Source organism: Lepisma saccharinum, chromosome 6 (assembly GCF_977018435.1).
Source record: "Lepisma saccharinum chromosome 6, izLepSacc3.1, whole genome shotgun sequence".
NCBI lineage: Eukaryota > Metazoa > Arthropoda > Insecta > Zygentoma > Lepismatidae > Lepisma > Lepisma saccharinum.
Window position 1 is genome coordinate 49808873 of NC_139234.1, and position 72089 is coordinate 49880961.

General features: G+C 39.9%; 1 protein-coding gene across 2 annotated transcripts; it reads left to right on the forward strand.

Annotated features, from left to right (window-relative positions):
* The first annotated feature begins 21357 nt into the window (after positions 1 to 21357).
* LOC145988735 (cathepsin L-like peptidase) lies at positions 21358 to 43157 on the forward strand. 2 transcript variants are annotated; one of them, XM_083123855.1, is made up of 7 exons: positions 21358 to 21527; positions 26133 to 26248; positions 26685 to 26837; positions 27866 to 28063; positions 30167 to 30358; positions 31870 to 32035; positions 42165 to 43157. In XM_083123855.1, the coding sequence occupies exons 2-7, from the start codon at positions 26150 to 26152 to the stop codon at positions 42371 to 42373; spliced, it is 1017 nt and encodes a 338-aa protein (XP_082979981.1). In that variant the 5' UTR covers positions 21358 to 21527; positions 26133 to 26149; the 3' UTR covers positions 42374 to 43157. The 2 variants fall into 2 exon arrangements, with proteins under 2 accessions (XP_082979981.1, XP_082979980.1); XM_083123854.1 differs by lacking the exon at positions 21358 to 21527 and having other exon boundaries at positions 26124 to 26248.
* The last annotated feature ends 28932 nt before the right edge of the window (positions 43158 to 72089 follow it).

The window sequence follows — 72089 nt, forward strand, 5'->3', positions numbered from 1 at the left end:
CGTACAGCAAACGAGCCTCTCCTTTTGCTGCTTGGTCAAAGGTCTCTGGGAACCTATCATCTTTGCTTCTTCTGTTTCTGGAATAGGCTTCTTCTTCCGTTTCTGGAACAGGCTTCTGCAGTTTAAAGTGGGATCCGTACCACTATGTGCCTCCACCGGGAATCGAACCCGAGACCCCTTGATTACAAGGCGATGGCTTGTGTTCTCTTAAAACCGAGACGACTAAGAACATGGGGTGTAGGCAGCAGAAGCAAATGATCTTCATAGTCTCTTTGCCATAGCCCACTCTGTTAAACGCAGGATGGAACCATGTGGTTATAGGAATCGAGACACTGATCGTGTATTATGACGGATTCCTTCCGAAAAAAATGAAGTGAAACAGTCTTTTGGGGGGAGAAAATTAAATGAAAAGTTTCATGTGCCTAGATATGGGCTTTTCTTACACATACATTTCCACACATTAGAAAAATTATAACCAACAACTTGCTGGCCAATGACGTATATGTACCTGTGCTGCTCGCTTTCTACCTCCGTGATTTTAAACAAATGAACAACGAGTGTGGAAACCACGTGACCTAGTCACCAACCATCTGTACTGCACGCTGTATACTTGCGTCCTTCTGTTCTTGGCGCTTTCTAACTGAACTAGGTGACGTCACTTCTGCCAATACCATACTTCAAGTCTGCACTTTGTACTTTTCGGACAGAGCCTTAGGCTAATTGCGAAGATGGGGATGAGTGATGATATGATGAAATTAATAAATGGTTACTCACAAACACCCATGCCCAAGCCGGGAATCGAACCCGGGACTCCTTGCGTCGTAGCACGATGTGCTAACCCCTCCGCAACGGGGACGGTTCAAAATACCAAAAAGAAGCAACGTACATTGCCCATCAACAAGGAAGTAATATTTTATATTCGTTATCAAGAGGTATAGTTCGTTAGACGTAAACTTTATGCTCAGATAAACTACTAATATCTACTGGACCTACAATTACAATGGCAGAAGTACTAAATTGTACCCCAGCTAGAAGTGGAATCCTTGGATTTCAAACGACAGCGTGACACGATACAATCAACGATTCATGAATCAATGGAAAATAATTTTAGAAATTGACTGACCTATTCAAAATTGTAGCACAGTACTATTGTACTTTGTTGTTCTGTCTTCATAACCACGGAATTTATGGCTCCTCAATTTATTTTCTCCTTTTAAAAGCTTCTACAACAGATAAGGATATACCCTTATCTGCAGGGTATTTTGGAGTGGGGGAGGCAGATTTCAAATCCGCCAACCAGATTTTACAATCTCTTCCCCCATATATATCCACAGTGACTTACTTCTAAGAGATAAAAGGAGGTAGAGAGGCCTCTATTACGGATTATTTTATTACTTATAATTCCATTAAACGGTGCTTAATGCAAGAAAACTTAAATATTATGTCTTACAATAATTACCGCAAATTTCCTGTAGTGTTGCCCACGGAACGAGACGGGACAGGCTTTTAAAAATTCGAGACGAGACGACATTGACCATGTGTCCCGAAGCAAACGAATATTTTCGAGACGAGACAGCATTTCCACGAGACGAGACAGGCCAAAGTCTCGTCTCGTGGGCAACCCTACCTGCCTGGTACTCCATCTTCGCATGCAGTTAGGCATGATGGTATTGATTTGTTGTTTTAAGTCCACTTTATGCATAGGAAGGCTAATCGGGACTAGACCTACAGTTTAAAGTGGGATCCGAACCACTGTGCCATGGTCCTCCACCGGGTATCGAACCCAGGACCCCTTGATTACAAGGCAACGACGTTACCACTACGCCATCGGGGAGGCCCTTACATTATGGTATTGAGGCATTACTTTCATGATTACTAACATAACTGAAAACGCGCTACTTTTAAAAGGAGATGAAATACACCTGCAAACGTATTGAGAAAATCCATGATTCTGAAACTTTCTGATCGATGTGTTGCCCGTGTTCTTATTTGCCATTTGATCATTTCATAAATCGTAGAATAATTTTAACAAAAACGTCGCATACTAAAGAAGAATTACAGGAAATTAAAAAGTTAGAAGGAAATAATAGATTTAGTTTATTTTACTTCACTTTTCTGCCATTTTTGGCTAATCGCAAAGGCAGTTGATGAGATTGAGGCAATATGGTATATTTTATTTTGTAGGCGCTATATTTTTAAAATTTTTAAATATAAAACATTTCTGCTTCTAAAAAGGCGTACAAAATGGCGCAAGATGGCGAAAAATAAACGATTCTTTCACCTTTTACTGATATTTGCAAATCTCAAACTGCTATTCAGAAATTGAGATTAAAAAATGAAACTCTCAGTAATTTTAGAGCATTTGCTAGGCTAAAGTGTTCCAACGAAGACTTTCAAATGTAGTGCATGGTTGGATAGGGCCGAGGTATCAAATATGGGTCTAAAATATCGATCATGGCTCGACCTTGCCACCTAAAACTAAAGAATTACTACTCCCTACGTAAAAATAAATCACCTGCTAACATAAGAATAAGTGGTGTTACCTCTCTCTCTGCTGATCACATCACCCCCAGCTCGGCCGAGATCAAGAGAGTGTGGGGCCCTAAACCCACACCCCCTATACGCCTTCATGGCGTGGTGCAACGCACAGGGGAGCACTTTCCCTTTTTTTTTTTACCTCTCTCTCAGGTCTAAAACTAAGTCATCAGTCCTGACGTTTAAAACAAACAGTAAACTTTTAATAAAAATGTCCAAGGAATAAATGATCATCCCTTCCCACGAGAGGAGGTGGATTATACGCTCCAAAATTTGCAGTATTAAGACCCGAAAGGGCAGATAGATGGTATATCGAGACGATACTTGTCTGTCTCTAGTGTCGTCTTTTTCTGCCCTTTCACACAGAAATTATAAATTAGTAAAAAAACGTAAGGGGAGAAGTAAAACTTACCTGTCATTTGATTCTATATCAGGCGACTAAGTGAAGTGCAGTGATCTTCCGACGCGACCTTGCAGTTGGTGTACTTTATGCAAATGATTTACACGTATATATACACACAGTTATAGTGCTTGGTACGAATGGAAATCCGTACTCAGAACTACAATTTACAGAGTAAATGACGAAACACACCTTCTGCAGTTATTTTACTCTGAACAATGATTGCGTTGTCTGACCAAGTCTAAATTTGGAAAGGAAAGGGGAGATTAGGCTAGACTTGAATTTCCAAGAACTTGCAAGGTGCACCTTTTCTATGGTCGATGTCCTTTTTGACAGCAAGGGGTACTTAAAGAAAGCTACTGTTTGGAAAGTGCAGCGGAAGATTTAAAGTTAAGCTGTCCTCTGTTCCTCTACCGCGATGCATTGTTATCTGCAAGCTTCAAAGCAAAACTGGAAACAGAAGTAGGGAATCCCTCAGGAAATACTTGATTTGCAGACTGCTATGTCACGTGCTTCTTGCTGGTGACGGAAACTTGAGTGCACGTTCACAAATCTCGTGCAAAAAAATTTTTGCAAATATTCTTGAAAACCAAGATAAGTTTAAATAGATGTAGTCTCGTTTTTAGGGAGTAACTTGGGGTGGGGGTGTGGTGGGAAGGGAAGCAAAAATACAATCTTGCCCCTCCTCTGTGGTTTCATCACATCAGGCAATAAGGAAAGCATTTGTGGGAGAGGCGGAACAACCAAGGAAGGAACGTTTGTTTCTTGGCCATTTAGATTTAATAAAAGTTTACTGTTTGTTTTAAACGTCATGTTCAGGGATGATGGCTTAGTTTTAGACCTCAGAGAGAGGTAACACCATTTATTCGTGTGTTCACGAGTGAGGTTTTTTACCCGTGCATATATGTAGCACCGTTCCATGAAGACACATTTACGAAATGTGGGGGTAAGGCCCACACATTCTCGATCTCGGACATTTTGAAGGTGATTTGATAAGCACTACGCTTCAGCCGCTTTTACCCCGCTTTTACCCCTGTAGGTACAAAACCTGGTAGATACAATGGAAAATTGGAAACCAAAGCTGCGAATTCCGCGGAGACGTGGCTATGATTCTTATCTGCACGTAGATTTTTCTGTCACATACTTCTTACTGGTAGCTAAAACTTGAGTCCGCGTTCATTTAACATACCCATTTTTTTTCATTTTTTTTTTCAAAACGAAACATAAGTTGGAAAATAATAGTGTCTCAATTTAGCACGCGACCGGGAGGGGGGCAAAAAGACTATCTTGTCCCCCTCGATCCCAATAAGTCAATTTGGGATACTTCGATAACAGTGTTTTTTTTTTCCTGGCAGTACACAAAGCCTACTACCGGTACATTTTATCATGGATCGAATAACAATTACCGGTAATAACAGTTTGCTTTAACGAACGAAATATAATAAATAACCAAGTAGAAACGTACAATTATCAAGATGAATTAAACTTTGAATATTATCATTTTTATCATCAAACTTATCGGAAGTACCAAAAAAACAAAAAAACACTATTGCAAGTATGATTAAACACACCATTTCGGTCCATTTGTACTAAAAGTCACAGAGAAAGGTGGCATATATAAACTTACCTGAGAGGAAATGTTCACTGCACTCTCTGTAATAGCCTATTTGCTTTGTTCATTAATGTTGGCACGATTTACGTTTGCCAACCAGACGACGCGGTATCTTCTGATCAACAATAATTATCGATTTCCGTGCCGTGAAGCACACCTTCTGTTCTTTCTCGGAAAATTCGAGGATGAACGTTGAGTTTCTGTTAAACAACTGAATACGGCACAGTACCATCGTAAACAAGGTTGAAATCTCCCGCCCACCCGCTTGAATTCCGTATGTTTACGAGAACTGGCCGCAATCATGGCTGATCGATCCCATAATGCAGCAGTTTGTGACGTAGGTGAAACACACCTATTTTCCGGCTTTATCCGCGCATAAAGCGGCTCTAGGGCCCACCCAGCCTCAAATGAAATGGTGCCCAGGATTGGGGTGGGGGGAGAGATAAAGGCGGCGGCAGCGTGGTGCTTGCTGATCACATCACCTCCAAAGTAGTGGGGTTTGTGGTATTATAAACTCAACTTATAAGTGTAGAAAAGGCGAGGCTATTTGATTGAACAATCCGATTTGCCCACACTTAAAACAATGCCAAGAGGGGCCTATACCCCAATTCTTCAGGTGTGATATGCTCTGATTTTTAAGAAATTCTGAATTCAAGTGTAGAAAAGGTGAAGGCTCAACAGATAGATTTGCCTATACTTAAGACAATGCCAAGAGGGGCCTATACCCCAATTCTTCAGGTGTGGAGGCTCGGGTTTAAGTCCTCATAAAATGTGAAGCCTCCCCTGATGGCAAAATGTTAATATTGTTGCCTTGTAAACAAGAGCCTCGGGTTTGAGTCCTCATAAAATATGTAAGATTGAAATACATGTGGCAAAATAATATTTCCATACGTGAGATTTTGAGAATAATTACTGCTAGTTGATATACAACTCCCAGATCTGAAACCTGGTAAAAAGTGTTATACAACAGCATAAAAAAATAAAATTATTTTATATTGGGGATCACCCGAGCCTAGTTATTGTTTCGGCATAGTTCTGTTTTTTTTTGGACCAAGAAATTTTATATAAATAAACAACAAAAATGCCAAAACAAAAATATTGCAATCAGTGTAATAAAAATATATCTAGTTCTCATTGGGCCAGGCACCGGCATATCTGTGACTCTAAGAAATGCAGAAAGGCCACAAAAATGTGTCCAAGATGCCGTAAAATATTAAGCAAGGCATATTACAAATGGCATAAGTGTAATTCTTATGTACAGTTATCAACATTGCCCTCACAACCATCTACATCTGGTCTGAAAAGAAAGCATGAAGCACCTGTTAATGCTGGACCTGCAAAGCAGCCACGCTATGCACCTATCCATAGCAGTTTTAATGCCCAACTTAGGGATTATCGGTTTGTATCAGAGCCAAGATGTGGCATTAAGAATTTTTTGAACAGTAAAAAACCTGATGTGCAGGCAATTCTAAATGCACAAAATGGCTCTTATAAGCTGTCCCTCAAATTGTTTACACAATATAAGAAACCAAACGGCACAAAATTTACACAGCCCCATATAACAGAAACTGTACCTGTATATTCAAATGCAAATTCAGACAAAATAATAAGCAGTTTGATAGATCAATTGAATATTAAACACTCTGAATTTGCAGCAAAAGAGTCTGGATGGAGCCTATGCGGCTCTCCACACAAGTTATATGTTAATATTTCTGAATTCACTCCATTACAAGGATCTACGAGGCGCATCCAGGAAGTAAGTTTCCCTATTTTTTCCCGTGAAAGTAAACATAATGAGACGTGTAAATTGCGCATGCGCAGCAGAGCTAAGACGTATCAATCATATGCGAGGCGGACAGATCCCTCCCGGCGCCAGTAGCGAGGCAGCAGTGGTCCGAAGTGGAAGCTCGTATTCCTTCTCCCGCCGCATGCCAGTAGCGAGGCAGCAGTGGTCCGAAATAGAAGCTCGTATTCCTTCTCCCGCCGCATGCGAGGTTCGGTCGGTGATAAAGTTCCTGAATGCACAAAGCATTACACCAATTGACATTCATCGTCAGCTCTGTGAGGTCTATGGGCCGAACATTATGAGTAAGCAGATGGTGCGTGGCTGGTGTCGGCACTTTTCGGAAGGTCGTCAAAGTGTCCATGATGAAGAGCGCAGTGGGCGTCCGTCCCTCATCACTGATGATCTTGTTGAGCTTGTGCGGCAGCGCATCGTAGAGAAACGTCGCTTCACGATTACGGAGTTGAGTAGCCTTTTTCCGGAGATATCGCGATCCGTGTTGCATGAGATTGTCACGCAGCGCCTGCTGTTCAAAAAATTGTGTGCCAGGTGGGTGCCGAAAAACTTGACACCCGAACACAAAATGAAACGTTCAGGAGCAGCACTGAAATTCCTGCAACGGTACCATGATGACGGCGATGATTTCCTCGACAGGATCGTCACGGGCGATGAGACGTGGATTTCGCACTTCACCCCGGAAACCAAGCAGCAGTCAATGCATTGGCGGCATAGTGGATCTCCGGTCAAGAAGAAATTCAAACAGACGCTGTCGGTACAGAAAGTGATGTGCACCGTGTTTTGGGACAGGAAGGGTATTTTGCTCATTGACTTCCTCCCCAGAGGTGAAACGGTGAACGCTGATCATTACTGTGAAATACTAAGGAAATTGCGACGTGCCATTCAAAGCAAGAGGCGTGGTATGCTTACTGCAGGTGTTGTGCTCCTCCATGACAAAGCTCGTCCACATACGGCTCGGCGCACAGCAGCTGTTTTGACGGAATTTGGCTGGGAGTTGTTTGATCATCCACCTTACAGTCCTGATCTGGCTCCCAGCGATTTTCACGCTTTCTTGCACTTCAAGAAATTCCTGTCCTCCGGTGAGCGTTTTGGCAACGACGAAGAGCTGAAGACGTCTGTCACACGCTGGTTCCATTCACAGGCGGCAGAGTTCTACGACAGTAGGATCCAAAAGTTGATACCACGATACGACAAGTGTCTCAGTTCTGGTGGTTGCAATGTTGAAAAATAGCTGAACCTTTGCTGTACCTGTTGCCAATAAATGGTTTCCTGAAACTGTGTGTTTTTTTTAAAAAAAAATAGGGAAACTTACTTTCTGGATGCGCCTCGTACATATCTGCCATTACCTGCTAATATTAAAAACAAAAGAGCCGTGGTTAATATTGAAAATAATGATGAGAAATGCTTTTTGTGGTGTATTTTAGCTGCTTTGTATCCAGTTTCAAGGAATCCTCAGAGAATAAGTTATTACAAACAACGTGAACACTTTTTTGACGATGCAATGAAGGGCTTAGAATATCCAATATCTGTTCAGAATATTGATAAATTTGAAAAAAGGGCCAGGCATATCAATGGCAAACAATTATCTATTAATGTATTTATTTGTTCCACTGGTCGTGATAATTGCTTGATAGAACCTCTCAGAATCAGTACAATTGATGATGATTCTGCTATTCCGATTGATTTGCTCTTAATTGAAGGGGATGGCACATATCATTACACTCTGATACATAATCTTGAAGCTTTAATAAGAAAGCAAATAGACAAATCCAATATAATATTCAAGTTGTGCAGAAGATGTTTAAGTGTATTTGATGGTGGAAAAATGGTGAATGGTGTTTGTGAAGAGAGTGCAAAAATTGCTAAAAACAAATTAATTGAGCATCTGAAATACTGTAAAAATCATAAACCTGTTCATATGGTGATGCCAATGCCAAGTGAAAATTGCAAATTCAAAAAGTTTGAAGCCTTGTTGGAACACCCAGCATATATTGTCTGTGATTTTGAATCAAACCTCAAACCCCTTGCATTCTGCAATCCAGATCCTGAAGAATCTTCAATTACACCATACCAGCTACATGAACCTTCCAGCTTTTATTATGTGGTTGTACAGGATGGTGTTGTTAGTAAAAAAGATTCATACATGGGGCCAGATGCCATCAAAAAATTTGCACATAGAATAGAAAATGAGTGCCGTGACATAGCATCTAATATTTTATTAAAATCAAAACCCATGTTGCCTTTAACAGAGAAACAGATTGAAGATTTCAACAAAGCAGAAAAATGCCCGGTATGTGATTCTGAATTTTCAGATACAAAAATCAAGGTGAAACACCATTCTCATACAGATGGTAAATTCAAAATGGCCCTGTGTAATAGCTGTAATATTAAGATCAAGAGACCAAAATTTATCCCCATATTTTGCCATGGAGCATCCAATTATGATTTCCATCATCTGATCAGATATGAGGGGTTTGACAAGCAGAATTTAAATATTTTAGCTGAAAATGATGAGAAATATATTGCCATTAGCAAAATAATTAAAGTTAATGGTGTTCCTATTCACTTAAGATTTCTTGATTCTTACAGAATTTTATCTGCTAGCCTGGCTACACTGGCCACTCAATTATCTGATGATCAATTCAAAATCACATGTGCATTGTTTCCAAATCAGGACCTGAAATTAATTAGGCGGAAGGGTGTATATCCATATGACTATGTTACAGATTTTTCTAAATTTGATGGGTGTTCTCTGCCACCACAAGAAGAGTTTTACAGCAAAATCAGAGGATCTGGAATCACTGATGAAGATTATCACCATGCCCAATTGATGTGGAACAATTTAAAATGCCAGACATTTGGTGATTATCACATGGCATATTTAAAACTTGATGTGACCCTCTTAGCTGATATATTGCAGGCATTCAGAAAATCTTCCATGAAAAATTATGAACTAGATCCAATATATTTTTACAGTGCCCCAGGCCTAGCATGGGCTGCAATGTTTTTAAACACTAAAAAGCATTTGGATCTGATCCAAGATCAAGACATGTATCTGTTTATGGAGCAATGTATAAGAGGGGGGATGGTGCAATGTTCTCAGAAATATGCCAGAGCAAATAACAAATATATTCCTGATTATAATCCAGAATTGCCATCAAATTATATATTGTATGTGGATGCAAACAGCCTGTATGGCTATGCTATGATGCAAAAACTGCCATATGCAGGGCTTGAATGGGTTGAAGATTTCAATATTGAAGATCTTAAGGATTTTGATTACAGTAATTATGGCCTCTTCTTAGAGGTTGATCTGACAATTCCTGATGATTTACATAACAAATTTTCTGATCTGCCCCCAATTCCTGAGGTTCAGTGCTCACCTGGCTCTAAACAGAAGAAATTGATGATGACTCTGGAGCCAAAACAGGGTTATGTCATATATTACAAAAACCTCCAGTTCCTGATGCATCATGGTGTCCAAGTCACCAAAATTGGAAAAGTTTTGAGGTTCAAGCACATAAAATGGTTGAAATCATATATTGATACAAACACCGAGCTTCGAACATCTGCAAAAAGCCAATTTGCTAAGGCCTTGTTTAAATTGATGGTCAATTCTGTGTATGGCAAAACTATTGAAAATGTCAGAAAACATACCGATGTTAAAATAATTACTGACCCCAGCCTGAGCAAAAAATTGGTTGCAAAGCCTAATTTCAATTATAGAAGAATTTATGATGAAAATATGGCACTTTTCAACATGAAAAAAACAAAAATTAAGTTTGATAAACCTATTTATGTAGGGGCTGTGATATTGGAATTGGCCAAATTACATATGTTAAAGCTCTATTATGATGTGTTGAAACCTTTTTATGGTGATAATATAAAATTGATGTACATGGACACTGATAGTTTTGTTCTTGATATTCAAACAGAAGATGTTTATAAAGATATGTCCCAGCCTGAATTGTTTAAATATTTTGATACCAGTGAACATACAAAAATTCAACCCCACAACAAAAAAGGGCCTGGCAAGTTAAAAGATGAGGCACTTGGTGATGTTATTGTGGCATTTGCTGGGTTAAGAGCCAAGATGTACAGTTTTGAGACATGTAGTGGTGCTGTTGCCAAAAAGGCCAAGGGCATTGGCAGAGTAACTGTTGAAAAAGAGCTTGAATTTGAGGATTATGAAAATTGCCTCAAATCCCAAAATTTAATCAGAACATCAGAAAATAGAATTCAGAGTGTGGATCACTTATTGACTAGCAATATTGTAAGAAAAGTGGCTCTGGACCCACATGATGATAAGAGATTTATTTTATCATGTGGCATACATACTCTACCATGGGGTCATTGTGATTTGAAAAATAGGGATCAATGCCCAAACACAGAGCATGATTTGAAATAAATAAACATGCCTATGAACTTATTTGGGTTCAAAAAACAAGGTATTATGGACCTGCCAACACCACAACCCTCTTCTGATATACAGTCTATGCTGTCTAAACTAAGTGCTTTGTTAATTATTCATCTGAACAGCATACTTACAGATGTTGATGATGAAACAGGCAAAATATTGTACATATTTAACAATAATTTAAATCATTACCAATTACCTGTAGGTGGGCAATTACAATTTATTACAACTCCTGAGGGTGATGTTAAAATTTCAGTAGGGAGAAATATTTACAGAATTAAGCACTCAAACATGGTTTCTGGCACTGTTTATACTGTTTCTGCTGGTGATTGCTTATATATTGAGGTCCCTGGATCCTATGATAAGCTTATACCTTTTTTTATAGAATTAAGAATCAGATACTCTATAATAAATAACTACTAAATCAAAAATGCCTAATGATATTTTTGGCCATACAAGACATGAAGATCACAGTGATGAGATTTTGATGCTTGATGTCAGAGTCAAGAAATTAAGAAGTGATTTACAAGCTTTACAAACTACACTCAATGCCAGTCTTCAATTAGAAATTACAAATTTGCAATCACAATGCATGGACCCTCTTCTTAAAATTGATTCTGAACTCAAATTGCTGCTTCAGAAATATACTGACCTGGCCACATTGGATAATTTTCAAAGTTTAGAAGAGGCTGTAGCAGCTCTTCAAGCCAAATTTAAAACCCAGGCCACCAATTCTGAGCAATTGAAACAGCAATTAGAAGAGCAGATAAATAATGTCCAGGTACAGCTCCAAACAATTGTCAAAAGCATAAAATCACAAGAAGATTTTGATCTAGTGATTTCCACTCTAAAGGAACAGATTCAGTCACTCCAAATACCTAATCTGGACCCTCTGAACAATGCCATAGCCGAGGTTAAAGAAAAAATTGAGACACTTGAAAATTTTATGAACAATTTGCCATCTTCTGATGCTTTGAATGCAATAACTCGGAGTGTTGCAAATATTAAGCTGCAACTTGAAACATATGAAGATTTTGGAAAAATTCAAAGTTCCATAACCCATCTTGAAGGTACAATAGCAGCAGTGCAAAGTGATTTGGCAAATGTACTAGAATCCCGATTGCCTGGGATTGTAGATACCCTTGTCAGTGTCCAGCAACAAATCACAAAGCTTGAAAACCTCAACACTGAATCTGAACTGTCTCATTTTCATCACTTGATAGATGATATCCAAACAAAACTTGAAATTTTACAACAATCAACACCCTCTCAGGCAGATATAGCCCTGCTCCAAAATGCTATGCAAAATGTGGCTGATGCTTCTGAATTAAACAATGTGAAATTGGCACTTGAATTTTTGCAAAATACAGTATCAAATCTGCCTACATCACAGGAACTTAAAAATATTAAGAGGGCAGTGAATCGCATATTGAAATCAGAAGATATCAAGAATATCCAGGCAGAGATCAAACATCTCACTCAGACAGTGGCCACTCTTCCAACCAATCAACATATTAATGAACTGCATGCCCTGTTTGAGGATATCAGAAGACAGGTCCATGATCTTACAGCTCAAAATTCAAAACTGGCAGTTGTTGAAAATTTACAGCAAATTGTTGCTAATATCAAGCAACAGCTTGATTATTGTTGATGAATTACACAGACAGGCCAGACATAATTTTAAGAGACTGCCAGTAGTCACAAAAAGCATAGATGATTTATGGCAGAGCGACTTGATTGAAATGTCAAGTGGGCAGTTGAAAAACTTAGACAAAATCAACAAGGGCTACAAGTATCTACTCACTGTAATAGATACATTTTCAAAATTTGCCTGGGCTGTCTGTGTAATTCATCAAAAATAATTTGTCTAGACATAATATGTAAACAAGAATATTGCAACTATAGGGTGTTCAGCAGCTGATACTGCAGGATTTTCTAAATATAATTTGTCCCCTATATGTATTTTAAATTCCAAAGAGCCATCATCTTCAACATAGGCTGTTTCTAATGTATTGGGGTCAGTAAAATCCTCTAATTCTACACGGGTGATTTTTACTTTGTTATCAGCATTTGTTATTGATAAGGTGGGGAAGTGGTGTGCCTGTGGCTGTAGCCAATATTTGATCTTGATTGGTCTCAATGTGCCCCCAACAAAAAATTGGTAATAAAATTGTGCAGGGGACAGCATATATATTTTGCCACCTGGTGTAAATGGTGAATTATATTCTTTGTTGGGGATGCTGTACAATTCAAGAATTATTGTATGTTTTGGATTCTCGATTATGCCTGTTATTTCTTTTTCTGCTGTGAGCAATCTGCTTGTTACAGATTCAAGGTGCTCATTGATGGTCCTAACAACATCATCATGGCCTGGCTTTATTTTTATGTCCACAACAAGTTTTTTGCATTGCTGCACAATTTCTTGTAGCTGGGTGGCAAAAACAGACAGAGCATTTGCTTGATTGGATTCCATGGTCCCTAGCTGTTGCTTGATATTAGCAACAATTTGCTGTAAATTTTCAACAACTGCCAGTTTTGAATTTTGAGCTGTAAGATCATGGACCTGTCTTCTGATATCCTCAAACAGGGCATGCAGTTCATTAATATGTTGATTGGTTGGAAGAGTGGCCACTGTCTGAGTGAGATGTTTGATCTCTGCCTGGATATTCTTGATATCTTCTGATTTCAATATGCGATTCACTGCCCTCTTAATATTTTTAAGTTCCTGTGATGTAGGCAGATTTGATACTGTATTTTGCAAAAATTCAAGTGCCAATTTCACATTGTTTAATTCAGAAGCATCAGCCACATTTTGCATAGCATTTTGGAGCAGGGCTATATCTGCCTGAGAGGGTGTTGATTGTTGTAAAATTTCAAGTTTTGTTTGGATATCATCTATCAAGTGATGAAAATGAGACAGTTCAGATTCAGTGTTGAGGTTTTCAAGCTTTGTGATTTGTTGCTGGACACTGACAAGGGTATCTACAATCCCAGGCAATCGGGATTCTAGTACATTTGCCAAATCACTTTGCACTGCTGCTATTGTACCTTCAAGATGGGTTATGGAACTTTGAATTTTTCCAAAATCTTCATATGTTTCAAGTTGCAGCTTAATATTTGCAACACTCCGAGTTATTGCATTCAAAGCATCAGAAGATGGCAAATTGTTCATAAAATTTTCAAGTGTCTCAATTTTTTCTTTAACCTCGGCTATGGCATTGTTCAGAGGGTCCAGATTAGGTATTTGGAGTGACTGAATCTGTTCCTTTAGAGTGGAAATCACTAGATCAAAATCTTCTTGTGATTTTATGCTTTTGACAATTGTTTGGAGCTGTACCTGGACATTATTTATCTGCTCTTCTAATTGCTGTTTCAATTGCTCAGAATTGGTGGCCTGGGTTTTAAATTTGGCTTGAAGAGCTGCTACAGCCTCTTCTAAACTTTGAAAATTATCCAATGTGGCCAGGTCAGTATATTTCTGAAGCAGCAATTTGAGTTCAGAATCAATTTTAAGAAGAGGGTCCATGCATTGTGATTGCAAATTTGTAATTTCTAATTGAAGACTGGCATTGAGTGTAGTTTGTAAAGCTTGTAAATCACTTCTTAATTTCTTGACTCTGACATCAAGCATCAAAATCTCATCACTGTGATCTTCATGTCTTGTATGGCCAAAAATATCATTAGGCATTTTTGATTTAGTAGTTATTTATTATAGAGTATCTGATTCTTAATTCTATAAAAAAAGGTATAAGCTTATCATAGGATCCAGGGACCTCAATATATAAGCAATCACCAGCAGAAACAGTATAAACAGTGCCAGAAACCATGTTTGAGTGCTTAATTCTGTAAATATTTCTCCCTACTGAAATTTTAACATCACCCTCAGGAGTTGTAATAAATTGTAATTGCCCACCTACAGGTAATTGGTAATGATTTAAATTATTGTTAAATATGTACAATATTTTGCCTGTTTCATCATCAACATCTGTAAGTATGCTGTTCAGATGAATAATTAACAAAGCACTTAGTTTAGACAGCATAGACTGTATATCAGAAGAGGGTTGTGGTGTTGGCAGGTCCATAATACCTTGTTTTTTGAACCCAAATAAGTTCATAGGCATGTTTATTTATTTCAAATCATGCTCTGTGTTTGGGCATTGATCCCTATTTTTCAAATCACAATGACCCCATGGTAGAGTATGTATGCCACATGATAAAATAAATCTCTTATCATCATGTGGGTCCAGAGCCACTTTTCTTACAATATTGCTAGTCAATAAGTGATCCACACTCTGAATTCTATTTTCTGATGTTCTGATTAAATTTTGGGATTTGAGGCAATTTTCATAATCCTCAAATTCAAGCTCTTTTTCAACAGTTACTCTGCCAATGCCCTTGGCCTTTTTGGCAACAGCACCACTACATGTCTCAAAACTGTACATCTTGGCTCTTAACCCAGCAAATGCCACAATAACATCACCAAGTGCCTCATCTTTTAACTTGCCAGGCCCTTTTTTGTTGTGGGGTTGAATTTTTGTATGTTCACTGGTATCAAAATATTTAAACAATTCAGGCTGGGACATATCTTTATAAACATCTTCTGTTTGAATATCAAGAACAAAACTATCAGTGTCCATGTACATCAATTTTATATTATCACCATAAAAAGGTTTCAACACATCATAATAGAGCTTTAACATATGTAATTTGGCCAATTCCAATATCACAGCCCCTACATAAATAGGTTTATCAAACTTAATTTTTGTTTTTTTCATGTTGAAAAGTGCCATATTTTCATCATAAATTCTTCTATAATTGAAATTAGGCTTTGCAACCAATTTTTTGCTCAGGCTGGGGTCAGTAATTATTTTAACATCGGTATGTTTTCTGACATTTTCAATAGTTTTGCCATACACAGAATTGACCATCAATTTAAACAAGGCCTTAGCAAATTGGCTTTTTGCAGATGTTCGAAGCTCGGTGTTTGTATCAATATATGATTTCAACCATTTTAAGTGCTTGAACCTCAAAACTTTTCCAATTTTGGTGACTTGGACACCATGATGCATCAGGAACTGGAGGTTTTTGTAATATATGACATAACCCTGTTTTGGCTCCAGAGTCATCATCAATTTCTTCTGTTTAGAGCCAGGTGAGCACTGAACCTCAGGAATTGGGGGCAGATCAGAAAATTTGTTATGTAAATCATCAGGAATTGTCAGATCAACCTCTAAGAAGAGGCCATAATTACTGTAATCAAAATCCTTAAGATCTTCAATATTGAAATCTTCAACCCATTCAAGCCCTGCATATGGCAGTTTTTGCATCATAGCATAGCCATACAGGCTGTTTGCATCCACATACAATATATAATTTGATGGCAATTCTGGATTATAATCAGGAATATATTTGTTATTTGCTCTGGCATATTTCTGAGAACATTGCACCATCCCCCCTCTTATACATTGCTCCATAAACAGATACATGTCTTGATCTTGGATCAGATCCAAATGCTTTTTAGTGTTTAAAAACATTGCAGCCCATGCTAGGCCTGGGGCACTGTAAAAATATATTGGATCTAGTTCATAATTTTTCATGGAAGATTTTCTGAATGCCTGCAATATATCAGCTAAGAGGGTCACATCAAGTTTTAAATATGCCATGTGATAATCACCAAATGTCTGGCATTTTAAATTGTTCCACATCAATTGGGCATGGTGATAATCTTCATCAGTGATTCCAGATCCTCTGATTTTGCTGTAAAACTCTTCTTGTGGTGGCAGAGAACACCCATCAAATTTAGAAAAATCTGTAACATAGTCATATGGATATACACCCTTCCGCCTAATTAATTTCAGGTCCTGATTTGGAAACAATGCACATGTGATTTTGAATTGATCATCAGATAATTGAGTGGCCAGTGTAGCCAGGCTAGCAGATAAAATTCTGTAAGAATCAAGAAATCTTAAGTGAATAGGAACACCATTAACTTTAATTATTTTGCTAATGGCAATATATTTCTCATCATTTTCAGCTAAAATATTTAAATTCTGCTTGTCAAACCCCTCATATCTGATCAGATGATGGAAATCATAATTGGATGCTCCATGGCAAAATATGGGGATAAATTTTGGTCTCTTGATCTTAATATTACAGCTATTACACAGGGCCATTTTGAATTTACCATCTGTATGAGAATGGTGTTTCACCTTGATTTTTGTATCTGAAAATTCAGAATCACATACCGGGCATTTTTCTGCTTTGTTGAAATCTTCAATCTGTTTCTCTGTTAAAGGCAACATGGGTTTTGATTTTAATAAAATATTAGATGCTATGTCACGGCACTCATTTTCTATTCTATGTGCAAATTTTTTGATGGCATCTGGCCCCATGTATGAATCTTTTTTACTAACAACACCATCCTGTACAACCACATAATAAAAGCTGGAAGGTTCATGTAGCTGGTATGGTGTAATTGAAGATTCTTCAGGATCTGGATTGCAGAATGCAAGGGGTTTGAGGTTTGATTCAAAATCACAGACAATATATGCTGGGTGTTCCAACAAGGCTTCAAACTTTTTGAATTTGCAATTTTCACTTGGCATTGGCATCACCATATGAACAGGTTTATGATTTTTACAGTATTTCAGATGCTCAATTAATTTGTTTTTAGCAATTTTTGCACTCTCTTCACAAACACCATTCACCATTTTTCCACCATCAAATACACTTAAACATCTTCTGCACAACTTGAATATTATATTGGATTTGTCTATTTGCTTTCTTATTAAAGCTTCAAGATTATGTATCAGAGTGTAATGATATGTGCCATCCCCTTCAATTAAGAGCAAATCAATCGGAATAGCAGAATCATCATCAATTGTACTGATTCTGAGAGGTTCTATCAAGCAATTATCACGACCAGTGGAACAAATAAATACATTAATAGATAATTGTTTGCCATTGATATGCCTGGCCCTTTTTTCAAATTTATCAATATTCTGAACAGATATTGGATATTCTAAGCCCTTCATTGCATCGTCAAAAAAGTGTTCACGTTGTTTGTAATAACTTATTCTCTGAGGATTCCTTGAAACTGGATACAAAGCAGCTAAAATACACCACAAAAAGCATTTCTCATCATTATTTTCAATATTAACCACGGCTCTTTTGTTTTTAATATTAGCAGGTAATGGCAGATATGTAGATCCTTGTAATGGAGTGAATTCAGAAATATTAACATATAACTTGTGTGGAGAGCCGCATAGGCTCCATCCAGACTCTTTTGCTGCAAATTCAGAGTGTTTAATATTCAATTGATCTATCAAACTGCTTATTATTTTGTCTGAATTTGCATTTGAATATACAGGTACAGTTTCTGTTATATGGGGCTGTGTAAATTTTGTGCCGTTTGGTTTCTTATATTGTGTAAACAATTTGAGGGACAGCTTATAAGAGCCATTTTGTGCATTTAGAATTGCCTGCACATCAGGTTTTTTACTGTTCAAAAAATTCTTAATGCCACATCTTGGCTCTGATACAAACCGATAATCCCTAAGTTGGGCATTAAAACTGCTATGGATAGGTGCATAGCGTGGCTGCTTTGCAGGTCCAGCATTAACAGGTGCTTCATGCTTTCTTTTCAGACCAGATGTAGATGGTTGTGAGGGCAATGTTGATAACTGTACATAAGAATTACACTTATGCCATTTGTAATATGCCTTGCTTAATATTTTACGGCATCTTGGACACATTTTTGTGGCCTTTCTGCATTTCTTAGAGTCACAGATATGCCGGTGCCTGGCCCAATGAGAACTAGATATATTTTTATTACACTGATTGCAATATTTTTGTTTTGGCATTTTTGTTGTTTATTTATATAAAATTTCTTGGTCCAAAAAAAAACAGAACTATGCCGAAACAATAACTAGGCTCGGGTGATCCCCAATATAAAATAATTTTATTTTTTTATGCTGTTGTATAACACTTTTTACCAGGTTTCAGATCTGGGAGTTGTATATCAACTAGCAGTAATTATTCTCAAAATCTCACGTATGGAAATATTATTTTGCCACATGTATTTCAATCTTACATATTTTATGAGGACTCAAACCCGAGGCTCTTGTTTACAAGGCAACAATATTAACATTTTGCCATCAGGGGAGGCTTTACATTTTATGAGGACTTAAACGCGAGCCTCCACACCTGAAGAATTGGGGTATAGGCCCCTCTTGGCATTGTCTTAAGTATAGGCAAATCTATCTGTTGAGCCTTCACCTTTTCTACACTTGAATTCAGAATTTCTTAAAAATCAGAGCATATCACACCTGAAGAATTGGGGTATAGGCCCCTCTTGGCATTGTTTTAAGTGTAAGCAAATCGGATTGTTCAATCAAATAGCCTCGCCTTTTCTACACTTATAAGTTGAGTTTATAATACCACAAACCCCACTACTCTCCAAGATGGCCGGCATCGAAAATATGTTGGCCCTACCATCAAATACCCTAAATGTGCCTTAATGGCACGGTGCTATATGCACAAGGAACTTTACCTGTATATATTTTATTAGTTTTTGTACCCCCAAGTAACTAAGCTTATTTTTTACATGCGTAAATACGAACCCTCTACTATGTCAATGGCTGAGGGCCCCTTAAAGGTTTAATTGTCTCCGCACTGCGGAGTTTTGCGGCTTGTAGATCCGGAACTGACTTTAACTGTATATATTGTATTCGTTTCTGTACCCCCCGAGACACTAACTTTATTTTATTACATACGCAAATACGAACCCTGTACTATGTCAATGGCTGATGGCCCCCTAAAGCACAGAGAAGATAATTGTCCCCGCCCTCCCCCCCCCCCCGCACTGCTGGGTTTTGCGGCTTGTAGACTTGTAGATCCGGCGCTGCTTCTTGAATATTTTTGGGTGGGCAATCGTTGGGGAGAGGACAGGGGAGCACTTTACTTTTTTTAAAAGATGAAATTTTCCCACGAAAATTATGTCAAGGTCACCTATATGACCAGTGTTTCTTTCAGACACCTTACCGGGGGTGCGGAGCACCCCCGGAGGGAATCTACCGCCCCCCGGACAAAATTGTACAACAAAACCAAAAAACCAAAGTATAAAACTTTTCTGCTACCGATGTTTCCCTCGCATCAGACTGCATTACTTTGTGTGGCAAATATTTTTGCCTTTATATTTCCCTCTGTAAATAACAACGCCCACATTTGTCCAATCTTACAGAAGAAGCAGAATAAAACTGGCAACCGCACTAGCCTTATCTCCTCTCTCCCATCTCTAATGAAAGTTTCATTATTACTTGCAATGTGATGAATGAAATCCTCAGTGCACTTTCTATCCTCAGCAACGCTTTGTAAAAGAAGCATTTGAGTCTGGCTAAAGTCATCCCTCTAATTACTTCAACCAAATTGCATTTGCAGGATATTGCAAATCAGTGTGAAAACTGATCTGCAAAAAATATTCGGACCGAACTGAAGAATATCGGATGTGCAGCGCATCTGGTTGCTGACGAAGATGCTAGGAAAATTTCCTGTGGGATGAAGTAATACGCGGAAAGTGTAATTGAAGAAATGGAAAACATGTTCAACGATCAATCTGTGCTAATTGTCCCATGTTTAAGGTGCAGGGCGTTTTTGCTGACCTCAAGTCCTACAAATTTTTTGTCAAGTCGATGCTTGATAATTGAATATATACAGAAGCTGACAATCCATTGTTGAAAATCTTAGATCCTGATATGGGATATTGCGAGTTGAAAAAGAACCCTGTGAAGTCCTTCAAACCATTCCCGTAACGACAGCCGGCGTAGAAAGGTCTTTCAGTGCTATGAATAGGATACTAACTAGGACAAGAAGTAGAATGCTACCAGGAACTTTAATGCATTGCATGATAATAAGCTTTGAGGGACCTAAGATTCCAACTGATGATTTTCTGGACAAAACAGTAGATTCGCAGGATAAGATTGATGTAAATTCTTCATGCCATCTTAAGCTTTGCATGATGTGTTCTATTGAGTTTAATAATTGTAATATTTTTCCTGGTTCACCATTGTGTGATTTGTTCTGGATAGGTGATAATTTACTATTTACTATTGTAATGCTAATTGACAATATAATATTTGTAAATGTTAGACAACAGACTAATAAAAAGAGACAGAGATAGAGACAAATAAAGAGAAAAATCTTTGTCTTTCCACATTGAATTACTAAGTATACTTAGGTCACCACATCCTACTTTACTTTACTTTGACGAACCACGAACGACCACTGGTAATTCTCAATGTTAAATGCACATACGTATGTTGTATTTCGCAGATGAGATTCACAACGACGTCCCGGTTCTCTGGGACGCCCCCCCCCCCCCCGGAACAAATTTTCTGAAAGGAACACTGGATATGACTGTTTTTACTTGTTGCATGAATAAAAAGAAAATCGTGCTTTCGTAGGGATTCGATACTCCCAAAGTCACAATTCCATATGTCCCTCGAATTTGCTTTTGTCACTGCACTATGTGGCAACTCTGTCTACCTCTGTCTGGTGCACAGATCTGGTGTCCCTGAGTCATCAGCTGATGCAAGCTGATGTATATGAACTACGCATTTCATTGTAAACGCTGACCACCGAGGTTGTCATTGTGTGTCTTTGTTGTGCTCATGCCATTTCTCTAAGGGAAGTAAATGTTTAGTTGACATTTTATAGAGTGCCTCGTAGTAGTCAGGAAGTAAAGTAACTATCAGCATCTTAGAAGGCAAGTTATATCTAAATATATACGTACAATTTGAAAGAAATGCAGTTCTGTTGTAGTAAGGTATAACGTCGATTTTTTTTTTGTTTGATAATTTCGCAAATATGTTTCATGCATGCGTAAGTGAAATTGAAAAAGGGTAAAATGTAATTCGTTTTTGGTAGATTAGTTGTAATTGCTAAACAAGCGAAGTCTGTTAATTTTATATATATATATATATATATATATATTGAAATTGTGTATGCGTTTCGTACCAGTTAGATATAGTGAAAACACATTTAACTCGTTTATTTCCGAATTATTTACATTTGTACTTACCTTATATGCATAGCGGAACATTTTTCAACTTGGGATTATGTTTTTTTCAGTGAAAAAAGCGTAATTTTTCACATTACAAGTATTTATTGGTCGTTGCTAATTCGCTTTCGTTACACAATATGGCGGGCAAATCTTGACTCACGTTGTCTATCGTCAGCTGATATGCAGTGTTTCCAAACTTATGAACCGAAAAATGCCGAACGAACTATTCACAAAAGGTTTTTAAGCGAAAATTGATCCACAAACCATTCACGTAAGGTTAGGTTAGGCAAACAGAAAAATTGGGGGAAAAAAAACCGCTCACACGTCATCTTGTAAAACTACCGCGTGGTTGATATACTAACACTTATTAACCGAAAAATAATGGTTTTTAGACTAACATTGATCCACAAACCATTCACGGAAGGTTAGGTTAGGTTCAGTTAGGTTAGGCAAACAGAAAATTAAATTGGAAAAAAAAAACACGTCATCTGGTAAAACTACCGCGTGGTTGCTACACTGACAGGGTGTTACATATTCGAACACACGGAACATTTGATTCACGTAGTTGACGATAATGGTGGCACGAGCGATCGTTCAACAGAGATATATTAATGTCGAAAATTACATCATTTACCGGCCAAATAATTTGCGCGAATGGAAAAAAACACTTCCCAGCTTCCAAAAGTCCACAGCAACTCTATTCCATAAGTACTTTCCCGTCATTTCTCCTGTTTTCACTATATCTGTTACCTTTAATTCTCATGTTGCTCAGGAGAAATTTGGCATGCATTATCGAATCATTGTATTTCACCCCAAGATTTATATCGCAGAAAAGGAAACCTGTTTTTCTGTCTGATAACACAAATAACGATAAATGCCAGGCTATATGCCTAATATCAATCAAAGTCGTGTGCAGGAAAGGAGCATGTATTGTTGAAATTTTAAGTTTTATTTTTAAAGATTTCTACTGACTGAAAGTGACAATTATTTTGGCTTTATTGAAGATGACGGGAGTGTTCCCCGATTTGTTTGAAATTTTGTATACTTTCTACATGAGGCCTCCTGAACACGAAATTTCACGTAAAGTTAGGTTAGGGTTAGCAAACCTGCTTCAAATAACCTTACACACGTAATGTCCAAATTTCGGTAACAGTTCGTGATGTTGGATATTTTGTGTTTCCCATGGTTCGTACTTACCAATTGTGTATTGCGGAACATAGTTCAAGGTGCCATTATGCTTTTTACACGAAAACAAACACAATTTTTCACATACAGAGTGATTTTTTTTATTCCTTTCTTCGCTTCCGGAACACACAATATGGCGAGCACATCTTGACTCACGTTGTGGGTATGCAATGTTTCAACCTTCTTCACCGAAAAATACCTACTATCATGTTCGTCACCGGTGGAAATTATACATCATGCATGGGTAGCTGACTGATAGCCCCACGAACCATTCACGGATAGCTCCACGAACCATTATGCACGGTAGCTGGTAGATAGCCCCACGAACCATTTCCATAAGGTTTGGTTGGGTTAGGCAAGCATAGTAAAAAAAAATAGAGGAGTTTGAAACACTGACAGTGGGTTACGTCATCGAACGTGTGGAGCATGCAGTTCAAGTACGGGAAGCATGGCAATTGTTGTCCGTCCGTGGGATATTTCTCTTGAAAAATATATGATTTGCCAGTCAAATAGATTCCACGATGAAAGAAAATACCTCCACCAACGTTGGAAAGCTTGCAGAAACTCATTTCCATAAATAGTTTCTTCTGTAAAAATGAAGAAATGTGTCTCCGATATACAAACTGTTACCCAAATATCAAATACTGACCAAGACATCAGAACCTCTGATACATCCGGAAAACTTATTTGGTTAGTATATTCTCTAGGAAATAAATCGGAGAACACTCCCGTCACCTTCAATTGCTCCATTATTTTAATGAGAGCACGAATGCACATGAATAGTTTATGCATTACACCTTGTTCTAGTTGAATGAATTGCTAATGCATCTATTACCCAGATATCTCATTCTGTCTTTGACTCCAATTTAGGTATTATCGTTAAGCAATTTTTAATAAGATTTTTTCTAACTTTCAACATTTATTTATTTCTGCTCATTAGATAATATATGTACAAGTTGTACAATGATATAACTCAGGTCAGTACAGTAGCATATTCTGAAAATTTGACTTGGTTTACCTCTACAATTCTTATTTATTGCATGTATTATATATAATAGAAGTAAAACAACAATGCAGGCATGCAAGTAAAACAAAAATATAAGTCCGACAACTTCAATTTTTTCTGCAATTTATACTGGTAAACCAGACCAGATAGCACACAGCTTGCTGCAAGCATGAAGCAAGCTTACCATGGCAAGCTATTAGCTGGATGTAAGCTTGCATTAAGCAATCTACAGAGCATTCCCTTGCATTCGCTACGAGACTCGGTGGAAAGCAGCCCGGCATCCGCGCTTGTCTTTCCCGGTGAACGGGGTCCGTGTCAGTCGCATGCTACAGTTTGTTTTTTTCGCTGTCCCTACCTTCGCTCTCTTTCCCTTTCTGTTGACGTTGCAGACTAACGCCAGTAGCTATAATCCTCCCTCGGAATTGGAAGTTGTGTTGTGTCCGTGTGTTGAAGATTTTGGCTTAATATGGCACCACAAAAGTTTACATTACAACAAAGGATTTATCTTGTCGAGTGTTACTTCAGAAAGAGGAATTGTGGAGAAGTGCGACAACATTTTGCAACGAAATTTCCTGGTGTTCCCGTTCCACATAAGACCACTATATTAAACCTCGTAAAAAAGTTTGTAGGGTAACAGGGTCAGTTCTGAATAAAAGTAGAAAGAAAAAATGGAGAAATCTAAAAAATAAAGTATACAAAGACAATCCGCACACCATCCATGAGTTAAAAGAGAGTATTGTACGAGAAATCGGGAGAATTACAGTAGACGAACTTGCACGTTTAAATGCCAATTTGCTTCGGAGATGCCAGGAATGTGTTGCAGCGGAGGGGCATCATTTTCAACATCTTCTGTAGTCAAGGTTAGTACACAATATGAAAACTGTAATTTTAATAGCAGACTCTAGTGACTGTCGTGGACCCCGTTCACCGGGAAAGACAAGCGCTGCAGCGGCGTATACTCTGGGTCATCTAGGTAATCACAGATGACCCAGCTATATATATATATTTAAATATACATTTCTTCGCAATATTCTTCCAAACCAATTTCCATGCATAAATGTATGTATTTGCTTCCAGCACGCAAATGCTTCCAACCATTTGCCGCTGACAATGTCCGGGAACCTTTCTCCAGCTGGTGCAATGACGTCAGGGTGAGATTCCACTATCTTCGTTTACAACCCTTGGCAAGGGGGGAAGGAAACACTGCTTCTCAGGTGCGGTGATTCTGTGGCCAGGGTAATCTCCATCTGTTGAGAGTCCACCCGTCGCACTTTCCACCCCCAGAGCCTCTTCAGTTCCCTACGCTGGCAACCCTGCAACCCTCCTCCACAATTCTCTCCTGAAGGCTTTTGTGTCGTCGCTAAACATAGAAGCTGTGTTTTTTATGGCAGGAAAATTTCTCAAAAACGGGAATTTTGGGTTCACAAATTGCCTTCTGTAAGGGAAAGCGGGAAGACATTCCCGGTATAGTGCGAAGAATAGGAAAATATGAATAAGGGCAAACCAATTCTACGGAAATTTTCACTTTTCATTTGAGTTGCACTGCCATCTAGTGTACGCTGTTTTATTCACATTGGAATTCATTCCACTGTATTTCAGTTTTATTTCATTATGTCACTATTGTTTTTGTATAATAAGTATCTCTATTGTTGTATTTCGGTTTTATTTCATTATGTCACTATTGTTTATGTTTAATAAGTATCTCTATTGTTATATCAACTGGGTGTGTGTTTTGTTTTATTTTTTAAAAAAGCATCCAATCACACTAGGTATTACATGCATGAAGCTTACATCCAGCTTGCTTTGACAAGCTATAAGGAAACTATCGTAAGCTTGCCACAAGCTTATGTGCTATATGGAATTTGGTAAATTTAGAATATACGTAACCTTATTGTTACAATGCATAGTTGAGACATTTTGCCTTACATCATAGGCATGTAGATTGATTGTAGTCAGTGCATATATATGACTTTTAATGGCAAAGTTTTTGTATTCCGTAATGTTTCAAAATGTATGGTAACTCTTGAGAATGCCTTCTGAAGTGTGTCAGAGCCCCTATAAAGTACAGTTAATGAATTTGTATGCATAAGAATGATGATTGTGTATTTTCTCAACAGGACATTGAAGAATTAAGATGAAGTTGTTCATTGCTGCTATTCTTGGCTGTCTTGTAGCCTTAAGTTGTGGAGTTAGCTTTTTCAATTTAGTAGTAGAAGAATGGGAGACATTCAAGGTTAGTTGCTGATCAAATATAAAAACGACTTGCTTTTGCGTTTTCTACCAAATAATTAAAGTTCTTGTTGGATGCATTCAAGACATTCTATTGTTTTTTCTTTCATCATTTTAATGGTAACTTTATTGGTTTACAAATGGAGTTAATAATTTTGCATGTGTGTCTGTGTTAATAACTTGATACCTGAATATTTGCCTACCCTTGTAAGATTGAACCATTTCCAAGTAATGTTGATTTTACAGGTTTTTCGGTGTTTTACACTTGATTAAAATATTTCACTGTATTGTTTTGTTTAAAATTGGTTCCTGACAGTCATTTTGTGCTTTAAATAGTGCATGCAGTTTTGTGAATTTAAAATGTTTAATCATTATTCAATGCAGTTGGAACATTTGAAACAAGCAACACATAGTGTATGATTTTGATTTCTGTTTTCTAGGTTGAACATGGGAAAAAATACGACACAGATGTGGAAGAAAAGTTCAGAATGAAAATTTTCATGGAGAACAGACATAAGATAGCTAAGCACAATGCAAGATACGAACAAGGACTTGAGAGTTTTAAATTAAAGCTCAATAATTTTGGTGATATGGTAAGTCCTTTAGTTATTTTTTCACTTACATCATAAGCCCCGTTGCTGCACTTTTTGAATCTCTTTGCACCGAAGCATCTAGTTGGTTGCATAGTGCAGCACCGAGTCGTCTAGTTAATTGATTTGGTATCTGCACTACCTTCCGGACCAGTGTATTTGTGGTGTATGGTCACGTGGTGCGTGCTAACTAATCAAATGACCGTTTATAGTAGCAGACAGACATTTGTTGAATCTTCTAAACTTGTACACCGCTCTCCGTCTAGTTGGTTGAACGTAATTTCCTTACACCACTCTGACACTGGATACACCTGCACTGCACAGTGTGTCAAAAAGTGCAGCCAACTAGATATGGCTATAGTTGTATACAGTGCTCAAAATGGGAATTTTCATGAGCGGACTGCTTACTTTTTTAATTTTTTTGTCTCCGATTACGACAAGACTGAATGGGAAGGTTCCAGATATTTATGAACCTGAATACTGCTCCAGTCCATTTGGACCCCTGGTTATATATATATTTAAAATAATATAATTTATTTATCTATCTTAACTTTTTAGTAGCTTTCTGGTACTACCTAAGAAAAGAATCAATATTTTACTTTATTCATTTAAATGTGCTATGCAGGCAGCTAGATCACATACTGACATTATGTGCTAAAATCCCATACACATTATGCTATATCAGTTGGCTTTTTAGGTCATCCCTGATGACATAAACATAGTGGTAACAATGTTGCCATACTATCAAGGGGTTCTGAGTTTGATTTAATCATTCAGTATTTAAATTGAATTCATTACAAATGATTGTGTTCCAAATAAATTCCAGCAGTTACTTTTCAAGTACCAGAGACTATAACTGAGTTACTCTTTAAAATGAGTAACTGTATCTGTTATTTTTAAAAAGCAATTTTCAGAACACTGGTAGTTATTGAATCAGACCATAGACTATATATATTTTTGCAGTCGTTTAACATTGTAGCTTTGCAATTTAGTAAAGTTTACATGATTTTATTTTGTTTCTCTAATTTCAGTTACTGCACGAATTTGCTAGCACAGTGAATGGGTTTAGGCAGACAAAGAATGAGAATATGGAACATGTGAAGGGAGCCACATTTATGAGCCCTGCCCATGTAGGTGATTTGCCTCCGTCCATAGACTGGAGACAGGAGGGAGCAGTGACACCTGTCAAAAACCAAGGTGCATGTGGATCATGCTGGTCCTTCAGTGCGGTGAGTGTTTTTTTTTACCACATTACTCTCTTGTTGTATTGAGATGGGCACCAACTACCAATACTTGCATCTCTGGTATGGGTCAAATTCTGATTACTGGATGTTGATCTTTCCTTTATATGTAAACTTGTACTATTTGGTACTGGACTGAGAATTCCTTGAATTACATGATTTATTCACACTACATGACTTCTACATGAATTTTGTTTCTACATTAAAAAAAAAAGCGTGAAATAGAATTTCATAAAGATTCTGGTTTGTGTATACAAGGGTTATTTAGCTTTTTTTTTCTTTCTTCAAATTTGACTGCTTGATGTCACACTCCCCTTAAATAGTTGTTCGTTATCCAGGACCCTGCCTAGTTTGGAGATTATTGAAGGTGTTTCTTTAACTATTATTTTGTACTACCTTATGGTTTGGTTCACACAGGAGATGTAATGCATAGAAATTTCAGAAAAAAATGCAGGCTCTGCCAGGACTTAAATTATTTTACATGCATTACTCACTCTCTGCTTCATTATTGTAATTTTCATATCTATATTAAGTGTAACATATTAATTTGAATTTTGTCTTGGTTGTATAGCAACCATTCTCATATGAATTTGCTGTTTGCCTAAATGCAGAATGATTATTCATTCTGATGTGTTACCATATATGTGCTTTACAGTAAGCAGCAATAGGTTGGTGCCTGCAGACTAGACTTGTGCTGCTACCTGCAAAACTTTTTGTGTTTGATACTGATATGAAATTTTGTAGAAGTTGTGTGCTTTGCATGTTTTGCCATCTTGTATTTTGATATGAAAAATAATTTGGTACCAATTGCATCTTGAGACAACACCTAACTCGTTCATTTCGTCATTTTTTTACATTCGTACTTACCTATTGTGCATTGCGAAACATTCTTTAGGTGTAATTTTGCTTTTTTCACGAAAATAATTTCGATTGTTTACATTAATAGCAATTATTGTTCTTGCTTTTTTCGCTTCTGTAACACACAATATGCCACACGCAGCTTGACTAGCGTCGTGGATCAGTGGGTTCAGTGTTTCCAGCCTCGTTAACCGAAAAATGCCCGCACACCCTCATGCATAGCCCCAAAAACCATTCACGGTAAGGTTAGGTTAGGCAAACATAGTTAAAATTTGGGGTTATAACTGATAAATGCCCCACAAACCATTCACGGTAAGGTTAGGTTAAGTTAGGTTAGGCAAACATAGTGAAAATTTCGGCTCGTAGTAATATCAGGAATGTATATTTTGTTTTACCATCTTCTGGCGAAACAACAGCATGGTAGGAAACACTGACAGGAGGTTATGTCACCCACGTAGAAGAAGCTAATAAAAGCAACGGCAATTCTGCGTCGGAGATATATTTCTCTTCAAAAATACATGAATTACCGTCGAACAGATACGATGAAAGAAAATACCTCCACGAACTTTTAGACTGCTACAGAAACTCATTTCCGTAAGTAGTTTCTCCTGTAAAAATGAAGAAATGCATTGTCTCGAGATTCAATTGTTACCAATATTTCACCTGTAAGTTCTTGAGAGTAGGTTAAGGTTGGTGCTCTAAGCATTTTGTGTGTGGGAATGAGTCCATGAATAATTTGAGCCAGTTGTGTTTTATGATGGTAATATTTATAAATTTTGAGCTTAGGCTAATGAACTTCAGCTACCATAGCACTTTATTATCCTGGAATAGAATTTTTAATAAAAAAATAGCAGTTACTATAAACTTCAGTTCCACATCATGGCCATGCGGTCTAAGGCTTTGTGCTCGGACTACAACTTTTCTCCTGAGATTTCAGTCTGTGTGTGGGACTTGTGGCCACCCACCATAGTGAGGAAATTGTGGAGCTACTAACTTCATTGTGATCTTGCTTTGAAATTAAGTGATGTAACTGTGAATGAGTTTTTCTACCAAGTTACTAAATCAGTCACACATTACACATCGTATAATTAGGCCATTTGAACACTGTAGCTACATACCTTGCATCAAGTCCAGTCTATTTGCTCAGTTTGCTAGTACTTTAAATTTATGTTTTTAGTCGAGGTCTGTTTGTTTGCATTTTTTTAATGCATGTGTTACCTTTTTTCATTACAGACTGGATCTCTAGAAGGTCAACACTTTAGGAAGACACAGAAGTTAGTGTCTCTTAGTGAGCAGAATTTAATTGACTGTTCTATGAGTTTTGGTAACAACGGCTGCAATGGGGGCATGATGGATTATGCTTTCCAATACGTGAAAGCCAACAATGGCATTGACACAGAAGACACATACCCGTATGAAGGAGAGGTGAGTTCTCTTGTTCATCTGTGTGTTTTTCAATCATTGTAAGCTGAAGATGTTGAAAAATTAGTTTGTATATGGTATTTTATAATGTATATCTGCATAAAAATGTAGATTATGCTTAAACAAACTAAATTTTGTTTTGGCAATGCTTCAACACTTTTTTCATTGGCCAAATATTGATTTCAATGATTCAGTTGGTTTCAGGGAATTCCTTGTTACAAAAATACATAACTAATGAAAATTAGTAGTTTGTATACATAAATTAGGGTGTCTTTGCTGCCATGGTAATGTCGTTGCCTTGCAATCAAGGGGTCCCAGGTTAGACACCCAGTGGAGGCATATGGTGGTACAGATCCCACCTTAGACTGTACATTGAGTCCCTATTAGCCTATCTGTGCATAACGTGGCCTTGAAACAAAAACTCAAATGTATAAGGTATGCCCAAATGAAAAGGAGACCTTTGCTGTAGCAGCGTTGTATTTAATCGAAGAAGGTAAATATGTTTGCCGATACATGGCACGGTGTTTGTCCCACTTTGCACGTGTACCGGCTTCACCTGCTGTTTCCTCAGTTGGCGAGAGTTGTTTTGTGCGGACGGGTGCATTATTAATTCCTCCAGATCAGCGAGAGAGCTGTAATCCAATTTCTTTGCGCAGAAGGCGAGCATGCTTCACAAATTTATCGCAGGATGAAGGATGTTTACGGAGAGCAGTGTCTCGCATGTTGCACCATATTCCGTTGATTTCAGCGTTATGAGGTGGGATGCGAAAGGACCAAGGCAAACGCACGTTGTCGTCAACCCTGCCACGATTGCTGCTGTGGATAATCTCATTCATCAGAATCGTCGGATCACCGCACGTGAAATTGCTGCTGAACTGTCAATAAGCAAGGGAACAATGCAACACATAATCCACAAGAAGCTGAGTTATGGCCAAGTTTGTGTAAAGTGACAAGGAAGTGCAGAACACCTTGGAAAGCTGGATCCGTAAGCACCCCAGGGGTTTCTACACTGAAGCCATCCACTCCCTTTCTACGCACTGGGATCAGTGTATCAATATCAATGGCAATTATGTGTGGGTATCATGTTACACATTAACTGTAATTCACATATTATGTAATGCAAATATTCAGTAATATAATATTCTTTAGATATAACGGCAGTCTCCTTTTCATTCGGGCATACCTTATATTTAAATTAAATGTCAATCAGAATTTCAATTGTTATCTTAAAAGAATTATTTTCACAATGTGCTTGATGATACTGTAAGGAAGTTTAAAAGTTTTTAGGATTATGATACATCAGTGAATATATGTTATTGTGTATTAATGTGCACTGTAATACTGTACTGTGTGCAATAAATGACATTTAAAAGAAGTGTAATCTTAGCACACAATAAAATTACTTTTTATTCTTTTATGTACTGTTTGTATATGTAAGTAAAGATCATATCACGTAACTTTGAAGAATATTGTTAGTTACGAAGTACATAAAGCTATTTTTCTTTGTATTTTAGGATGATAAGTGCAGATACAATCCTTCTGATAAGGGAGCATCTGATGTTGGCTATATGGACATTGAAAGTGGTGATGAGGAAAAGTTGAAAGCTGCAGTTGCTACCGTCGGACCAATTTCAGTAGCCATTGATGCTAGCCACGAATCTTTTCAATTTTATTCTCGGGGTAAGTTGGAATTGGAGTGTTTTGTTATGTGAGTTACAGGATATATACTGTAGTTTCTTTTGTCAGAACCAGTGATGTTACAACTAAGCAACAAGATTTTTCTCAGGTCAGGATGTTAACAGGTAGAACTTTTTAAACCTTCTAAGTATGTGTAAAAACCTGGATATATGACAAAGCAGGAAATTTTTCAAGTGTAATGTACTCCGTGATAAGTGAAACTAGTTACATTACAGTTCCAGTCGGTGTTCAAGATTAGCAGTTGCAAGTTGCAAATGGTATAATTTTTAGTTTTATACCTATGTAGAAATTTCAAGTTTGTTATGTTTGGCGAGTATACTTTGAACTTGTGCCAACTTGATGGTGGCTGTCTTCGACGAAAATAATTGTTCCTTTGTGGTCATAACTGTAAACCAGATTAAAGTGAAAAATATTCAAAGATTTGTTTTTAACTTTTATTAATGGAGCTATAGTTTGGCGACTATGTTTACAACTTTGGCATTTAGGTTTGATGGCCAGATTTGGAGCCAAGTAACATAATCATGAAGGTGTAGCTTCAAACAGCCATTCCAATATACATTATTTTTAAATATGAAAACATGGAAATTTCTAGCTTTTTGAATATAAATGTTCAGGTGTCCCTAATAGCATAGTGCTAGTTGGTGCCTTGTTATCAAGAGGTACTGTGTTTGATTCATAGTAGAGGCACATTGCTCAGTGCTTTGGATCCCACTTTAGACCATAGCTCCAGTCCAGATTATCCTATCTGAGCATGGAGTTGACTGAAAAGAAACTGTTGGATACAAAAGTTAAAATTTGTGTTTGTGTAATAGTATTTATAACTATCCTCAGATTTTACTCTGATATATGTATGTAAGACATTTGAAAGTATTACCACAATGCAATTTCTTAAGGTGCTTCCGTACTGCAGGACAATACAGTATACTGTATTGAATTAAATATGGGTAATATGCTGTCTTTTATTAAACTCAAACAGAAAAGTTTTGGAGCCGGACCCTGTGTCTGAGTGCTTAGCACATCGTGCTGCGACGCCAAGGGTCCCGGGTTCGAATCCCGCTCGAGAATGGATGTTTGTGAATGTCTGTTCATCAATTTCATCACTCATCCCCATCTTCGCAAATTAGCAAAGAGGCACTAAGCGTGAAGTAAAATAAAATAAATCAAATCAAAAGTTCTGGAATCCGTTTAAATATTGTAATTTTACAGAATTCAAAGTGCTAATTTTGTCATTTAACTGATATTCTACCGTTCCGATATAAAATTGCAAATGTTCTCTGAATGCTTACTCTGTAATGTTTTGTAACTAGTTGACTGCAATTGGTTTTACCATTGCAAATGAAACTTCATATTTAGACTTTATAACACCAGGATGTATGGGGTATATTTTCTTCATAGAAACAAAGTGGCAAACAAAATTACAAGTTGTCTATAGATAAATCATCAGATTTGTAATGTTATCAGTAGGGAGAAAAATTTATGGTAAATAAAAACTGAGGAGAAAGGTAAATAAAATGTTAATCAGCAGTATATACCAGCGGTGAAAAAAAATAATTGGCACACACTTTTTCATTATGAGAGGAAACAACATATAAAAGAGCTATAAATTGATAAACTACTTCATTTTTATATACTGTACACATGCACAAGTACTTTAGCTGTCCAACCAAAAAGATTCATCAACACAAAATCACTTCATTTCTAAATTGCATATCTCAAGTAATTTATTCATTGTATGTATTTAAAGGATATCCTTGCTGTCCAACAAATAAAATAATCAATACTGCACATGCACAAACACATGTTGAAAATCACATGAAAAATCTTTCATGACGGAACACAAATGACACCATTGTTTCCCTTGATGTGCGGGAACAGACTAATCTTATCGCTGCTACAGCTAGCAAGTTCAATGAAACTGGAAGTTGAGTAGACATTCGGGGAAAGAATGGAATGCAGCTTGACAGGGAGCGAAGTTTTCGAACTGAGATTATGTGCATGGGAAATCCCAATTTGCAGCATCTTCCTGATGTGATCGAAGATAAAACGTTCTTCAGCTGCAAGTGGTAGGAAACTTTAAGCAAACGTTTCGTTACAAATCGACAGTTTGCGCGCACAACCTTGATTGCCGGTTTTTGCGTGTTTTCTACTTAATTTGATGATATTTCACGGTTATTTCACAAAAAAGCGTTCATTTCATGGAAAAGCACACATTTCACATTGCTTCGCGAATTAAACTCATGCATATTTCATCATTGGGGGTGTAGTACGTACAGAATGTTCAAAATTGTATCTTTTTTTCACATTTCGCGATTTCGCGCATCACGAAAATTCAATATCCCTAGTTATCAGTAAACTAATGCACTGAGACTGTACTTACCTGCATGCAATCATGTCACGTCCAAGATTGCTCTCGAGTGTCCCGCCCGAAATCCTTGAAGCACTGATTGGAGTGTGTTATTGCAAGGGAAAGTCCAACCACAAAGAGAATAAGCTATTAAACCCAACTATATATATACACACACTAACGGCAGAAAGTTTACTCACCTATGAAATTTATTGTTTAAATGAAAATAAAATGCTATTAGTTGAAACCAACCATCATAGTGCATGTATGTGCATAGTGAACTTGTATGGGTATGTTACACACTAACCTACATATAACACTGTAGAGAAGACACCAATTTTTCACAAAAAGTTAGAAATGTTGAAAAAAAAGGCATCAAAATGAATTTTCATCACACTGCCTGTTCATCAATGTGTCCTCCCCTTGATTTCATGACAGCTTTACATATGTGTGGCATTCTTGCTGTGAGTTTTTCTAATGTGTCTGTTTTCATACCTTCCCAGGCTTCCAGTAGACACTGCCACAGCTCCTCCACAGAGCTTGGGGTCCTTGCTTTTGCCATCCTGTCAAGTTCCTCCCACAATAGTTCAATTGGTGAGAAATCAGGTGATTGGGAAGGCCAAATCATTGACTGCAATGCTCCTTCGTCTTCCTTTCCTGCGACGTATTGCTTACACAATTTTGATGTGTGTTTAGGATCATTATCCTGTTGTAGAACAAATCCTCGACCAATTAATATTGTCTCGGATGGTACAGCATTGCGTGAAAGAATACGATGATCCTGTTTCTGTTCCAGTGTTCCTTGCACTCTCACTAAATCACCAACCATATTGTTACCAAAACATCCCCATACTATGACACTTCCTCCTCCATGCTTCACTGTTGAAATAATACAAGCTTCCAAAACTCTTTCTCCAGGACGGCGACGAATGTATTGGCGGCGGTTAGAACCAATTTTTTTATATTTTGATTCATCCATTCAAAGTACTTGTTTCCGTTGTTCAGTGGTCCAGTTAGCATGATCTTTGGCCCACTCCGGCCTTTTACATTTGTGTACGGCTTTCAACAATGGTTTACGAATTGCTACTTGACCAAATAATCCAGCCGCAGTCAAACGACTTTTCACTGTTGTAACAGACACTGGTTTCTCTCTTGTTTTATTTATTTCTGCGCATATGCCCACTGCCGAATGCCTTCTGTCACGCTTACTGAGGATGACAATGTGGTTTTCCTCGATGATAGACGTCTTCCTTCGACGCCCACAGCGTGGCTGATCCTCATGACTGCCAGTTTCCTCTCTTCGTATAACTGCTCTACCGACACTGTATTTGGAAATGTTTAATTGTTTTACAATTTCTTTATATGCACATGCCTTGGCCCTAATTTCCTGGCTTATATGAGCCTTTTTCCACATAGTTGCTGGTAAATGCAAACTTGTTCCCGCCTTTACGTCCAATTGGGCACTAATACTACAGCCACATTAAATCATGTATTTCCCAAGATTTTTTAGACTTCTATCAAAACAATTTGCATCACAGAGCAAAGTGGCAGGGTTGTAACAGGAGATCAAGTGCGTATCTACAGCTGCATCTTCAGTATTTGTTGCACGAGATATGTTTTGAATTACCAAGCTAAGTACAAACCATCAGTATTTGTTGAGCTAGAAATAATGGAGCTCAGTCGTTAGGGCATCTGACTACCATGTGAGAGACCCGGGGTCAATCCCCTGCGGGGGAGAACCGGGATATTTTCCACCTGTTCAAACTGCTCTAGCGCCCCCCAGCATCGTATCAAGCTGGTACCTGGAGGATACTTTGGGGGGTAAAGGTAACCAGGAGTGTGGTGCTGATCATATCACCCCCACCTTCGGCCGTGATCAAGAAAGTGTGGTGTCCTAACTCCACACCCCCTAAATGACTTCATGACTTGGTGCTAAGCACAGGGGAGCACTTTACTTTTACTTCCTCAAAAATCTGTTCCAACACACCAAACTGTCACGAAAATACATAGACCATGTGACCTACAATTAGGGTTACCTGATCGCTGTAAGGGAAATGTAGGACATGCTGTCCCAAAATGTAGGACATTAAGTCAAAATGTAGGACACAAAACATTCTCAATAAATAATACATATTTCTATAGAGCACATTAGAAAGTAGTTGAAAAATTACACTTTTCAGTTTTAAAAAATTAATTCTTAATGAATTTTAAAATCGAAAATTTCAAGACTTGCAATCATACTAATCAATGCACCTCTTACTACATGATTTAAGTGGTACTTTTCAGAGGAGACAATTTTTATCAAAATTTCAGGTTTAGTCAAACTATATTTATGTTAGAGTGGACAGTCAAACTCTTTGAAATTACAGGGACCAGTAACAGACATTTTACAGACTTTATGAAAAAATAATTTCTCTCGTTAGTCTGTTGGACTGATGGTAATAAAAGTACTCTCTGAACATTTGAATTATGACTTGTAATGTTACACAAATATTCAGCAATTACCGTAATTTAAAATTCGAGTTTAAAGTTCGAGAAGTTTCATCTTGGGTAGTCTTTAGTTCAATAACAGGGTAGGGTGTCTACCAAATTAACACATCCAGAATTCTTGACTTTTTCTGGACTTTTCTAGACCTTTTCCCGTTTTTCTTAACGTTTATTTGTCCGACCCCTACTTAGGTAAAATGGAAATTAGTAATTAAGAAAATAAATATTTATTTATTGAAAACCCCTACCAAAGGGCCAGTTAAGATGAAAACTGAAGCTGAATTTAAGAAGAGAATTAGATCTGCTTTCTCGTATTAATGCATCCTGAACTGTGTTTGGCAGACGAACAAGGCTTTGGCGTCTGGACTCAAGCCAGTATAATCTTATGTGGGACCTGTGTAGGTTGTCCCTAAATTTTTGTGACTGTCCCTTCATCCATCCATCTTACCTTACCGCCATTCATTATCATTTTAGCGATTAACCAAAGGGACAGAAAAAAGTTAAGTAAAATAAACTAAATCAACCAATCAGTCATTATGATAGCAAAAATTCTTGACCACAAGAATAATTTATTGGCTTTGTACTGATTTCTTGACCTATTTGTTGATTTCTTTATTTTTTCTTGACTACAATGACTTTCTTGACTGGTAGACATCCTGAATAACTTTGTTCTCTTAACCCCTGCTTTGCAATCAAATTATATTGAATAAGAATGGCAACACCTTGTTCCATCAGTATAATCTCTAAGGCAAGAGATTCTGCTCAGGCATTGAACAGTGACCTTATCAGAAAGTGGTCCCAAAACTTTGTTCATTAAGTGCTTCCGTTTTTCTGCATTTTTAATAGCAGGACAAACTTTTTCTTTTTGGGAATGACTGAATCAAAATAAATTTCACCATTGAGTTTTGAAGCACAGTCCATAGACTTGTAACTTGCATGATTTTTTCTGTTACCTACTTTCCTAATTAATATTATGTGACACTCAAAATGTAGAACATTTATGATATTTTTCAAATTCCTCCCGGATGCCTGACATAAGGCTAAAATGTAGGACATGTCCGGGAAAATCCAGACGTCTGGTAACCCTACCTACAATTTAAAATAATAGTTTAAAAGCACAATGGAAGTATTAAGTTCTGGTATATTTGACAGAAAAATGTTCTAAAAATGCGAATGTTGGGATATGTAACACTAACAAGTCAAAAAAAAAGATAATGCCAATTTTTGGTGCCATAATATATCGGTATCTGTCACGTGAGAATGATTGATTTAAATTTTTTGGGTGCGTCTCCACTTATGGACATAATGCACCCTTCAGTATGTAGGGGAAAATTACATTATCTAAAACCCTTACCTTAAAATTAAAAAGAGAGTACGGAAAATAACTTTCCCAAAATAACTTCCAAGATATGAAACACTCACGAAGAGGCGTAGGCCATGTGGCTTACAATTTGAAACAGTAGTTTAAATACACCATGAAGGTATAATTTCAGATATTTGCCAAAAAATGCGCTAAAATGAAAATATGATTAGATTAGAAAAAAATTTAAAAAAACAGCATTTTGAAAAACACTACCAATTAACCATAAATAAAAGAAGAATATCAGAAGTAATTTATTGCATTTGTAAGTTCTAACCTAATTTTCACCACCGTTGTTCTGGCATTTGTCGTAGCATGGCGCTAAATTTTGTATGCCCATGGCATATGTGTCTTGACAGCAAAGATTGGAACTATCTCGACCGCAGTGTAGCTGTCAAATCCTTGTCCTGCCTGAAACCTCTTCAGTTAAACAACCAGATGAAAGTGTACATGCAAGGCCAGGGCTGTACAGGGAGTGGTCCAAGATCTTTCACCTGAAGTGACGCAAAGGGCCCACGTATGCTCAGCTGTATGGGGTTGTGCACATTCGATTGGCCTTCTGTGAATTGTCTGCTCCATCGTCTGATCATTCTATCACTCACGATGTCCAGTCTGCACACCTCACACGATTGCTGGTGGCTCCGTGCCAAATTCTGAGCTTGCAAAAATCGGATTACTACACGTAGGTTACATCGTAGTCGGTGGGAGACTATATGAGAGCTGCAATCTTTAACCTAGAACTATCCTAAAACGGCTGCATTACGAGTGTACCATGCCACTTCTTCCTGCCTGCATGTGTGTGTATCGCTCTCTGGTCAATAGTGCTCCGTACAGGCACCATTGGAGCTTTTTCAGGATGCCCCTCATATATAACTACATGTTGTCAGTTTCACAGTACTTCACTTGGATATACTGTACTGGAGCAGAAATCCCATTGATAATGTAAGGAAATATGACACTTTCTTTTGTACAATTCAGTTGTTTCACTTATATGCAAGAGTTAAGTTGTTTGCTTTACAGAGAAGAGAGAAGTAGCTTTATGCATTGAAAAATGAGTCCGCACTCATGGTTCTTGCAAGCAGAGGGTTTCAAACCTCAGTGGAAATATCAACATATACTAGGGTGAATCAAAAAGTAAGTTACACCCAACCTGTGTTTCTGTACTAACAGAGATAGAATAATCATGACTGTCTGGAATGTTTTCTTCACACACCAGAAGCAGCCGTGCTTCAGCTGGTTTAGTATGAGAGTAGTCACTGTGAATATGGCACGTCATATTGAGGTGGCGTCAAACATTGAGGTGTACTCAGTTGTCCGATTTTTGTGGGCACAAAGGCATAATCGGAGTGAAATCCATCACCAAATTGTTGAGGTGTATGGTGAGAATGCGATGTCACGCCCCACGATCGCAAAATGGTGCCAGATGTTCGAAGAGGAAAGATCGAACGTGAAGGACGAACCACGTGTCTGGCAGCCTGCAACTGTGAACACTATCAACAATGTGGAGCGTGTGAATGCAATCATTGTTGCTAACCGCTGCGTGAAAATTAGATTGCAACTGAAAAAAAAAGTAAAGTGTTCCCCTGTGCATAGCACCATGCCATGAAGGCATATAGGGGGTGTGGGGGTAACGTCCCACACTTTCTTGATCCGGTCGTGAGTGGGGGTGATGTGATCACCATCATGCCCCTGACCGCCTTTACCCCCCAGGTTTCCCCAGGTACCCATGTTATTCGACGCTGGGTGGGTGCCGGGGCCGCTTCCAACATTAGAAAAGTTCCCAGATTTGAACCGGCCGGGGATCGAACCCAGGACCTTTAGCATGGTAGTCAGACACGTTACCGACTGAGCCACTGTGGCCTTAGAGATTGCAAGTGAACTGAACATATCCTATGGTAGTGCATCTATTATACTGATTCGTGATCAGATAGGTTATCGTAAACTGTGCTCTCACTTGGTGCCGCGCTTGTTAACTGACTGGTACAAAAATCAACGTTTTGATGCTGCGCTGTCATTTCTTTGGCGTTATTCCAGAGATGGTCGGTAGTTTCTGAGCAAAATCATCACAGGAGATGTCCTGGGCACCCAATACACTCCTGAGACAAAGAGGGCATCCACAGAATGGAGACACGAGGATTCACCACCACCAAGAAAAGCCAAAACCTGTCACAACAGTTCGAAAGGTCATGCTGCCGATCGTCTTTGATTCCAAAGGCGTTATTTACAGTGAGTTTGTGCCCCGAGGAACAACAATTAATGCCGCAACACACTGGAAGATTCAGTGATGGGGTTGTTCTTCTTCACGACAATGCTGGTGTCTCACAGGATTTACTGCAGAAATTCAAGTGGGAAGTATGGTCTCACCCTCCCTATAGCCCTGATTTGGCACCCTGTGACTACCACCTTTTCGGTCCTCTCAAACAAGACCTAGGAGGTCAGCGTTTCATGTCAGATGAGGAAGTGCAGGAAGCAGTCTGAAAGTGGTTCAAAGAAATTGGACTGAATTTTTACACACAAGGAATCGAAAAACTGATCACTCAATATGAAAAGTGCTTGGAACACCTTGGTGACTATGTCGAAAAAAGTTATATGTTCATGCGTTTTCGTTCAATATTTTTTTTCTTTCTAATGTGTTTTGTTTGTTTTTTACAGGGGTATAACTTACTTTTTGATTCACCCACGTAATACCGAGAATGGATAAGGAGAAATTACAAAATATATTTCTTAGTCAATCACTCTTCACTCTAATCTCATTTAGTCGTAACTTTAAAAATAATCAAGTATTTTATTTTAAACTTACTGCGTATGATAAAATCATCTAATCCTTCCCTAGCTTGTAAATTGTAATAATTTTTCAAATTCACTATTTTGCAGTTTCAATTCAAATCATAGAGAATAGAGAAATTAAATCAATTTCATAGAAGATAATATTGGTACTTAACAAATCCATACCTGGATCTGTGCAAGTTTATTATTTCTTGCCATTTGCAGAAACATTGATTTAGTTTAGTTTGTAATTGTCAGGGAGAAATGTAAATTTTGTTCTGGAAAACTTGGAAAAGTCGGAGAATTTCATTTCTGCTTCTTTGTAGCCACCCTGAAATTGTAGGAACCGATACAATCACCATCTGGTCAAAACGTCCCAGTGCATAAAGCGACACCAAACTTTCCGCGGTATTTCTTATGAAAATAAAAAAATCTTTTAACTTAAGGTCAAAATGTATTACCAGAATGTTTAAATACGACTAAAAATTGAAGTTGTCATTATGTTGTTATCCAAGCGAGACGCAGTTCAAGAATTTACGGTTTATTCATTAAATTCAGATTGGTGCCATCTTTCGTTATTTTCAGAAATTAATATAATGATAATGTGCGAATTGCTCACAATCGAATATCAACAAAAGGTTAAAAGATTAAAAATCAGTAACTTACGAGTGTGAGCATGAGATTGGTCAAACAACGTTTCGAAGGTTATACTACCTCCTTCTTCAGGTGCCTTGTTGAGGCACCATGTCAGGTGTCTGAAAACATCGCATCAACCTGAAGGAGGAGGTAGTATAACCTTCGAAACGTTGTTTGACCAATCTCATGCTCACACACGTAAGTTACTGATTTTTAATCTTTAACCTTTAGTTGATATTCAGAAATTAACGAGAGTAGAAATGAATTCTAACGGCATTTATACTCCATTTTTCGTGAATTCTCTGAACATAATGTTTTTGTACATATGGACGTGTGCTAATAATCTTAAATTATTCACATTGCGCATAGGTATAGTTAATAAAACAAGCCATATGACAGGACCTGTCATAGCAGCGATATGCCATAATGTTGGGATCCAATAGCATACCAGTTGCCTAAAATTTATTTGTATTTAGTTTCCTTCTGATTATAAATTATTTCATTTTTCTTTCTTACAGGAGTGTACTACGAACCCCAATGTAACAGCACAGCATTGGACCATGGTGTACTTGTCGTCGGTTATGGCACTGACGATAATGGTCAAGATTATTGGCTCGTTAAAAACTCATGGGGCACCACCTGGGGAGACGAGGGATATGTAATGATGGCCCGTAATCATGACAATCAATGTGGCATTGCAACTCAAGCAAGCTATCCAATAGTTTAATCAATACATTTGTGAGTGTGTGTGACTGTTGAGGAAGTAAAACAGTTTTATTTTGGACACTGATTTTTTGTGTGAAGACTATAGCCTTGCACACTGTATTGATATTGAGTTGTGCACCATGTGATAAAAAATGAATATATAATATTTTTGTTCCATAAATTGTCTGTATTAATCATACCTACATTATTATAATTATGATTGTGTCATAGTGCATATAAGTATGTGACAGCAATTCTTTGATTAGATTTTACATGTTCAAAACTAAATTAAAGTTTTTCTTTTTTTGACCTTTGTATTTCTTTTTAAGTTGAGACGTTCCATTTCAAGTAACCTTAGTTAATTGACAGGTAAAAGATTTTAATTCAGAAAACCTGGTTTTGTTTGTTTATATGATAATAGTGTTGTGTTATTTTAAAGACTAAAGTGTGTTTGTTTGTTCTCTGATTAATTATATTTCCTTGGTCTTCATTTCTTTCATCATTGTGCATGTGTTTATGAATGTTCTGATGGAGCACAGTGTTATAACACTAAGCACATGTATCTAAAATAAGTACAAGTTCATTTCCAACTGAGATTTGAATAGTTTTATGAGTGTTTTGGCCAATCATAGTTTGTATCAGCTTCAATGTATATCCAGTAAGTATGATACACTTGTCAGATGAGTTTCTATGATGCAACCTCATGTCAGCAGTTTGTACATCTTTTATATTGGATTTATTTTCCAACATCTTGAATGTTTTTAAAAATATTTTGCTAATAAATAAAGATTTCTTTATCTATCTGATTGATGATTTTTTATTGAAGTGTCTAAAAACCAAAATGTAATAAGTAAGATACAGATTTTCAGTTTTTTCAATACAGGGTTATTCATAAGTCAGTCACATTTCGGAGTTTTATTGTGAAATAAGTACATGACATATCAGCATGAATGATATAAAAAAAGAAAAACAATCTCAAAAAGTTTGTTTGTCATACCTTACAAGTGCTCAATGTGTGCACCTTTGGTTACACGGGAGACATCCAGGCGATAGTCCAATTCTGCCCACACCAGCACCAGCATGTCACGGTCTATCGTTTCTATCGCAGACACCCTGTGCGCTCAAAAGTGTCATACCACTTTTTGATGGTCCTGCGATCTGGTGGATCCTTCTGAAAACGAGTGCGAAATCGCCGCTGAAGAGTCACAGTAACCTCTGTTTTCGCAAACTGTATCACGCAAAATGCTCTCTCGTTACCTGAGAACGCCATCTTATACAATGCTGCCGCCTAGCGGCCAACCGCATCACCACAACATGCGCTGTTCACGTGACACAAACTTAGAGAGTTTCTGATTCCATACGTACATGATTCAGACTCGCACGTCTCATACATCACGCACACGATGTTCACCAAATGTGACACTGACATATGAATAACATTGTATAGTGCATAATTGCTAAATATTTTCCAATTTTATTTTTGTAAATACATGTTCCTTGCATACTTTGTTAAAAAGTTTCCCAAACGTTTGAGTAGAATTTGCCAGAAAGTAGGAAAAGTAACCACTTTTCTAAGATATTTGTAAGAGGAATAATTTCATTATAGCAGCAATGATTGGTTATCATCCAGCCAGCCTCCATGGCAGAGTGGTTTGCACATAGTGCTACGACTCAATGGGTCCTGTGTTTGAATACCGGCCTGGACATTGTTACTTTTTGTGAGTGTCCCTTAATCAATTTCATCATTCATCATCACTCATCCTCATCTTTGAAATTAGCCAGAAGTGGCAGAAGAGCGAAGTTAAATAAACCAAATCAGTCAATGGTTACCATTAGGTATGGACGATATTGGAATTTTGATATCGTGATATATCATCAAGAAAATGGTCGTAGACAATACAATATGATATTTTTTGCATATCATGATATTGGCGATATATCATCTACATGATACATATCGCCAAATATCATGATATACCAGTGGAAAAAATATGGTAGGGCCCCATCACGTGAGAAGTGGATCGAACTGATGAAACGTCTCCAAGCCATGGCAAAAAAAAACAACATACATTCAAGCGAAACGAGAGGCTTGGAAACAATTTTGTCAATCCCTAGATCGAACCGAATCCATCGGCACGATCTGGAGGATATTCAATAATTTTCGAAAACCAAAAATTATTCATCAGAACTCCTTAACGCATCAATGGGAAGCAGAGTTTATGAATATTATCACCCCGCTTTCTATGGCACCTAGAAACAATCTTCGGGCCAACAAGGACACAACCTTTACAACGGATTTTCCGGAAGTAATGGTCTCTGAACTCCGCTCTGTATTACAATCAGTGAAAAATACGGCCCCCGGATATGATTGTATCACGATATCATTCGGCACCTACCCGATTCGGGTATCTCCATTATCGTTCACCTTTTTAATGATATCTATCGAGGTGAACAGGTCCCTGTTGAGTGGACAAATCACGTTGTAATACCAATACTAAAACCCAACAAACCGAAGTTTGAAGGCAAATCGTATCGTCCTATTGTGTTGCTACCTGTTATTGAGAAATTATTCGAGAAAATGTTCCACCAACAAATAACTTGGAACCTGGAAAACTGAATTCTTTCCCCCCACCCACACCCAAATGGGATTTCGGCTAGGCCTGGGCAGTCAGGATGCTAATACAGTCACAGTAGCTGTACAAAATAGTAAAGTCACGAGAGATTACTGTTTTGGTCTATTTAGGGACATAGATAAAGCATATGACTCAGTTCCCATCACAATACTTTGTAAACATTTAGATAAAAAAAAAAGGTAAAGTGCTCCCCTGTACATAGCACCATGCCATGAAGGCATATAGGGGGTGTGGGGGTTAATTAAACATTTAGATCAACTCCAAATTTACCCAAACCTTGCATTTATCTTATGACAATTATAATCCAAACGCAATCTCGTGTACTGGTTCGAGGATAGAATGGATTGACCACGTAGACGACGACACAGGATACCTCAGGGTTCCCCCCTCAGTCCACTGCTTTTCAATATTTATACACAACAATTGCATACTGTACCTTATGGCCAATTTAAAATCCTTAAATTTGCAGACGACGTTTGCTACTATCTGACCACGCCAGATGCAACACAGGGATTACTGGCCACAAAGCAACTCATTCTGACCCTCGACAAAATATTACGTAACATGGGTTTGACATTCTCTCATCCAAAATCATAATATTCAATTTATGCACTCAACATAGCTATCCGAATACAGTCACCCAGATCGCTAATATTCCGGTAGTTGAAACAGGTATTTATTTGGGAGTCAGGTTTGATAGAAACTTAAATTGGATTGCACATATTAAATATCTTGCAAATAAAGGACTACAATTAAATAATATTCTACGATGTCTCGCAACCACATGCTAGGGAGCCACCCCTGCGTAATGCTCTTATTTTACAAAAATTGTTTCCGTCTCTTTTTGATTATGCTGCAGCAGCATATGGTAGTGCCAATTCTCGATACCTCCAAAAACTTGATGTCTTACAAAGACAGACTTTACGTATCTCTCTTGGACTCATGAACTCTAGCCCAAACATAAGCGTCTATTTAGAAAGTAACGAAACCTCACTAACCCATCGTAGACAAAAGTTCACTACCCAATATTTATTAAAAACTTGGAAAGATCATGCGCACCTTTTAATACAGAATTTGCATTGCAACGAGAATGGGAATCTGTGCAGATTCTCACTCCATCAGACCCCACATATTACTTTCTCCATTGTTATAACATCGGTCGGGATGCATATCATCAATCATTTACGTATACCCAACCACTCATCTATCAGCTACAATTTCCCTTAATCACTCCATTGGATATTTACTACGAAAATAGAGGACAACATCAACATTATAGGGAAAAATGGCCTAAGGCAACATTTATTTATACTGACGGCTCCAAGCGTGGTGATGAAGTGGGATGCGCATTTTATGTCCTCAGACAAACCGAAGCTCATCAGTATAGGCTACCACCCGATATGTCAATTTTTCTGCGGAGAGTTATGCTATCTTCCGAGCACTGATCTTTGTTCAACACGAGGATATATCTCATACACTCATTCTCACAGACTCTTTAAGCATCCTACAGACATTGGCTCGAACTGGGGCTGCGGCTTTTTGCATGAATGTTTTCAACTTCTTAATTCTTCAGGTCGTTTATAAGCTACATCAACAGGGCTAAATCGTGACTTTTACGTACATTAAAGGCCACATCGACTTCATTGTATATCAAGATCTTGCTGACGCATTTGCTAAACGAGCAAGAATGGAGGTACGTGTTCTCCCACTGCGCTTGCCATACACGGACCTTCTACCACGAGTACGGAAAAAAAAATTCAAACAAGTTGGGACGAATGGTGCATTCAACTTTTGTCCCATACCACAACATATAAATGGGTTGCCCAGGTCGGCAACCACCAGCCTTGGTTCCTTTCTCTACATTTGCCTCGTGCAGTGATTACACTCACCACAAGACTTCCACAGGTCACCTGCACCTTGCTCGACTTCAATTATCTTCTACCCCTCCCTGCAGTTGCGGTGAGGCCATACAAACGATAAATCATATATTTGTCCAATGTCCGTTAAGCGAAAGACACAGAATTGCCCTTTGTCGGTGTCTTGTACAGTGTAAATCTTTAATAAGGCCTCACCTTTTACAAACACAAAAAAAAAACTATATTGAATTGGAAATACTGCAGCGTCAATGCCGAAACTCTATCCAAGATAAGGAAGAGCTGCACAACTGTCAGTCATGAACACCACACAGAAGAGCAATGTTAACCATGAGTCATCACGGAATTAGCACTGCGTTTCTTTCTGTGGTCATTCAGCCTCGGAAGAAATATTTTTTGTCCATTTTGAGCTCTCAAGAAATCAGGTCCTGAGCTGGCGATTTTCTTTCATGAATGAAAATAGGTTGTTCATTTTTTTCGTTTCTTTTCTCTCTTTTGTCATTATCTCTAAAACAAATGTAAAAAGTGGTAATTTTGCTATTTTTACGACCATATTATATCCATCTTGTTTACTTTCAACGATAAGGGCGAATGTTGGAGTGACCAGAAAAAAAGAACGAACACAATAAGCTCTTAAATATTACCCAAGCTTCGAAAATAGATTCCGGCCCCAGTGGCAGAGTGGTTATCACATCACACTACGACGCCAGGGGTTCCGTCTTCGAAACGTGGCCTGGGCATGGATTTGTAAGTGTCCATTCATCAATTTCATCATATCCTCACTCATCCCCATATTTGATTGAGTTTGTGTTTGAAGTCAACTTTATGCACAGTAAGGCTAATCGGGACTGGACCTACAGTTTAAAGTGGGATCAGAACCACTATGTGCCTCCACCGATATCGAACCCGGGAACCCTTGATCACAAGGCGATGATGCTACCACTGCGCCATCGGGGAGGCTTCCCCCATATTTGCAACTTAGCCAAAAGTGGCACAAGAAGCGAAGTAAAATAAAGCAAATCGAACATAGGGTCTCCGGTTTCATAGAGCAGTATGCAAAGCACTCGGTCATGAAGATTCTCAAATTTGGAACAATAAGTAGAACAAAAAACCTGATATTAGAGTATTTTAAGAGTTTAGGCAGATTAACAATTCACGTCAACCTACAACAATTTCACCTGTATTGTGTGATATATGGTTCTGCCCCAGGCGCGGAGCGTCCATGTAAGCCGTGTAAGCCGGGCTTACACTTCATTAGTTCTAGTAAAATGTATGTAATTATCTAATTACACTGATAAACAATGAAATACTCCTTTAAATAAAACTAAGTGATCTTTATGTATTCAGATGTGCTGATAACGAATATCGCATCCGTTTTCCTGTATCACCTAAATTTTTTGCAGAACACCCAAATTTTATAGTTTTATGGTTTCAGGTCTCTGCACCCTGCTCCGCTTCCGGCTTAACGTTTGGTTCCTAGCAAATGGATAAGAACTTTTCAGCGACCTTGTGTTTATGACTGGCACTTAATATATAGTGGAGGAAACATCTGGCAGTAGAGAAATTTCCTGTTTCTCTGTTAAAATTTGTTCTTTTGTGAGTTAGTCGAGTCTTAACTTCCTTTCCGATAACTTCGCGAGTAGCCTTCGCAAGTAGCCGTATTTCATGTTTGTGTATGTTCGTGAAATTGTGAATGTTATATTGTATATAGTGAAGTGAAGTGTAAGTTGTATTTTAACAAAACGATAAGAGCATTCACAATTGTTTTTTTAAAGAAATATATTATAAGTCAATTAATGAGTTCGCCATGTCACGCAAATGTGTGAATAACCCGAACTTGTTTTGTTATGTTTGCGGGGAATTTACTGTGAAGTCACAGAGAAATACTATCACTCCTATAGTGAAAAAAGCATATGAGTTGTATTTTGGAAGTAAAGTAGACGAGGGAAAAAGCTGGGCACCAGGTACAATTTGTTGTAATTGTTCGAGAACTTTACGTGGTTGGCTTAATGGCACTCACAAATCAATGCCCTTCGGAAACCCTGTAATATGGACAGAACAGAAAGATCATACTACGGATTGTTACTTCTGTTTAACAAACATAGTGGATATAGTTCTAAATCAAAACATTCTATATTTTATCCTGATGTTCCTTCAGCCAAGAAACCTACGAGTCATGATTTTATACCAATTCCTAAGCCTCCTAAAGAATGGACAGTGGATGAAACAGAACCAAGCAGTGCTTCTCCAGATGATGAACCCGGACCCTCATATTCAAACACAGAACCCGGACCCTCATATTCAAACACCGATCCAAATTTTCCTGATCCAAATATACCTCACTTTATTTCCCAATCCGAACTAAATGATCTAGTCAGAGACCTCAACCTTTCTAAAATTCAAGCATAATTATTAGGTTCTCGTCTCAGAGGGTGGAATTTATTACAAGATGGTATTAAGGTGTCATATCGGAAACGCCAACAATCACGGACACATTTTTTTTCTGTTAGTAATGAGTTAACTTACTGCAATGATGTAGAAGGCCTTCCGCAAGAACTTGGTAGGAGTCACAAAACAAACGAGTGGAGACTATATTTAGATTCATCTAAGAATAGTTTAAAAGTAGTATTGTTGCATAATGGGAATATATACCCATCAGTACCCCTTGCCTATTCTTTCACCATGAAGGAAACATATGAAAGTATGGATACAATATTAAAAGTGATAAATTATGAAAAATATGGTTGGCAGATATGCGGAGACCTCAAAATGATTGGTATACTGTTAGGCATGCAATCTGGGTTTACAAAATTTTGTTGCTTTCTTTGCGAATGGGACAGCCCAGCAGAAGATAAACATTACAACATTGTGGATTGGCCCATACGAAAAAACTTAAGTCCTAGAGAGAAGAGTGTTAGGAATCACCCTCTACTTGAGAAAGACCAGATTTTGTTACCACCGTTGCATATAAAGTTAGGGCTGATGAAAAATTTTGTTAAGGCTTTGGATAAACACTGTGAGGGTTTTGGGTACTTGAGAAAAACATTTCCTAAACTCAGTAATAGTAAGTTAAAGAAGGCATATTTATTGGGCCGCAAATCCGTGAGATCATTCATGATGACAACTTTGTGGAATTGCTAACAGAAAAAGAGAAATGCGCATGGTTAGCTTTCAGACAAGTATGCTGTAATTTTCTTGGAAATGTGAAAGCTGACAACTACAAGGAACTTGTTGAAGTGTTATCAGCGCATGTGGTGCAATATGTCCTTGAAAATTCAACTTTTTACATTCGCATTTGGACTTTCCCCCCCTTAACTTGGGCGCGGTTAGTGACGAATGCGGCGAGAGATTTCACCAGGATATTTTTGTCTTGGAGAAACGATATGCAGGAAAATCGGTACAGACCATATTAGCAGACTATAGTTGGAACCTCAAGGAAGAGGTTTCTGGTGGCAGTTACAAACGGCAGAGTTCAAGAAAGAAATTTTGAAAATGCGAGTAAAAATGTGTTTTTTTCCTTTTTTTTGCATGAAATTTCTTCATTGAAAAGTCAAAATCGGTCCTATATATATTTTTTAATTTTTTTATATTTCATAGTTATTCACTTCAATATTTAAATCTTATTTCATGAGCAAACAAACAAAAATAATTTCAAATTTCGATGTATTATTACAAAGGGAATTAAATTTTTATTAAAAACAAAAAATGAAAATCCAGGGAAAACTATACGTGATACAGCATTTCTACTTTCAGATTTGGATTCAGCGGGGTCGAATTATAAATAATCGCCTATTTTCGTTCAAAGGAGCAAAAAAAAGTTTGAATTTGTTCATCAGTGTTATCTGGCAAAAATTCGTAAACAACTTCAAAGTTCAAATCGGGTCGACACCAGTATTCGAGATCCTGTTTGTTAGATTGCAACACTTCAGCACCTGGCGGCACACGGGATCTCCCGCCTTCTGCTTGTGGAAAGCTGTAAGCCTTCTGAATTTTGCCTTACAAATTTCTGACCGCGAACGAGCAGTGCCTACCCTATCTGGGTGCAAGGCCCGTTGTCTGGGTGGAGAAGAGCGGGCCCGAAACCCACGTGTGTAAACCTTCCGGCCAGAGGCTTACAACAGCGTTGCAAACCTTATGTTTACAAAAAGTGTTGTTCATGGATGTCCGCAGTATTTCTTTCCACCAGGGAGGATTAAGCATAGTAATTTTACCAGGGGGTGGGGGTAAACTAGGTATATTTCCCCCATAATAAAGTTGCCTCCTCAAATGATACAAATTCAATTTGAAGTTAACATTTTTCTGCAACGCCCTTACAATAATTGACATAATTTGATGTGACTGAAATGAAATTATATGTGTGAAATATATTATTTTATGGCTGACATTCATTTTCCAGGAAGGACTTCCTCCCCTTGCCCCTTCTGTACATCCATGGCCTCGTTTAAACTCCGTAATTATGCTACAGACTACTAAATTGTTCTTCGATCTACATATTATTAATATTAATTTGTAACAAAAAATAAATATAAATTCGAATGGCTCTACCAACGGGATGAGTTCGACGTCATAAGTGAAAAGTTTGACAAAATTCAACTACCACGAACAGCGGCCCTCTTGTTTCATTTATATCCCCAACTTCCAAACGACTTTTGAAACTTGTGCGAGATTTAGCACCATTATGCTTGGTATTGGCTTCACTGGCTAACCGTGAACACGCGTGAGCGAGACCCAGGTCCTGCAAGAGGAGGGTTCTCCAGCGTTGTCGAGTATGAATGAATGGTTGGCTGCAAAGGAAATTTGAGCCAGTGGTGTTTCAAAGAGGTTTTTCCAGGAACAGGCAATTCTGAAGCAAAAAAAATTAACAGGAAGGGAAAAAAGGAGAAACACCTAAAAATGAGCGAGAAACGGGAAAATTAGATATACAAACGCTTGTTTCTGTTTTTCGCTTGTCGGAGAGCACAAACATTGGAAATATTTAGATCTCTGTTTTTCGTTTATATTTGAACTCAGCTGGTAGTAAATTGAGCTAACAAGTGCAATAACTTTTTCAAAAATTAAAATGTTTAATTAAAACTGAATATTGAAACAGTTTTACAAATTTATGTCAAATGTGAACAAAATATTATTAATTACATAGTCCGTGGTTTAAACACTATTCGAACAACGTACGAAATGGCTGTTTATGGTCTTTCAGGTGCAGGATTTTCTTTTACACTGCCCTTAGATAGCACTTACATCTCCTTTCACAGAAATTTCTGGATAAATCCTTAGAATTAGCGAGCATTTGTTTTATATTTTATTTTGTCTTTTTTTTACGAAATATAAGGGAATTTTAAAGCAAGAGAGGGAATTTATTTATGTCCGAAAGGGATATTCCCTCTGAGTCCGAAACATCAGTGCGTTGAGCAGTTACCGCTTTTTGATGTGATTTGTATTTCATGTGTTGTGTGCGTGGTTAAAGTCTTGCGGTATTTCTTTGCGACTTCCATCCATTGAAAAGGGGGCTGTAGTTCCTCTGCTGTAGTGTTATAGTGAACAACAACAACTGCATTACGGAAGAAAACGAGTGTGATTGTGCGGTGGGGTGGAGAACGTGTTGAAGACGCCGTTGTCCAGCACGGATTTTGCTGCCAAGAAGAAACTTGTGGATGTAGGTAGGCCCACCACTTCTCTAGCAGGCACGGTAACAGAAACGAAAAATAAAGTGCCCCGATTTTGTGATTCATGGTACGAGCTGATACTTGGTTATGGAGCGGTTGTAAAAGTATTCAGCACTTTTCTGTTTTCGTTTCTTCATTATCATTATTCTTCATTTTATATAACTTTGCATTTTTTTATGGTTACGTTACTCATTGTGATAGGAATAAAACTGACGTAATTATCAGTTGAAATGTAGAAGATGTACAGCCTAACAAAGAAAACACCAGGCACAGGGATTTATCCAGAATATTTAATCTGGTGTAGAGTAACTTCGTTTTTAAGGGGTGTAAGGTTAAATTTAGTGCCAAAATTAGGGTTTTGTGAAAAATTTCAGGGAAGTGTTCTGAAAAAATGGGGGGAGAGGTCGATGTGTGTGGATAAATCACTGACCCAGCCCAAAAATAAGCACAACGGGAAATAGCCTTCATCATGATAGGCTTACACTGTTGGAAAGGTCACGCTCCGCCACTGTTCTGCCCTAATATAATTGAACGTGCTCTTCGATAATAGTTACACATTTCCGTCTTGCAACACACAATCTTGACTCGGCACAATATGTGCATTTCCTTGCCCCTTTTCTGTATTCTTTTCTATTTAGGATATATTACGTTGTCTTTTTGCCTCTTGTTAATCCGTGGCGATGAGAATGATTGACCAGTTGATAACATGGATGTGATGGGGCAAACATGCCATAATCATGGTTCGAACTTAAGACCTCTGTCTTCAAAGCACGTTACAATCTGCCACGTGTGTCTTTTCATCTCCAGTCACCATTAATTTCAAGAGGTAGAAAACGACGTCACTCAAACAAATTTTATAAATAATTTCCATGACCATAAACATTTGTTGCCCTTGTTGAGAGAAATCCATACCCTCGTAACGTTATAAGTAAACGTCAACCTAGTTGATGTCCCAGGAACCCTTCCTTGCACGAAAATCACACTGTGTCCACAGGATTTACGACTGAACGCTTACTAAAATAATAGAAATGTGCATCCCCATTTCCATTAATCGTTCACTCTTCGTATATTTTGAGGTCAGCCAATTCGAACATACGACTCTAAGACAGCTACACACTGCCCAAAAAAACCTGCAGTGACAACAAAGTAATTACTGTATATATATATATTTTATTTTTGGTAATGGAATATTTTTCCCTTCAGCTTCTTATTTATGTAAAATTTGGTTTATTTTACTTCGCTTTTCTGCCACTTTTGGCTAAACGCGACAATGAGGATGAGCGATGAAATTGATGAAGGGACACTCACAATGAACACCGAATGAACACAATGCCAAGGCGGTGTTTAAGCAAGCTGTTGTAAAAAAATAGAGCAAAGTGTGTCGCATGTTATGGCTCCTCCGGGATATGCAATTAGCGCATCCTCATCTTCAAAACCGCGGAAAAATGTCAACTTTATTTCTTTCTGTTTGTCAGATCAATTTTTCCACAAGAATTTGAATATTTTCGGGTTATGGATACGACACTAAATCTGCCTCGAATTAAAATCCTTCAGTATGTGGCTGAAGAATTCATACCGTGGGACGAAGAGATAGAGCGTATTTACTATAAGAACTCCTGCCAGTGGTTAATCCCGTTTGCCGGATTTCAAATCGAACCCGATGTAGATACAGTTTTTGAAGAAAATGCACAGCCCGTATCTTCTTATACAATGCATCGATTAAAATTAGACAGCATAAACCTTACAAATTCGAACCGGGTGAAATTGAAATTTCGCATCGTGTTTACGTCGCTTTTCGAGATTGGTTACGTACGCAATATTGGTTGTCACTTGTCCGTTATGGTACATTAACGTATAGCGAATTGAAAGAATTAAATACTTTCCTAGGGAGCCTCATTTTGTTTCTTTCACAAAGTGGCTTGAACGAATACATGTGTTTTTCCATTTTTAGAATAACCAAATTGCTGTATACAGAAAATATCAAGAAAATAGTGAACAGGATATTCTTTTTTTAGTTTACACATATTCATGTTTTGGTAACATCATTTTTTTCACAGATTGACAAATATGCGTCGACGCAAGGTACCGTTTAAAGAGTATGAAATAGTCAACTTTTTCCGAACACCAATCATGGGGAAAATAACTAAGAGTCGAAGGGGAAAAAAATTAGTTAAGTTATATAGATGTGTGGTAAGTTGCACACGATTAGGATAAGCATGTACCTCCGAAGGGTAATAGGATAACGTGTCAACATTTTTTGCGAATGGCTCCAGAAACAGTAATAGTTTCAGGTATCAGACTGACTACTTCGTCATCGCTTACGTGCGACAGTGCAGTAGACGTAATGGTTTAGTATACCAAGTTCCTCGCATGAAGCCCCATTTTAACCCGGAGAGAAAAAACCAACAGCCAGCCGTGCCGGCATCGCTTACACTCTCTCGTTTGCTCTTTCCTTCGGCATCGAAGCAGTAGACATTATCTGATCTGGTGCGGTGCCGTGCTACCAATAGACTAAACACCTGACAACGAATAATTCTCACTCCTCTTCGCCTGGCCTAGAAAAAACACAACCAACCGTGGCATTTGCTCGGTTCAGCTTTTCTCTCACTTGCTTTTTCCGTTTGCGCAAAGTGAGCTGCCCGCCGTGTGGGAAAATTTAGCCTGGACGCTGAAACAATGGTCAGATACTTGACCACCTGACTACTTCCTGTCCGATGCGATTTGATTGTCGCGACCTAGAAATCTCGCTCTTCCTATTGAATTGTTCAGAAGAAGCAAGCGACAGAATGCTGAACCGAGCAAACGCCAGGTGCGCTTTCCGCTTCCTGCCTGATGTGAAAATAATTGACCCGAGCCAGCTGCCACCCGCCGTGGTTTATTTCACTGCCTGAGTGCTTCCAAATGAGTAAGGCTAACGGTAGAAGATGAACCTCTGTATTGCCGTAACAGTAAAGTATATAGGTCGAAACAATAGTATCATAACATCGGCGCCTACACAATCACATCCCCTAGAAACGGTCGACCTAAAACACAACTTTTCTGATACTCAGAAATCATTTTTCCTTTTTGACACCACAAACATAAGGAAAGTAAAAACTCTCGCATAATTAGGTTTTACAAAGCTCACGATATAGAAACATGATTTTAGAAAGTTACATTACTGGAGGATGAGTACTTGATTGATTGATTGATTTGGTGTTTTAAGTCCACTTTATGCACAGTAAGGCTAATTGGGACTGGACCTACAGTTTAAAGTGGGATCCGAACCACTTGTGCCTCCACCGGGTATCGAACCCGGGATCCCTTGATTACAAGGCGACGACGCTACCACTGCGCCATCGGGGAGGCCTATGAGTACTTGAAAGTACGTTTTTGACACTCACTTTTTCAGAGCCTTTTTGTCGCTCTTTTAGTTCGTTATAGCACAAGATAATCAGTTACAATAGAAATTTTGCACTATAGCACGAGATAATGAGAATTTTGCACTATAGCACGAAATAATGCTGCTGAACAACAAGCACACACACTAGAAAAAAAAGCATGCAACTTTATTTGTAACATATTCTCTATACATCTTCATCAAGAAAAATAATAAACATATCTCACATCAAAAAATGAAAATAACACTAGAGTCGTTGCATGCATTTACAGAGGTCCTCTGTAGGGGGTTTCATGAGTAGTACAGTGGGCCCGGTTCTGCGCCCGAAAATGAGGCTCGGTGAGGCTCGCCTTAATAGATTTCTCTCGTAAGGCATGAGCCTCATTTTCTCGCAGTGTTGCCAGCTCACCCCAAGAATATTTCACCATGTGATATTTTACAGGCGAAGCTAACCTACAAATGGGAGTTGGCAACACTGGCAACATCAATTGCGGTTTAGTGTTGCCAACTCACCTCAAGAATATTTCACCATGTGATATTTTACAGGCGAAGCTAATTTTAGTAGTAGGTGGAATGCTTCGTTCTGGCTGGGCCCTTTGACCTACTTTTTATTTTCGCAGTGTTGCCATCTCCTCACTTGAAAAAATCACCAAGGTTTTTGTTTTTGGGTATAACCTAACCTCAAGCAAGGAGCTGGCAACGCTTGAGGCTTTCTCGCAGTGTTGCCAACTCACCCCAAGAATATTTCACCATGTGATATTTTACAAGCGAAGCTAACCTACGAATGGGAGTTGCCAACACTGATTAGTGGAGGTGCACGGGTTCTGCACCATCAATTGGCGATCAGTGTTGCCAACTCACCCCAAGAATATTTCACCATGTGATATTTTACAAGCGAAGCTAACCTACGAATGGGAGTTGGCAACACTGATTAGTGTAATCAGCTCAGTTGAGCGCCATCAATTGGCGATTAGTGTTGCCAACTCACCCCAAGAATATTTCACCATGTGATATTTTACAAGCAAAGATAACCTACAAATGGGAGTTGGCAACACTGACTAGTGGAGGTGCACGGGTTGAGTGCCATCAATTGATGTTGCCAGTGTTGCCAACTCACCTCAAGAATATTTCACCATGTGATATTTTACAGGCGAAGCTAACCTACAAATAGAAGTTGACAACACTGGTAACATCAATTACGGTTCAATGTTACCAACTCACCTGAAGAATATTTCACCATGTGATATTTTACAGGCGAAGCTAACCTACAAATAGAAGTTGACAACACTGGTAACATCAATTGCGGTTCAATGTTGCCAACTTACCTGAAGAATATTTCATCATGTGATATTTTACAGGCGAAGCTAACCTACAAATGGGAGTTGGCAACACTGACTAATAGAAGTGGCCAGGGTTGCGCCCGAATCAGCAGCAGATGTCACCTACACTGTTCCATCCGGGACTCAGCCAATCTCTGTTGTCCGAATTTGCGGTAGACGTGGAGTCGGAGGGAGGCGCGACAGATGCACGCTTGGCAGCCATATTCTAACTTTCACTTTGTACAGACAACATTTACTGATTAGAGGATGTAAAACTCTATATTTTAATATTTTATCGATAATACTGAATGCAGAAAACGTAAATGATGAAATAGCGTGTTATATTTTTAATGTGAGTAGTTAGGTGGAAATCATTGTCATGTTTGTTTGCGCCCCAGAGCGCGGTGGCGGGCTGACACCTGGCGGGAAAAGTGACAGCCGTACTACAAGGGGACATGCAGATTCGGACGACTTGGACGCGACTTCGAGTGCACGCGAGAGCAACGGGGGAGAACGGGATGGAGCGCTTGCCAATCCGGACACGGCTTTTGTAAACCTCTCTCGGGAACGATGTGCCACACACGCGCGCGCTGGCGCCTATCGGTAGATTACGTTTCGCGTATTTATTCGTTGCGCTGACACAGCGTGATGAGTAAATAATGCACTTTCTCATTTTTGAAGTACGAATGCACTTTATCGTAATCTTCCAAGTCCCGGGGGACACTAATGTTTGTATATCGTGACTTTTGTAAACCTCTCTCGGGAACGATGTGCCATATACACACGCGCGCGCTGGCGCCTCTTATTATTTCTGTATTATGGCGCAAACACATCTAGAAAAACTACAATTTTGCTCCCTCTCCTCTCTGCGTGTGCTATCAACAATACGTAGGCCTTGGGACGACGAAAGTTACACAACGGTGAGCCTCGTCAGTACACCCACCCCGCAACATCTGGAGCGTGCAAGTACATAATAGCGGGTCGCTTGGGTGTATACAATTTGTTTTGTTTATATTTTGTTTCAGAGCGAGCGAGATAACCGGAGCATGCAGGCACACAACAGCAAGCTGGGATGGAAAATCGTCAGCACATCCGGAGCGTGCAGGTACATAATAGCGAGCTGCTTGGGCGTTAGCGTGGCTTCGCCGGATGCAATACACACGATGCTTAGGTTACAACAGGTTGTTAACATTAGCTTTGGGGAAGAATGTTCTAGAGAAGATTGTCTCAGAACATTTTCATAGTTTCACACCTCTATTAGATTGGTAGAAAAATATATTAGTGGGCAATAAAATCTGAAGAAGATTTGTGTCTAGCAAAAATAAGCTAAATAGAATTACACATGCATACAATATTTATTTTTTTTCTATCTACAATCATATTTTTCTTATATATTTTTTAAATTTTTTATAGGGTTGATTAAAGCACATATTTGAGGAAGACAACACTCTACCACCAACCGATCACATATAAATAAACATACCCAAAAAAAAATGCGCTCCATGAAAAGTTGCCCTGTGTGCAAAACAACCATATCAAGCAAAAATTTTGCAAGACATTGTCGCACCTGCGTGCCAGGCAAGCATTTGGCTGCCACCGAACTGTGTTCCGGATGCAATAAACACATTACAATTGTGTATGCCAAGAAGCATAAGCTTATTTGTCTAAGCAAAAATACATCTGGGGCCCAGCCTTCGACCTCCACCAAGAGGAAGGCAGAAGCAGCCTCCATCAATGCACCACTCGCCAAACGCGTCAAGCCTGCGATAAAAGCAGACCAGTCTGCTTTCCAGCGTTCGTTAGAGGACTTTCCTTTTATTTCGGAGGGCTCATGCGACGTGCGTAGCTTTTTAGAGAACGTGCAAGCGCAAATTATTTCCGTCCTCGGCGATGCGCTTGCAACACACTCCACTAAATTCTACGCATCGCTATGTTGTCGGTACAAGAAGCCGTCTGATGAAATTTACAGCTTCTGCCACAACACCAAGGCGAAGACGTTGCATCTGGCGGATGTCGACAACCTCGAGGTCATCTACAACAAGTTTGTCGAGGAGCTGGTGGCAAAGCAGGAGGAACATCAAGCCAAGGGCTCGGGGGGTTCGCTGTGTGGTGAGCCTCACGAACTGCGCGTCAAACTTTGCAAGTTTGTACCTCTCTCCGCCTCCAGCTACGTCCGCTTACCAGAAGCGATTGAGGATAAAAAGGCCGTCCTGAACATTCAAAACAGTGACGCCAAGTGCTTTCTCTGGTCGGTGCTTGCGGCGTTGCACCCTGTCGACCGGAAAAACCATCCACACCGAGTTAACCACTACCTACCCTACGAGCCAGAGCTGGAAGATGCGATGGTTGGGATCGACTACCCCGTGGCGCTTTCGGATATTCGTAAGTTCGAGGCCCGTACACACAACCCTCGGTTGGCCATCAACGTTTACGGCCTCACCGACGAAAATGTGGTGTACCCTATCCGGGTGAGCGACGTAGACGACGACGGTGCGCAGGAAATTCACCTTCTGCTCATCAAGGATGAAACTCACTATCACTACACTCTCATCCGTTCTCTTTCTAGACTTGTTTCAAGCCAACGGAGCAAAGACGAACACCACATAGAAGTTTGTCCCAGGTGCTTGTCTAAATTTCGTAATCGAGAACGGCAGGATTATCAACGCATCAGAGGTTCCAACATCGCTGCCGAGAAGCTCGCTAACCACAAGCTCTACTGCAAAGCCAACGAACCTGGGTTGGCAGACTTGCCCAAACCTGGCACCATGGAGTGTTTCCACATGCACGGTGCCATGGTAGAGCACCCTGCTATCATCATCGCGGATTTCGAGGCTTTCCTCAAACCCCTGTCCACTTGCGATCCCGATCCCGAAGTTTCCTCCACTACCCCTTACCAACTCCACGAGGCATCCAGTTTCGCATACGTTGTGGTGCGACGAGACCAACACATCGCCCCCGAGCCCTACGTGTACCGTGGTCCCGACGCAGCCAAACACTTCCTCGAGAGGATGGTTGACGAGGCCATCGAAATAGGGAAGGTGCTGTTGGCCCCCAAGTCTATGCTCTCGCTGTCCCCCGACGATCAACGTAGACACGACGAGGCCATCGCTTGTCCTGTCTGCGTCAAGGAGTACACCGCCAACAACTGTAAAGTCCGTCACCACGATCACTTTAACGGTAGGTATGTTGGTCCTTGGTGCAACGATTGCAACCGCTTGGCCCGGGACCCGCGCTTCATCCCTGTGTTTTTTCACAACGGCTCGGGATACGACTTTCACCACCTGATCAAGCATCTTGGGTACGACGACATGCGAATCAACGTCCTGGCACAAAACGAGGAGCGTTACATCAGTGTGAGCAAGCGAGTGTCGATCCCAGAATCCGGCTCTACCGTCGAGCTTCGCTTCCTCGACTCCCTGAGGTTCCTCCCAGCCAGCCTCGATGCTCTCGCGGGGAAGCTTAGCGACGAGAAAATGCTCATCACCTCTGCGAATTTTCCGAACTTGGACGCCAATCTCTTCAGGCGTAAGGGGGTCTACCCCTACGAATACGTCACCGACTCTACCAAGTTTGCGGAGACGTCGCTACCTCCCCAGGCGAAGTTCTACAGCCAGCTACGAGGCTCGAACATCACCGACGAAGAATATCACCACGCCCAGTCCATGTGGCACGAGCTGGGTTGTCGAACTCTCGGAGACTACCACGACGCCTACCTCAAACTTGATGTGACGCTCCTCGCCGACGTGTTCCAGACGTTCCGTGCAACTGCGAAGACCATCTACCACCTGGATCCTGCCTACTTCTATAGTCTCCCCGGACTGGCGTGGTCAGCCATGTTTCTGGTGACGAAAATCAAGCTGGAGCTTCTTTCGGACGTGGACATGATGCTGTTTGTGGAACGCGCCGTGCGGGGTGGCATGGTCCAGGTGTCGCAACGGCACGCGCGCGCCAACAACCGTCACATGGCTACTGGCTACGACCCCTCACAATCGTCGAGCTACATCATGCACACGGACGTGAATAACTTGTACGGGCACTCCATGATGCAGCCACTCCCTTTTAGAGGGTTCGAGTGGGCCGATCCTTCCAAATTCGACATCGAAAGCTTTGACGATTCGGAACATGGGTTCTTCGCCGAGGTGGACCTTGAGTTCTCCGAGAAGCTGCAGGATTTGTTCTGCGATCTCCCCCCTGCACCCGAGTTCAAGTGTCCACCCGATTCCAACCAGAAGAAGCTCGTCATGGATTTCGAACCCAAGAAGAATTACGTTCTTCACTACCGAAATCTCCGGTGGTTGATGCAGCGAGGGGTCACAGTCCACGTAGTTCACCGCATCCTCAAGTTCGAGCATTCTTCATGGTTGCGTCCATATATCGAAGTCAACACTAAACACCGCACCGCAGCCACGTCCGAGCTTGATAAGGATTTCTTCAAGCTCATGAATAATGCGGTGTTTGGCAAGACCATGGAGAATATACGGAATCGCGTGGACATAAAATTGGTGACGAGGAAAGAGCGATGTCGTCAGCTTGTCGCGAGTCCATTGTTCAAGTCTCGAACAATCTATAACGAGCAGCTGGCTCTGATTCACATGAGGCAAGGTGTGGTGAAACTCACCAAGCCCATCTACGTCGGAGCCACTGTTCTGGATCTGAGCAAGCTCCACATGTTCGAAACATACTACGACATATTACGTCCACACTACGGCCACAACATCTCGCTTCTCTACACGGACACGGACAGCTTGGTGTACCACGTTCGCACAGCCGACGCATACGGGGATATAGCCACAGTTCCAGCTCTTGAAGAGCTCTTCGACACCTCAGGCTATCCCCAGCCGAACCAGTACGGTATCCTGGCCCGCAACAAGAAGGTGCCCGGCAAACTCAAAGACGAGAAGGACGGAGACGTGATTCTCGAGTTTGCAGGTCTTCGCGCCAAGGCCTATACCATCAAAGCCGAGGGCAGCGTTACCAAGAAGGCCAAGGGTGTCGGCAGACAGGTGGTTCGGGAGCATCTCACATTCGAGGACTTCGTGGATTGCCTCAAGACCAGGTCGTCGGTTCTAAGAGCAGAACAGCGCATCCAGAGCGTCGACCATGTGTTGACCACCAACAAAGTGAGGAAGATTGCCCTGGATCCCAACGACGACAAGAGGTGCGTTCTCCAATGTGGAATCCACACACTACCGTGGGGGCACTATCGCTTAGCAGAAAGCAAAACCTGCAACATATGCCCATCTTCAACAGAAGATTCATAAAAAAAAAAAAAACAAAAAAAAAAAACACTGACTGTTATTACAAAAAACTTTGACCGTATTTTAAATAACCAGCATACTATGAATCTCTTTGGTTTCCGAAAACAAACCAACATGGAGACTGTACACCGCGCGACGACAGATCATGAATTTCTACCTTCCATGTTAACTAAACTCAACGGTCTACTGATTGTTCACCTTAACAGCATTTGGACGAAATTGGATGACGATGTGGGCAAGATGTTTTACGTCTTCAACAACAATTTACATTTCTACGAAATTCCGATCGATGGAAAACTTCAAATCACCGTGAATCCGGAAAACGTGGGTGAAATCAAAATATCTACCGGCAAGAACATTTTTCGAATCAAGCACGACAAGATGTTTTCTAACATTACGTACGATGTTTCTGCAGGAGATTGTTTATACGTGGAACTCCTGGGAGATTACGACAAACTCGTTCCTCTCTTCGTAGAATTACGAATCGTCTATCCTATTATAAATAACCGTTAACCAAAATGCCTAACGATATTTTCGGTAACACTAAGCGTGTAGACCACGCAGAAGAAATTCTCATGTTGGACGTCCGAATTAAAAAGTTGAGGAGCGATTTGATCGCTTTGCAGGAGACCTTAAACAAAAGTTTAGAGTCGGAGATCGCTACGCTCCAAACGCAATGTCTCGACCCCATTCTGAAAATCGATTCCGAACTGAAAACGCTCATAAAAAATTATGTCGACGTACCTTCTTACGACAACGTTCAAAATATACAGTTGAGCGTGGATAAGCTTCAAAATGATTTGGCCAAATTGCAGCAATTTCAATCGAAAAATGAAGATTTGGAAAAATTGAAACTCGAAATCGAAGAACGAACTTCGGCAATCGAAAAGAATTTCTCTGAACTTCAAACCGTCGTGAAGGATATTGATGTAGAACGCTTGCATGTTGTTGTTTCCAAATTACAAGAAGAATTCGCCAGCACGTTGGAAGAAATTAAATCCAAGTTACAGACTTTGGAAGATACCATGACCAACCTACCATCGTCAGACGAACTGCAGGTCATCGGCAAAAGCGTCGCGAACATAAAAATTCAATTGGAGGCTTATCAAGATTTCGAACACATTCAAACCACCATCGCTACGCTTCAGGCATCTCTGGAGTTGATCAACGAAGAAATTAAAAATATTCACGCTGAAGCGAGCGCGTTGACGAGCATACAAGACACGTTGAGCACGGTTCAGCAGAAGATCGAATATTTAGAAAATTTGAACGTCGAATCGAACCTTGCTCATTTTCATCACGTACTGGACAACATACAGGGTGACTTGGAATCGTTACGGACGAGCGTACCTTCGAGCGAAGATTTGGAAAAATTGAAAACGGCGGTGACGGCACTATCCGATTCGAGCGACATCAAAAGTTCGTTGAGCGATCTCGAGAGTAGGGTGGCCAATCTCCCCACCTCAAAAGAATTGCACACTTTGAAAAGAAGCATATCACGTATGCTGAAACGACTGGAAACGGAAACGGCGAACGTGGAACAGATTCGAGACGAACTTGCTTCGCTGGTGTCGACGCTGCCCACTTCGCAGAGCGTCGTCGACCTTCACACGCAGTTTACCGAGATGCGAAGCATCGTGAACGATCTTACCGAGAAGAGCTCGAAATTGAATCAAGTCGAGAACCTTCAGAGTATCGTCGTTAACATCAGAGATCAAGTTGGAGTGCTGGAATCCACGCAGGAATCGACGCTGGCCTCTTTCGGTGCCAAGTTACAAGAACTCAACGAAAACTACAAGCAGTTGAACGTGGAAGTGAAAATCAAACCGTCATTTTCTACAGTAACGGATACCATCGTCGAATATTTGTTGCCCGTACAAAATACACTGGGACAGCTTCACAGCAACCTCGTTAGCGTCGATACCAAATTCGCTAAACTGCATTCTCTGCAAGCCATCGAAATCAACAGCGTACCCAATCAACAGAGAATCTCCACGTTCGTCGAAGGTAACAAACTGTACATGTTACATCCTTATCATCCGTACTACAAGTTTCTCCTCGATGGCACGATTCAGATAAACGAATTTTCGTACTGGTCTCACGGTAGAAAAGCTAGCGTTCCCACCATGACCTTGATATCGAATCGTGGTGTTCAGAAAGCAGGAAACATTCCTCTGGCACGTTGGAACGAAACGCGCAACATATATGAAATACACGAAGACAAAGATCTCACCGTTTTCGACGTGAGTGCCGGCGATAAGCTGATCATTCAAAACACGAGCGAAGTGCCACCCTCTTTGAATCCCATCACGCTGGTGCTTCTCTTCAAACGTAATCTCTAAAAAATGTCTAGGCAAGCCATCGTCGAAGAATTGCATAAACCTGCACGTCGCAACTACGAACGTTTAGCTGTGGTAACCAAGGGAATCGACGACCTCTGGCAAAGTGACCTCGTGGAGATGAGTAGCGGCAATCTAAAAAATGTGCATAAATTGAACAAGGGCAACAAATACCTCCTCACCGTCATAGACACGTTTTCGAAATTCGCATGGGCTCTACCTTTGAAAGCCAAAACGGGAACATGCGTCACGGAAGCATTCAAGACAATTTTTCGCGAAAGCAACAGACGACCTCGGTTTTTGCAAACAGACAATGGTAAAGAATTTTACAATGCCGTATTCCAAAAGTTTATTCAAAAACATGGCATTCGACATTATTCAACCTTCAGTCACATCAAAGCCAGCATCGTGGAAAGATTTAATCGAACCTTGAAAACACACATGTGGAAGCGATTCACGCTTCGAGGAAATTACAAATGGGTCGACATACTGCCGGAACTCGTCGACACCTATAATAATACAGTACACAGAACAATAGGCATGAAGCCAGCTGACGTTACGAAATCTGACGAGCAGCGTTTAATTTCTACAGTTTACTGTCCAAAGTACACTCCCACGACTAGCAAGAAATCAAAATTCAAAATTGGAGACCAGGTGAGGATCAGCAAATTCAAACGCACCTTCGAGAAGGGGTTCACAAAAAATTGGAGCACGGAACTTTTTACGGTGGTTCGAGTTTTACCCGGAAACCGACACACGTATATAATAAAAGATAGTAGCGGTGAGATTTTGAAAGGAAGATTTTACGAAGAGGAACTCTCTAAAACAAAACATCCCGACACGTACCTCATCGAGAAAGTATTGCGTAGAAAAGGCAACAAACTGTTTGTCAAATGGCTGGGACTTCCGGAAAAGAGTTGGATCGACGCGAACGAAGTGATCTTGTGAGTACGTGGAACGTGGTGAAACGTCTACCGGATTCGGAAAGTCAAACGAGAAAAAAGAACGGCGAGTTGCTTCCCGACAGCATCCGCTGTCTGATCGTAGGTCCTTCGGGGTGTGGGAAAACAACACTGCTCGTGGACAATTTTCTCCTCGCACCGAATTGGTTAGATTGGAAGAACAGGCACCTCTACGTATTTTCGAAAAGTCTCGAACAAGCGAAATACAAGCAACTGATAAAACTGTACGATGGTCTGGACATTGCAACGTTCGCTTCGGAAATAAAGCCACTCGACGATTGTCGTGAAAATTCAGTCGTTGTGTTCGACGATGTCATCCTGGAAAATCAAAATGAAATTCGCAATTTTTTCACGCAAGGTCGTCACAAAGGAATAGATTGCTTCTTCCTAGCTCAAACGTTTTCCAAAATTCCAAAACAGTTAGTACGCGACAACGCTAATTTCATATGTTTGTTTCGTCAAGATCACACCAACCTCAAGCACGCGTACGATGACTACGTAGGCGGAGACATGAACTACAATCAATTTTCGGAACGCTGCTGCACTTCTTGCTGGAACAGTGACGATTTCGGATTCGCGACGATCGACATGACGAGAAAACCCAACGACGGAAAATACAGAAACAAAATCAACGACTTTCTAAACGTTGCAACGTTGTGAGAAACGACGTGTATAAATAACACTATGACGAAACGAAAAATCGAAGACGAAAATCTCAAGTTGCGAAACTACCTCGCGAAACGCTTTAAAGGTTGGAAATCCGAGAATCGCGGATTCTACGAAGAGAAGAAACGTCAAGATCAACCTGTGATCGACGCCATCAGCGATCTAGGTAAAGAAATTAAAGGCGTCACGGAACAAAATAAAAATTTGATCAACGAACTCGTACCACTTGCAGCTAAAAGTTACACCGTACCCACGCCCATTTCGAGCATTCCTTCGACGCCGTTCGAACTGAAGGACGTACCGGCACGACGTCGAGCCATAGGTAGCACGCCGTCGTCTTTGGATAAGATTGAGTTAGGACCTTTGGCACGAGACTACCTGAGCACGGGAAAATTCGACAAAGATGAAGTGTTCGGATTGTATCCGAGCATGGAGAGCAACGAAGGTGGCGGTGTGGTTTGGAAGATTGGAAAATCGAAGGTGACCTTCGAAGGCAACGACATTAAAGTTAATTTAGGCGAGAAGGATAGTTGGAACAGGTATCCGGGTACGGTGGGACTGTGGGAACTCGTTGCCAAAAAGCAGCCGAAAGATTACACCGACGAAGATTACCAGAGTTACAAGGAAATTTTGATCATGACGGATGCCTTGTACCAGAACAACGACGCCTCGCAGAATAGGGTGAAATCCAGCAGTGGCGAGAAGTACAGAAATCTCATCAAACCGATTTGGAACCAGGTGAAAACAGGCAGCGGCGTCAAACTCTACAACACCCTACCCAAAGAGTTTGTGTGGGTGGACGACGTGCGCAAGCTCATAGACAGGTTGTTGGTTATTGCAGGAGAGGAGAATGCAGGCAATCGTAATTTCTACAACGAGAAGGTAGGAATTGTGGACATGATCAGCACGAAACTTTCCAACTTCATCGTGAACAACGACAAGGGTATAGGTTACCTCATCAAAATCATCAACACGTTGCCTCCGAGATTCTGGAACGTGGCCGAAGGAAAGGGACTCGTGAACAACATCATCAACAAGTTACCTTTCGAGATGCATTTACCCGGCTACCAGTTCTGCGGACCGGGTACCAAACTCGAGAAAAGATTGGAGAGAGGAGACAAGGGTGTGAATCTGTTGGACGCCGCATGCAAAGATCACGACATCGCTTACAACACCACTCGCTCCGATCTGGATGCACGTCACGAAGCAGACAGAAAGTTAGAGCATGCAGCTTTCGAAAGATTCGTTAGCAGAGACGCTTCGCTGGGAGAAAGAGTTGCAGCACTGGGCACCACCATCGCCATGAACACGAAACAAAAACTTGGATGGGGTGTGTAGAAATAAAAAAGTTTCTCAACCCGTGAAAAAAATTTCTTCGGTATATAAATAACACTACGTAAAAAAAAAAACTCCAGTTGTGTTTGCCATAAAAAAAAATGAGTAAACAATCACTAGACGCCCAAGCATTAAAACAAATGCTAAATTTGTCAGTAGAGTATATAAAAATTCAGGAATTAGAAGTGGACAAACCTTACACGATAACTTCCGGTTCAATTGTTTCTACCCAGTATGGCCCCAAGGCGCGTCTGTTGCTCAACGCACAATACAGTCTATTTTTACCAGATCGATACGCTAACATGTTATCCGACGAGAAGCTAGCTATTTTAATCGAGAACAAAACTCAAATCGTGTACAAGGGTACAAAGGAACTTCTTGGTAAGAAAACAAAACATGTAATAGAATTTGTGTAACGGCTCTGCGCGAAGTATATTCTTGAAAAAAAATTACACGGAACAAAAAAAATTTCAGAACATTTATATATAAATAACATACCGAAAAAATTACACAAAACAAAAAAAAATCTCAGAACATATATATAAATAACATACCGTGAAGATAGCATATAGAGCATCATCATGAAACCCAAGGGTGTCGTGTACCAGATACCATACTCCAATCTGAAAAATCTAGGTGCCCTCGATGGGTTACTCACCAAGAAACAACGCGAGAAGAAACGTTCTTGCTTGACGAAAGGACACGGAATGAAATTACTTCTCAGCACACCTCAATTGAAACGCTTGCAGCGTTCGCGAAAACAGCAAAAGATCGGAGGTTTCATATTCAGCATCCCGGCCATCCTGGCAGCATTGGGGGCCGTTGGAAGTTTGGCCGGCGGAAGCGCCGCCATCGCGAAAACCGTCATCGACTCGAAGAAGAACAAGGCGGAACTGGAAGAACAAAAACGTCACAATCTGGCTATGGAGAAGAAGGGGAAAGGTATAACCAAAAAGCAAAAAAGCAACCTCGATGCTTTGAAGAAATATAAAAAAAAGAAGAAGCCCTGTCCAACTTCGATATTGAATCTCTGATCGAACCGTTGGGAATAAGGAACTTCAGGGGTGTTTTCATGTCCGATTCTCTACCCTCTGCTGTGAAGAAAAAGGAGTATGGCGTGGTCAACCTGGACCGTTACAAAAATCCTGGTACACATTGGATATGCTACCTCAAAATTGACGATAACAATGCATTTGTTTTCGATTCGTTCGGTGGCACACCACCTGCCAGGTTGGTGAAGTATCTCAGTGTTGCCAACCTCTACTACAATGACAAACGCATCCAGGGTTTCACCGATGTTAACTGCGGCCACCTATGCCTTTCCGTTCTCGCATACATGTCTAAAATAAATAACCCGTCGGTGGAACATTTTCAGAAAGCATTGTGGAGCCTGAAACACGATGGGCGTGTTCCATCTCACAAGCGAATCTTCGATCTTGAAACTCACGCTGCACGATGACATCGTCTATCCTAAATCCGTAGCTTTGCGTGCATTCTACAGCATGTACCTCATACCTAACGTCACGCATCACAACAACAAAATTAGCGTCGGAAGCGAACACATCGTCGTCACGCCAGGTCAATACAATCTTTCCACTTTGCAAGCTCAATTACCCAAAGGCACGTACCTTTCTCAAAATTCGGTCACGCACAGAGTGGAAATCCTATCGGCGACGGAGACCGTGGACCTGGGCACCATAGGAGAACTTTTAGGTTTCGAGAACAACACAAAACTCGAAGCTGGCATCAAGCACACAGCAGTCAATATTCCTAAATTTCTAGCCATAGAGACTCTGAACGTTCACTGTAACGTGGCGGAAGGCATGATCACGAAATCTTCGGACGGATTGTTAGGAAGTCACAAGCAGACGGGAATCATCGCCACATTCAAACCCAATTCCGAATTCATGGAACCGATCATCTACACGCCCTCTTCGCCGATCTATTTTCCAGTATGTCGTAACCGCATAGACGACATAGAGTTGGTGGTGACGAACGAGAAAGGAGAGGTGGTGGATTTCGCAGGTGCAACGACCACTGCCATCGTGGAGATCAACGTATAATAAATAACACACATAGTGAAAATGGAGCAAATCGAAAGTTACGAATTGCAATCTTTTCCTCCGAACCGTCGCACGTTCGCCAATCTCAACGAAGCAAACAGGGAGATCGAATACGACGTGGACGTAGGGGATGGGTTCGTTCATCCTCACAGAGCAGACCTCTACCTTCAATTCGACGTGGTGAAGAAAGAAAGCGGAGACGCGTTTCCACCCAATGCAAATTTGATACTCGTAGACAACTTCGTGCCTCATTTGTTCTCGCAGGTGGAGGTGAGGAAACACAACACCATCATCGACAGAATCGATTATCCAGGCATCACGTCGACGGCAGTGGGAACATTGAAATTATCCAAAACAGACGCAGCATACTACCAGGCGGGAGGATTCGAAGCGGGGACCAAAATATCGACTAAAAGTCACACGGTGCTTTTTCCCATGCGTCTGCTGCCGGGATTCTTCTCGGACTACAAGGAGATCATGTGGAAGGGGGGATTGCGCGTCACGTTTCGAAGAGCGGCCAACGACAACGACGCACTGATGCGATACACCAACTTGAACGCCGACGGCACGCCGATAGCCAACACATTACCTGAAGCGGCCAAGTGCGTCATCCGGAGCATGGAATTGAGAATGCCGATCGTAGAATACGAAACAAACTACGCCCTCAAGTACAAAGCGGAGATCTTGAAGAGTCCGCAGGTACCGATTCACTTTCACGGTTACCAGTGCGTGCAGAAGATGGCGTCGGGAAGTCACATGGAATTCGACGTGACGACGCAGTTCAACAACATACAGTTCGACATGCCAGATTTCGTCGTCGTGCTCTTTCAGACCGGGCGCGATAACAACCAGGAAAAAAATTCCAGCATGTTCGACGACTGCAAGATCAAGAATGTTTATCTGAAGAATGGCAGAAACGAAGTGTTCCCGCGCGAGAATTACAACCTCGACATGACCAAAGACGATTACCTCAAACTTTACGAAGCTTACACGGCTTACAAGCGCGTGACCGAGGGAAACGTGGACGTGTACTACACGCCCAGCGAATTCAAAACCCGCAGACCCATGTTCGTCATCAATACGACGAAGAGGAAGCAGGTGGTGGTCAACGATCGAACCAACATCAAGGTCGTCTGCGAGTTCCACGACGCGCTGCCCGATGATACCGTGTGCAGCGTTATCCTGATTGCAGAGAAGTCCTTCGTCCACGACGTGAAGAACGAGAGGGTTACAGAGCAGTTTTAACAGGTTTAACATCTTTTTCTTGCACAAATAATAAGAGGCGCCAGCGCGCGCGTGTGTATATGGTACATCGCCCCCCCCCCCCAAAAAAAATAGGTTTACAAGAAATCACGATATACAAACATTAGTGTCCCCGGGACTTGGAAGATTACGATAAAGTACATTCGTACTTCAAAAATGAGAAAATGCATTATTTACTCATCACGCTGTGTCAGCGCAACGAATAAATGCACGGAACGTGGAGAGAAAATAAGTTTTTATTTTTTTTTTATTTTTGAGGTTTTGGTGATCGCCAAATAAGTAAAATAAATTTTTGATGTTTTGGTGCTGGACGCCAGCGCGCGCGCGCGTGTGTGGCACATCGTTCCCGAGAGAGGTTTACAAAAGCCGTGTCCGGATTGGCAAGCGCTCCATCCCGTTCTCCCCCGTTGTTCTCGCGTGCACTCGAAGTCGCGTCCAAGTCGTCCGAATCTGCATGTCCCCTTGTAGTACGGCTGTCACTTTTCCCGCCAGGTGTCAGCCCGAACTTCACCCACCGCGCTCTGGGGCGCAAACAAACATGACAATGATTTCCACCTAACTACTCACATTAAAAATATAACACGCTATTTCATCATTTACGTTTTCTGCATTCAGTATTATCGAAAAAATATTAAAATATAACTGAGTTTTACATCCTCTAATCAGTAAATGTTGTCTGTACAAAGTGAAAGTTAGAATATGGCTGCCAAGCGTGCATCTGTCGCGCCTCCCTCCGACTCCACGTCTACCGCAAATTCGGACAACAGAGATTGGCTGAGTCCCGGATGGAACAGTGTAGGTGACATCTGCTGCTGATTCGGGCGCAACCCTGGCCACTTCTATTAGTCAGTGTTGCCAACTCCCATTTGTAGGTTAGCTTCGCCTGTAAAATATCACATGATGAAATATTCTTCAGGTAAGTTGGCAACATTGAACCGCAATTGATGTTACCAGTGTTGTCAACTTCTATTTGTAGGTTAGCTTCGC

Bases quoted from the DNA above. Each gene is read 5' to 3' on its own strand.
- LOC145988735 (XM_083123855.1), top strand. From the start codon at position 26,150: ATGAAGTTGTTCATTGCTGCTATTCTTGGCTGTCTTGTAGCCTTAAGT. The intron at 28,064-30,166 runs GTGAGTGTTTTT...TTTTCATTACAG, and splicing joins CATGCTGGTCCTTCAGTGCG to ACTGGATCTCTAGAAGGTCA. The intron at 30,359-31,869 runs GTGAGTTCTCTT...TTTGTATTTTAG, and splicing joins CATACCCGTATGAAGGAGAG to GATGATAAGTGCAGATACAA.